Source organism: Salmo salar, chromosome ssa19, assembly GCF_905237065.1.
Source record: "Salmo salar chromosome ssa19, Ssal_v3.1, whole genome shotgun sequence".
NCBI classification, from domain to species: domain Eukaryota; kingdom Metazoa; phylum Chordata; class Actinopteri; order Salmoniformes; family Salmonidae; genus Salmo; species Salmo salar.
In genome coordinates, this window is record NC_059460.1 from 80,832,499 (window position 1) to 80,904,587 (window position 72,089).

Consider the following 72,089-nt stretch of genomic DNA (forward strand, 5'->3'; position numbering starts at 1 on the left):
TATAATTGACTTGAGTACAGATTTTGACAACGATTTTTACATGTCGCTTCCAAACTTATTATAACAACTAAATTAAATATTTCTTCACAAAAAATGTTGTTCTCACATATTAGCATTATTAAAACCCTTTATGCATATCTTTCATGACTTTTCTTACTCCACACAAATGCCCTGCCCACTTCACTCCTGCCCCAAAACGGTGACCAATCCAAGCAAGAGAAATTGGATAGAAAAGAGCAGACACTCTGAGCTATCCTTCAAAGACCAACCTACTACTACTACTACTGCTAATGAGCCAAAGAAACTGGAGGTAAATTCAGCACCTTCTATCTGAGTTTAGGTTATACTAGAGGTTTAGAAATAAGTGCACGCATTGCAGTGTCCAGCTGGTGTGTGTGTCACAGACAGCCAGGATGGAGGAGGAAGAGGGAGCCAGGATGGAGGACGAAGAGGGAGCCATTGCAGTTGTTGGCATTGGATGCAGCTTCCCTGGAGGTTTGACAGTTTATCTAATTTTGTGATGTAGCTAGTTCTCTTAAGAATTGTAATTCATTTCAGTATATCTTTTCACTCACTTTAAAGCAATTTGAGATGACCGGAAAGCAAAATAACTACTGTAGAGATGTATGAGTAAAGAAAGGTCTAGAATCACCAGGCAAATCACTGGTTATTGCTATATGCAGTCATGGAATGTTTTCACCTCGTATAGAACCATAAGAAGCTGCTCAATTCATGTTGATTAATTAAATCATTACAATGCCAGCAATGTAAAACCTCAGACTACAGAGGTTATTATACCGCGACAACTATTATGAAACATCTACTAACTTAGGTATGATGTAAATATCTGATCCAAATATGCTTTTAAAGCAAGGGCTTATTTACAGACAAGCTACATTTTGTTAAAAAATAAACAATTGGTAAGAAAAATAATACTTTGATGTAAAACTAATATGTTGATTACTTATTAATGTTGAAACAATTTAGATTCATTTTCCTATTCTGATTCAACCAATATTCAATTCCAGGTGAGGGGCTTGACAATTTCTGGAAGGTTCTTCTGGAAGGGAAGAACTGTGCAGTTCCAATCCCTGATGAGAGGTTCAACAGTACTTACTGGTATGATGCTGACAACAGAAAACCTGGGAAGTCTCACACTATCAAAGCTGCTCTCATAGATGGGTTAGTACGAAGATTCACTGACCATTTCTTTTTTTACCACTGCTACTGTTATTCAATTAAAGAATTTCAAGGGTTTGATTCCAAAACACAATATTTTTTTTACCTGAAATGAATGTCTGCTTTCTGTATTAATTATGGCTGTTCTCATACTTTTAAAACATTGACTTATTTTTTTTATTAAATTTTTTTGCTAAACTAGATATCTGATACACTTGTGTCATTACCAAAACGTGCTCTATCCAAAGCCATGTGTTTAAAGAGTTGGGGCATTGAAGTTTTAGCATTATTATGCATTGTCACTACAACATTCTATGGCAGCCATATTAGCACACAAATAAATATATGGGGAATATTTGATCGGGTTCAAGTCCGGGCTCTGGCTGGGCCACTCAAGTATATTCAGAGACTTGTCCCGGAGCAACTCCTGCATTGTCTTGGCTGTGTGCTTAGGGTCGTTGTCCTGTTAGAAGGTGAACCTTCGCCCCAGTCTGAGGTAGAGGTCGACCGATTAATCGGAATGGACGATTAATTAGGGCCGATTTCAAGTTTTCATAACAATCGGTAAACGCCATTTTTGGACACCGATTATGGCCGATTACATTGCACTCCATGAGGAGACTGGCAGGCTGACTACCTGTTATGTGAGTGCAGCAAGGAGCCAAGGTAAGGTGCTAGCTATTATTAAACTTATCTTATTAAAAACAATCAATCTTAACATAATCAATAGTTAACTACATATGGGTGATGATATTACTAGTTTATCTAGCTTGTCCTTTGTTGCATATAATTGCCTGTTAATTTATCATTGAAACACAGCCTACTTCGCCAAACGGGTGATTTAACAAGCACATTCGCGAAAAAAGCACTGTCGTTGCACCAATGTGTACCTAACCATAAACATCAATGCCTTTCTTAAAATCAATACACAAGTATATATTTTTAAACCTGCATATTTAGTTAATATTTCCTGCTAGAATGAATTTCTTTTAAACTCTATGGGCTATGTCCCACCCCTGGTACACCCTATCAACAACAGGTGAAATATCAAGAGCGCCAAATTTGAAAACAATTAAATGTCATAATTCAAATTTCTCAAACATACAACTATCTTACACCCTTTGAAAGATAAACATCTCCTTAATCTAACCACGTTGTCCGATTTCAAAAAGGCTTTACGGCAAAAGCATAAAGTTAGATTATGTTAGGAGAGTACATTGACAATAGCTGTGTGTAATGTTTTGTCGATTCAAAGACAGGCGTCACCAAAAGCAGAAAACCAGCTAAAATGATGCACTAACCTTTGACAATCTCCATCAGATGACACTCCTAGGACATTATGTTAGACAATGCATGCATTTTTTGTTCTATCAAGTTCATATTTATATCCAAAAACAGCGTTTTACTATGGCGTTGATGTTGAGGAAATCGTTTCCCTCCAATAACCGCCAGTCAAGCAGCACAACAAATTAAATAATTACTATTCGAAAACATTGGTAAAATATTATATTGTCATTCAAAGAATTATAGATTTACATCTCTTGAACGCAACCGGATTGCCAGATTTAAAAATAACCTTACTGGGAAATCACACTTTGCAATAATCTGAGCACTGCGCCCAGAAAAATACGCTTTGCGATACAGACTAACCGCCATGTTGGAGAGATCTAAAATCGAAAATACTATGTAAATAATCCATTACCTTTGATTCTCTTCATCAGATGTCACTTCCAGGAATCCCAGGTCCATAACAAATGTAGTTTTGTTCGAAAAAGCTCATAATTTATGTCCAAAAAGCCGGACTTGTCTTCATAAACGAGGGGGGAAAAAATATTTACGTTCGTTCAAACATGTCAAACGTTGTATAGCATAAATCATTAGTGTCTTTTTTAACCAGAACATGAATAATATTCAAGGCGGACGTTTGCATTCTCTTTTAAAACGTATTGGAACGAGAATACCCAACATGAACTCGCGCGCCAGAGTCTAATCGGCCACCACCGTTCCACGGCTCTTGTTCGGTCAGATCTCACAGTATAAGACTCAAACCACTTTCTAAAGACTGGTGACATCTAGTGGAAGCCATAGGAAGTGCTCAACAATTAATAAGCCCATGTGTGTTTCAATGGCATAGGCTTAAAGGTAATTCAACACGTCAGGTATCCACTTCCTGTCAGAATTTGTCTCAGGGTTTTGACTGCCATATGAGTTCTGTTATACTTACAGACACCATTCAAACAATTTTAGAAAATTCAGAGTGTTTTCTATCCAAACCTGAACAATAATATGCATATTCTAGCTTCTGAGTTGGTGTAGGAGGCAGTTAAAAATGGGCACATATTTTTTTCAAAATTCTCAATACTGCCCCCTAGCCCCAAGAGGTTTTAACTAGGGAAATTGTGTCACTTCTCTTGCATTCTGTGCAAGCAGAGTCAGGGTATATGCAGCAGTTTGGGACGCCTGGCTCGTTGCGAACTGTGAAGACCATTTCTTCCTAACAAAGACCGTAATTAATTTGCCAGAATTGTACATAATTATGACATAACATTGATGGTTGTGCAATGAAACAGCAATATTTAGACTTAGGGATGCCACCCGTTAGATAAAATATAGAACGGTTCCGTATTTCACTGAAAGAATAAACGTTTTGTTTTCAAAATGATAGTTTCCAGATTTGACCATATTAATGACCAAAGGCTCGTATTTCTGTGTGTTTGTTATATTATAATTAAGTCTATGATTTGATATTTGACAGAGCAGTCTGACTGAGCGGTGGTAGGCAGCAGCAGGCTCGTAAACATTAATTCAAACAGCACTTTCCTCCATTTACCAGCAGCACTTCGCTGTGCTTAAAGCATTGCGCTGTTTATGACTTCAAGCCTATCAACTCCCGAGATTAGGCTGGCAATACTAAAGTACCTATTAAAACATCCAATAGTCAAAGGTATATGAAATACAAATGACATAGAGAAAAATAGTCCTATAATAACTACATCCTAAAACTTCTTACCTGGGAATATTGAAGACTCGTGTTAAAAGGAACCACCAGCCTTCATATGTTCTCATGTTCTGAGCAAGGAACTAAAACGTTAGCTTTTTTTACATGGCACATATTGCACTTTTACTTTCTTCTCCAACACTGTTTTTACATTATTTTAACCAAATTGAACATCTTTCATTATTTATTTGAGACTAAATTGATTTATTGATGTATTGTATTAAGTTAAAATAAGTGTTCATTCAGTATTGTTGTAAATGTCATTATTACAAATATATATAAAAATCGTCCGATTAATCGGTATCGGTGTTGAAAAATCATAATCGGTCGACCTCTAGTCTGATGTCCTGAGCTCTCTGGAGCAGGTTTTCATCAAGGATCTCTTTATTTTGCTCTGTTCATCTTTCCCTCGATCCTGACTAGTCTCCCAGTCCCGGCCGCTGAAAAACATTCCCATTTCCTCCAGACGTGACACTTGGCATTCAGGCCAAAGAGTTCAGTCTTGGTTTCAGAGAATCTTGTTTCTCGTGGTCGAACCCTTTTGGCCCTGCAGTCTAAGGGAGGATGGAAACGAGACCCGTAACATATCTCATGCAAATCATAATAGTGAAAAGGAACAGTGAGAACTAATAACAACAGACAACCTAAATCCACAGTCAAACACTTAAGGTTTATTTCAAACACACGGTAATGGGGTGTGGGAAAAAGGGGCTGAGCTGGACCCAAGGAAAGAAATAATAAATATCCAAAAAGACCCCTAAGCTAGTCTCCGCCAACCCTGCCACTTGGAGCCAGCAACTCGTGTGGGTGGAATACACCCGCAACACCCTTCCCTGCTCGGCCACTGGTCTCTCGCCTTTTGAGTCTTCCTTGGGATATCAGCCCCCGCTCTTCCCTGAGCAAGAGGAAGAAGTCAGCATACCCTCAGCCCAGATGTTCGTCCTCAGCCCAGATGTTCAGCCGCTTTTGGTCACTTTTTTAATGGAAAACCGTGAAACACGCTGGTACGACCTGACAAGACAAGACGAACTGACAACAGACAAACAGAAGACTCAGGTAAAAATACACAGGCGAAAAATGGGAGACACCTGGTGAAGATGGAGACAAGCACAATAGAGGTGAAACAGATCAGGGTGTGACGTATTCAATGTCAGATTTTTTTTACCCATTTACAAATAGGTGCCCTTCTTTGCGAGCCATTGGAAAACCTCCCTGGTCTTTGTGTTTGAAATTCCCTGCTTGACTGAGGGACCTTACAATTATCTGTATGTGTGGGGTACAGAGATGAGGTAGTCAGTAAAAAATCATGTTAAACACTATTATTGCAGTCTATGCAACTTATTATGTGAATTAGGCACATTTTTACTCCTGAACCTATTTCGGCTTGCCGTGACAAAGTAGTTGAATACTTATTGACTCAAGACATTTCTAAACATAATTCCATTTTGATATTATGGGGTATTGTGTGTGTGTGTACCAGAGAAGGCTGATGGGAGGAGCTATAGGAGAACAGGCTCATTGTATTGGCTGGAATGGTATAAATGGAACAGAGTCAAACATGTGGTTTCCATATGTTTGATACAGTCCTCCTATAGCTCTTCCCTACAGCCTCCTCTGGTGTAGACCAGTGACACAAAATCTAAATTTAATTCATTTTAAATTCAGGATACATCACAACAAAATATGAAAAAACTCAAGAGTTGTGACTACTTGCTGAAGGCACTGTAAGACAAAACATGTTTTACAAGGGCTTGAGTGAAAGGTCTAACTAGTGTTTCCAAGTGGCCATGCACCTCTCCAACGTGTACACAGTTCCTAAGTCATTTCAATGCACTTTTATGACTCAAAGAGTCTTCAACTACCAGGTGATTTTTTTGTGCCGCTGAGGAACTAGAGTAAGTACACTTGAAGTTGTTTTGTTTGGAACACTGCCCTGCATCCCCGCCTTTACACGATTACTGTTCTTGTTTTACGCAATCCAAAAAAGGTCCATTATCAATCGCAATCTGGGTCAGGTGGTCATAATTTGAAAGCTTGTTCTATTGCCAACATGATTAGCTAAATTATAAAATATGATACTTGAAAATCTCTCAAACCCTCTCTCTGGTTCTGAGACAGAGGCACAAACTTTAGAGAGAAACTCTCCAGCCCAGCAGAGGCTACGATCCCCCGGTTTCACACCTCTTTTTCAACCATCTTACAGTGTTTTGCTTTCACAAGGTAATTCAGAGATGCAGATTGTAATTTTGATGCGAATAGAATGGAGTCATGAAGCTGTTCAGATGCCTGATCCGCTCAACTTTTCTTCACAATACAACAAACATAGGCTCATTCTGTTCAGGACAACCCAGGGTATAATGCCATGTCATCTTGTAACTTCATCAAACATAGTGATCATAAACGTTGACTCTGTATATTACAGTTTCATGATATGGAAATGCACATTTGGACTCACGGGTGTTTGACTTGCTTGCATGACAACGAGGAATTTATTATAGTCCTCAGTCTTTTTAAAAATACATTGGGTCCTCGTAGTTTACAGGATTTCCCTCGCTCAAGTTGCAAAAGTTGCCCAATTAGCGGAAGGGATGGGGGCACTTCTTGTCGAGTGTGATGCTAAACTTCAGAACGGCTGTCAGTCAAAACCCATAGAGACCTGTGAAGAGCAGAGCCAGAGCTCTGACGTCATGTCTAGCATGTTACTGTACAGTAAACTAACGTAGCAGACATAACGAAACGCCTGGAACTAGATCACCCACATTCTGCACTTAACGAGAATAAAACAAACTGTCGGGAGTTTCTCTTCTGCACTGTTCAACCAATCCAGTAAATGTGGAGGAGGAGTTAAGATGGAGTGTCACCATGTCAACTTCTGAAAGCGGAAGTCACATCACAGGCTCTCTCTTCCATTTCTCCTAAAACTGGAACGTCCTGTTATTAACGACCCAGCAGAGGCTACTGTACTGACACTGCGTTCCAATTTAGGCGATTACCAGCGTTCAAATCTGCCATTTTCAACCTGTATACGGGTATGAATGTAAACGGCTATAAAATCATTGAAAAATAATATTTGAAAATAGATGCAGTACAATAAATTGTTTATTTTATGTTCTTGTTTGTAAGCAATTCAGTAAAAAAACTGTGTGGTTTATAATAGGGTGAGGCATTTATACCTCATATTCTTCAAAAATCAAGAATTTAAATGAGCATCGAACAGATTATCAGATCCCAGATCGCAAATTGGTCTAAATGCATGCTGTCAATAACGGTCAGCCTACTACCTAGCTTCGCCCTTACAAAAAAAGAGGTTTTGAAACGGCAGTAAAAGTACAGTAACTGCAGTGGAATGTGGTATTTTGGATGCAGTAATTGCATAACTGCAGTTGTACTATAGTTATACTGAAGTAAAAATATATATATTTTGGACTCAGTATTTGCAGCATACTGACAGTTATACTGCTCTCTGATTCTACACATGATAACAAGATATATTTGATATTTCTCTCACAGAGGGCACTTTTCACTAGTCATCTTTCCGTACTCAACTAGTAATTTAGCTACAGTAGCAACAGCTGTAGACAGGAGTCAACCACAAATGCATGAATATTGATGACTGAAGGTGCATACCTCATCAATCCTTAGGCTGAGGAAAATCTAGAAATTCACAACTTGATTTTAATCTATCAACAACAAAAACAAATTGGTGCAAAATTGTCGTTGCTTTGCGATCACACAGATTTAAGAAAAGGTCATTTTCAGTCTGACTGTTAATCTTTGTTATGTTCTAAATCTCAGAGTATTACTACCTGATATAATGTAAACGTTATACATTACCCTCTCTCCCTCAGTGACATGAATAAGTATATTTCATATTCTCAGAACCCAACAGATATGTCCTCTGTTTACTGAAATACACAATACCTCAGGTTCACTCCTAGAGAAAAAGGTGCCATCTAGAACCTTAAACGGTTCTTCAGCTGTACCCATATGAGAACCCCTTGAACGATTATTTTGGGTTCCATGTAGAACCCTTTTCCACAAATGGTTTCATTTTATATGGAACCTAAAAGGGCCCTCCTATGGGGACAGTTGAAGATCCCTTTTGGAACCTTTTTTTCTAAGAGCGTGAGGTACAACATTGCTGACAGTTTTATTTCTTGGAGTTCCCCTTTGAATTATTTATCATTTTGCAGGTTTAATGAGTTTGATCACAAGTTCTTTGGCATCACTGAAACTGAAGTGGAACAAATGGACCCCCAGCAGAAACTCCTTCTTCAGTGTGCATACAGGGCTCTGGAGAATGCTGGGATGCCAATGGAGAAGGCCAGTGGGACCAAGACAGGAGTGTTTATAGGTAAAGTGGCTAATAATGTGTTATTTTAGGGTGTTTTCACAGCCAGTGTCCCATAAAAGGATCTTATGGTAGGGCTTGTTCAGAAGTGCGTTCACTGATTTTTCAATTTTGTCAAATTATCCTGGTTTCTCGCTAAAAAGACGGCAATGTGAATGCAAAGATGATTTGGACCACAGAAATGTTGGGCCCAAATAATTACGAAAACCATGCACAAATTACCCCCAACTACCCCAAACAGATACTCTAAGCAACCCCGAACGACCCCTGAATACCAGAAACTCTCTCTATTGCCACAAGATTTGTCTATCCTTCAACAAGTTATATCTAATTTTATAAAATAAAATGCCTTAATCAAATATATGCAATCGATTCTCCATCGTAGTGGCCCTTTGGTCTCCTTTTCTTTAAAATACAGCTTTTGGCAAAGAGGGCGGAAGTGCTGCCCCGCTACTCTGAACTAATAATACATCACGTTTTTGCCTAGTAGTAGTAACTGAAACATGGACACTTGCTGTAGGACTATAACTCACACATGTGGCCTAATATAATAGTATGTCTTGTAGTAGAATTATACATGAAATATGAATTTAGTCTCATATATGATTTCTTTCAGCATCTTGAGAGAATGGGAATGCACGGTTAGGGACTGTGCAAACATGCTGTCTTTGTCAGCAACATGAAAGCTGACAGTAGGCTATTTCAACCATATAAAATATGCATCAGAGACGAACTCAAAAATCCAATTCATGTTGGACCTTTTTTCACAGCTTTCCGTTTCCTTGAAACTGGTCAAACTGATGTTCTTTGGACATTTTGCAGGAAAAATCCACTGTTTTAGTGTTATTGCTATTTTCTCCCCGGTCCCTACAAGTCCTTGCTCTGAGAGCAGAAATGGAAGAGAGAACCTTTGCCCAATCAGAAATGGAAGAGAAAACTTTTGCCCAATCAGAAATGGAAGGGAAAACCTTTGCCGATGTCAAATAGATTAGACTTATTATTGATGCATTCATTCTATTTATTTATGACATTCTTCTGGTAATCCTACTAGGGCAACAAGTCGGCCTAATGACAGAAGAGAAGCTGCAAGTTGGCTAACAAACAGCCTATAAAATGTCTGAAGTTGTAGGCAGAACATTTTCTAAAATAGGGGTGGAAGTAGCCTGAGTAGACAGAGATGACCCCCGGGACTGTAACAGCAATGGAAGCATGAATCAATTCAGTCTACACTATGCCTAATGACAATCGTCAAATGTCATAACCCTTTTGGTGTTTTAAGATGAATGGCCGGTGCACAATGCACTGTTTAGAAACTGTATTAAACATGTGCAGGGAGCCTACTTTTTTAAGTGATTTGTTTAACAATCAGATAAAAACATCATGCCTGGTTGTTTTAATATCACATTAAAAGGTAATAGACAAAAATGTTTACAGATAAACTTAAATGACATGTCTTTAGTATTATTATAAGAAAATGGTGTGCAGTCATAGGAGGTCCTGCACCCCCTTTCGTTCCGCTGTAACCTGGCTCCTGAATGTCCATGACTACAGCCCTGCACGGCGCGTTCTATAGTAGGGAGCTAGGTTTTTTATTTGCTACAGCATAACTTTTAGCCAGCGTGAGCACAAGCCGGTTTATGAAGTGTTCTTGGGCATAAACTATTTGTTGAAATTTAGAAAATGGAATCGACAGAGCATAATTTATATGCTGAGCAGCTTAAATCTCTTAAAGATGCACTATGCTGATATCGCTCCGCCATTTCCTGGTTGCTAAAATTCGAATAGTTCGCCTAATTTAAGTTTATGTGACAAGTGTAGTGTAGAGAATCATTGTACAATCTAACCCGCTGTGACATATCTTTTCAATAACCAAAAATATTATATTTTCAGCTGTTTTGAAGCTGGTGTATAAAACCAAAAAGTAAAAGATGCAAAAACAAAACTTCATAACAGGAAGCATAGAAATAGCACACATTGAACAGATCTACCGTTTCTTAGACTTGCTTTCAATTAGAATGACAGATCTTTAACTCACATTACTATGTGAATTTGATGGTCCCAAAAAAGTGACATATTGCTGCTTTAAAGTGGTTTAGATGGTACAATGATTATCTACCCTATACTTGCTGGCTTTGTCAAAAACTGAAATGAGGCGAATTAGAATGTTAGCAACCAGGAAACCGGCAGAGCGATTTCCGCATAGTGCATCTTTAAGAGGAGCAGCACTGCTTTCACCAAGGTTTTATTGAAATTATTAGGAGCATCTGACACTCTGCAAATGTTAGGTGTCTAGTAAAGCAGGGGGTAAGGCTCTGGCAACGGAAATAGGTAAAGGGAACGTTTGACTGTTCCTAGGGAAAAGGGGGTGCAGCTCAATACTAGGAAGGTGTTCTTAATGTGTTGTACACTCTGCACTGGGGGACAGGGTGTTCCAACCTTCCTAATAGTGAGTCCCCTCCCAGTAATTATTGAACAGGTCCCTAAGACACTGCTTTGTTATTGTGACGACACATGGGTAATGATACTTGATTGGGATTGGATACAGACCACACAGGTAATAATTAGTGGGAGTTTATGACCAGAGCATCATGCCAACATACAATATGTTAGATGACGTACACCTCCAAGATGTTTATGATCACTACCACGCCACGTCAGAAACAACCTAAAAAAAGATACCTCAAAATATCACAAACAACCTAGATACTAAATATAAAAACTGGTTTTATATTGCATATACAACAGAAGAATAACACTAACATTACAGTGCCCTTATTACTGTGTAATTGTTCCTGTTAGTACAGTGCAGCAACTATTATCATTACTCATTGTTAATACTGTATTCACAGCATTTACCCTAGCCCTTACCCTAATCGTAAGTATACCGTATGTAGTGTACAGTGTAGCAATTAGTAATTACAATACTTGTTACACTGTACTTACAGGAATAATGACATAGTTATAAAGACATTGTAACGTAAGCGAATTGGCAATTTATTATTTAATAATTTCGGTATTATTGTCCATTTAATTTTGACTGCATTGGTCCTCCATTGAAAGAAAGCCCACACACAATAAAATGTCAAATGTGTATTATTTTCAATAATGTGTGCCTATTTTCATTCAAGGTCTTATGAACAGAGATTATGAACAATCTGCTGCATTTATGAACCCAAATGTAATCAACCACTGCACCGGCACCGGACTTTCTATGAGTATAGCAGCCAACAGAGTCTCATACGTCTTCAACTTCACTGGACCCTCACTCTCCATTGACTGTGCCTGCTCTTCATCCCTTGTTGCTCTTCATTTAGCTTGTCAAGCCATAAGACAAGGTGTGTAATGTATCACATTTACCTACGTTTTACAACGCATGCAACATTCTGTCAAAATGTAACCTTACACACTGACTGAATTCACTACAACAATTCACTACGATTTATTTTACAAAGCCCTTTTTACGCAGCTCTGTCAAAGTGCCTTGAAGAGCAAAGCAGAAGCAAAAGCAATGGTGGCTCTCATCACAAAATATAATCTGACAGATTTGTATACTGTATGCTTTCGGTTCTCAGGTGACTGCGAGATGGCTCTTTGTGGTGGCGTCAATTGTATCATACAGCCACAAGTTTTTGTCGCTCTCAGCAAAGCAAAGATGATTTCACCTGAAGGCACCAGCAAACCTTTCTCCAGCAGAGCAGATGGCTATGGCAGAGGAGAAGGCTGTGGGATTATTCTTCTGAAGCCACTAAAAAAAGTAAATTATTTTCTGTTTCATTGTCACAAAATTGCTCTTTTTTTTTTTTTTACCTTAGACCACACACTGATTTATATTTTACACAGGCTCTCAAGGAGAATGACCATGTATGGGGCATCATAAGCAACACTGATTTATATTTTATACAGGCTCTCAAGGAGAATGACCATGTGTGGGGCATCATAAGCAACACTGCTGTAAACCAAGACGGCCACACAGTCACTCCAATCACCAAGCCATCCATGGTCCAGCAAGAGGAGCTGCTGCGCGGAATCTATTCAGAGTCTGACCTGTTATCGGTCCAGTACATAGAGGCTCATGGGACTGGAACTCCAGTGGGGGATCCCATAGAAGCAGGCAGCATCTCCAAAGTCATTGCCAAAGCCAGACCTCCAGGTTCAGAGATACTCCGCATCGGCTCTGTGAAAGGCAACATTGGACACACTGAATCTGCAGCTGGAGTGGCAGGGCTAATCAAGGTACTCCTAATGATGAAACATGAAACCATTGTCCCTTCACTGTTCTACTCTGAGGACAGTGCCAGTATAGATGCTAAAGCTTTAAATGTAAAGATCCCTACTAAAGCAGAAAAGTGGAGAGATTCTATTGCAAGGGTTGCAGGAATAAACAATTTTGGTTTTGGAGGAACAAATGCACATGCTATTGTCAAACAACACAAGCAGTCAAATGTTCCTCAAAAAAGTGGTAGGAAATCACACAATTGTTTTGTCCTCTCTGCCAGTTCTGAAAAGTCGATGAGTATGATGATGGAGGACACAATTCAACAGATAGACACAGACAACAAAGGTGATCTAGAAGCTCTTGCATACACATCTGCTTGTAGAAGAAGCCACTTGAAACATCGATATCGGAAAGCATTCAGAACTCTCTCTCTGGCTGATCTAAAAGACCAACTCAAGTCTGCCATGAACAAGGTAACAACACCATCTTACTCAGATCCCAGGCTAGTATTTGTCTTCTGTGGGAACGGTGTAACCTATCAAGGCATGTGCCAGCAGCTCCTGAAACATGAGCCTGTGTTCAGAGAGAAGATCAGCCAAATTGAGATGCTTTTCCAAAAGTTCAATAACATGAGTATCATAGAGAGACTTGAGAGTGATTCAGAGAGTAAGGATCTTTCAAAACCAGATGTTGTCCAGCCCCTACTCTTTGCCATTCAGGTTGGCATAGCCAGTCTCTTCAAGCACTGGGGCATCAAACCTGATGCCATTCTTGGCCACTCTGTAGGAGAGGTTGCTGCTGCCCACTGCTCTGGGCTGTTGTCCCTTGAGGATGCAGTGAAGGTGATCTACTTCCGCAGTACTCTGCAGAATAAGGTCACAGGAGGGAAAATGCTTGTGGTCAGTAACATGGTCGTATCAGAGGTCTTGAACCTCCTTCCCTCCTACTCAGATAAGATTTCCTTGGCTGCCTTCAACAGCCCACAGTCCTGCACCCTCTCAGGTGATGCAGAGGCTATTGACAGTCTCCATCAAAAGCTGAGCAGCTCCGTCAAGAAGAAGAATCTGTTCCTCCGTGTTCTGGATGTCCCTGCTGCGTACCACAGCCAGATGATGGATCCCATCCTGTCTCAACTAGAGGACAGTATTGGCTCTTTACAAGTCAATGATGTTGAGACAGAATTGTTCTCCACAGTGACAGGAAAGGAGGTAGAGCAGCCAGACTTCAGCACAGGCGAATACTGGGCCAGGAACATTCGAGATCCAGTTTCATTTGAACAGGCAGTGAGATCTGCATCAAAAGTGAAAAAGAATGTGGTCTTTGTGGAGATTGGCCCAAGAAGGGCACTACAAAGAAACATCCAGGAGACGCTGGGAAATGACACCATAGTTCTGTCCTCAGTGCAGCCAGATAAAGATCATGAGACAATGCTGAATACTGTGTCCAAACTGTTTGAGTTGGGGGTTCAGGTAGACTGGGATCAGTTCTACAGAGGCCGTGAGGCTTCACCAACAACTTTCCCAAGGTATCAGTTTGATTCTACTCAGAGAGATGTTATCATTGCTGCATCAAAGGTACATCATAAATCAGGTAATCATCCTGTGCTAACTCCTACAGCTAGCGATAGCAATACCTTCAGTTGTGATCTGTCTTCTGATTCAGTATCCTACCTGCATGAGCATAAACACAACGGTGTTGCCATAATCCCTGGTGCCTTCTATACTGAGTTGGGTTTGGCTGCCTTCATGGCCAGTGCCAAACCAAAAGTTCCACTCAACACACTGCAAGTCAGTGTCAGTTTTCAGAGTCCCTATGTTTTCACACAGAATGCACCAGAGATTAAAGTGCAACTTGAACCAGCAGTGGATGAGACCCATTTTAAGATATATTCTCCCTCCACAAACCATGCTTCAGGCACAATAACGTGCAAGCGAGGACAGCTAGCTGAAGAGCAGAACATTTCGCTAAGCTCTATCTACAAAAGATGCAATTCAGTGTTGAGTTCTGAAAAGTTCTACACTAAAATTGCTCTGGGTGGGTTTCAGTATGGCACTGTTTTCCAGAACAAGGGGGATGTACACTATGGTGAAGAGTTTAAGGAGGCTTTTTCAGTTGTCACAGTTCCAGAAGAATTGCTGTCTCAGTTGCATGAATACTGCATTCACCCTGTAGTGTTAGACTTCCTGATGCAACTTGCTCCTGTTACAGTAGCATATAGATCCTCTTCAAGGCCCGGGTTTCCTGTCAAAATAGGCAGCTTGACAGTGTTTGAACCCCTGCAAGAGGAAATGATTGTGTATCTGAAAGCAATTGATGAAGGCTTTGATCACTTTGAACTATGTGGTTGCATTACAGACAAAGTGGGAAGAGTTTTGGTTGAGCTTAAGCATGTGATGATCACGTATCTTGGGAGCCGCTCTCATGTTGTGGAAGAATACTTCTTCCACAATGACTTCAATGTTGTCTGTGAGGATATCAATTCCTCTAATGCCAGTGAGGCACCAAAGGCCTTGGTCTTTTCTGACCAGGTAGGCCTTCCAAAAGCCATGCAACCACACTTAAGTTCACAGTCTAGATACATCTCCTTCACACAATCTAAGGAGGTCTTGAGCCATGGATTTCCTACACTCCTGGCAAACCTTAATATCACAGATCTCAACAAACACTTCCAGGAGGTCTTATTTGTGTGGAGTCAGGAAGATGTTACTTCACTGAAAACTGAGTATGTTCTGGAGAATATGGTAAGCTGCTGTGAGATGTTCAGGAAAATTGTCCTGGCACTGAGGGCCATGCAATTTGCAAATTCCATCAGAGTAATAACCTACCGGTCAGCAGAGAACACAGTGGACCAAATCAGCGCAGGCTTTGTCCTATCAGGCATGACTAGATCGTGTGCTGCAGAAATGGAAAACCTTTCCTTCCAGCTGATTGACATCAACTCTGTCTCTACAGAGGACATGAGAGCTCTGTCTCAGGTCTTAAAGTCATACCCTTGCAAAAGATACCCAGAGTTGGTTGTGAAAGGTGGGCTGATTTGGAAACCTGATATTGTACATACTCCCATTGGAAGCATTGAGAGCACTGAGGGAAGGATTTTCTCTTCAATGTCTGAGCCATGCATCTTTCAGACAAATGACCCCTGCAGAATAACTAGCTTGTCTGCTATTCCCTGTGATGTTGATGATACAAACATCCATGAGCAATCAGTCAAGATTCAGCTCAGTAAGATATGTGTTCATTCCTCAGACTACTATCCTGTCAGTGTCTCTGATCTGAACTATGGTCAGACAATATACTGGAAGAATCACACATCTCAGAAGCACCAGCTTCTGGCTCTTGACTTCAGTGGTACTGTCACAGCTGTAGGGAAAGATGTGAACACACTGAAAGTGGGAGACCATATAGTATCATGTTATCCCATTGCTGCATCTTCTAAGATTGTGATTCCTGAAGCAGCATGCTACAAGACAAAGAGGCTCACATTTCTGAAGGAGGCTCCTTGTGTGTCCTACTTTGTTCTGGCATGGGAAATACTGCACAGACTGTTACCTAGAGTCAAACATAGAAGGTTGAGCATCATCTCCTCTGTTCCTGACTCTAGTCTGCTGAAGGTCCTAATCCAAACAGCAAACAAATCAGGATGGAATGCCATTGTAGGGACACCGTGCAATGGGATGTTTGTTGATGCAATTCTCCTCCTTCCACCATTTGATAAATCTCTGTTGGCAGAAGCCAGCAATTGTCCTGATGTCAGACATGTTGTCATTGTCTGTGAATCCCAGTCCCAATGCTTGCTTGAACAGAGTGTTTTCCAGAATGTTAAGGATAGTGTTCACATACAGACTCTTCAGATGTCCAGCATCTTACAAAAGGGATCACTCATTGCCAAGAGGCCACACATTTATCGTTGGCTCAAATCCATGCATTTGGACAGGATATCATTTTCTCTAGAGACCTCTACATTTCAGAAAATGTCATCCGGTAGCATTGACTTCCTGTCTGTTGAGGAATCTGAGTCGTACTTCAGCTCAAAGACCCTGTCTGGTGTGGTACTGAGTAAAGATGATTCCAAAGGCACACTGTCCAACATTCAGTTGCTGCCTAAACCAACCTCTCTTTTCCAGAAGAAGTCTGTGTACATTGTCACAGGTGGTCTCTCTGGGCTGGGGTTTGAAACAGTGAAGTTCCTTTCCCAGAAAGGTGGAGAGTACATCGTCATACTCTCCAGAAGTAGCCCCACACCAGACATACAGGAGGAGATAGTTCTTCTGGAGAGACAATGGAGTGCCCAGATTGTATGGATGGGATGTGATGTCTCTGTTTCTGAGCATGTGCTCAGAGTGATTGGTCTCATTGGTCAGAAGTTTCCCTCTTGTCCAATCAAAGGGGTGTTTCACAGTGCAGTCGTCCTGCATGATGGGTTGATTGAAACCCTTGACAAATCCCACTTTGAGAAAGTCCTAAAGCCCAAGGTGAATGGAGCGCTGAATCTGCACCACGCCACAAAACACTGCAAGTTAGACTACTTTGTGTGCTACTCTTCCATCTCTTCTTTCCTTGGCAATGCCTCACAAACAAACTATGCAGCAGCAAATTCATTCCTGGACTACTTCTGTCACTATAGACGGAATATTGGACTATCTGGGCAATCCATCAACTGGGGAGCTTTGAACCTTGGTCTCCTGCTTAACAAGGATCATTTACACAGGTTTCTGGAGAGAAGGGGATTGATGGTGATGGATGTTACAGAGATTCATGAGAGTTTGGAACAATGCCTCTTGCTAAACAAACCCCAACAGGTTGTATGTAGGTTTCACGTCAAGAACATGATGAGCAATGTCCTCTCTCAAAATGTGTCATTGACCATGCGTATGACTGCATTAGTGGATGAGGCAGTGCAAAAACTCAAATTCCAAAAGTCACAGTCTGAACATACTTCTGTGCCATCCTCCCCAAGTGAATACATCAGGTCTGTACTCAGTCAAACAATTGGTGTTGACAAGAATGAGTTAGATTACGATTCTCCTCTCTCTGCCTTAGGCATTGACTCAATGCTAGCCATGACCCTGCAGAACCTCATCTTTCAGGATAGGGGTGTGAATGTGCCTCTGGTTACATTGCTGGACCCCAATGGGACACTGTCTACATTGGTATCAATGCTGATGGAGAGTACTGAGGGTGAATCTCAGAATGATGATCAGAAAGAGTAATGACAGATGACATGTTCACAAGACTATAGAGATTTTAATTTAACATTTATAGTTAGAGGTGGCCGGTAGAGACATATCCTGAACCTAGAGAGTATGCCTTCCAAGTCTGGGTGTATTCCCACCTGTAGCAGTGACTGCCCAGGTATGTTTATAGTCAGTAATCCCACAGGTAAAGAAAGATGTTTTGGACCAAAGACTCCATACTATTTCTCCCTGATGTTTAGAAGATCCAAGCAACTATATTTGTGTAAATATATTTCTGTAATAATGATGTTTTTACACTTTTTAATATGTTTATCTGTTAGGATATTACTTTATTCTTATATTAATCTTAAAAACATGTACTAATCTGTAATGAATTTCTTCTGTAAAATTTTAAATAAAATGATTTCAAATGAACCAGTTTAAAGTCACTTTTAACTTTTAATTAATTTATGAGTTAACATTATTGTTCTTGGTTTTATTATGGGTTCAAGCAGCTAAGATGGGTGAAACCCTATTGTATTTCTTGCCGTTGATTATTATTTTCTTTCTTCTGACGATTTGGTAAAAAAATAGCAAATTCCCGTGAGATGGTCAGGCATTGGAGGTTGCAACCTTGCATGATGGTAGAAGGCCAAGGGTCACACCCTCTCATGCAATGCCAAGCCAATTGGCCACATGGTGGCGCTGTAACAACCAATTGTAAATGCAAAATTTGAAAGGTCACGCCCCCTCACCCCGCCCGTTTGAGCTAGAGTCCTGAAGTTTGGTACATAGGTCCCTCTCCTCACAAGGAACACATTTACCTCAAGGACCCATGAAGGATTTTCCGCCATTTTGAATTTTAACACAAAACACTACTCCTCTGGCACCAAATAACCGATCTGCACGAAATTTAATACATGGCATCTATGGACCAAGGTCTCTTAACGCATGTTTTTCCAGGCTAGCATCTCACACAACATGGATTCACGTGAGCGTGACCTGGCACATAAATGCATATAAATCAGACACGGTTATTTGCATTGAAACAAAACATTATACACATGATCCAAACACAAAATATGCACAATCAGATCCACCACAAGTTGGCGCTATAATAGGCACATATTTATCTCTCTTGATCTGTTTGACGCAGTCGTGGAATTTAGCACATATGCTCAGGGATGTGAGTCTAGCTAACCTGTAGAGTTTGGTTGTTTGGCCTTATGGGGCGTTTGGACAGGAAAACCATTCATGCAAGCTCATTGGCTAATATCGGACATACTGTTCGAGCTAGAGTCCTGGAAAATATTGCTTGAAGACTACGGATGCTATTTAAAAAATGTGTCCCGATCGCTCAAGTGTTTCTGGAGTAAGAAAGCAGTCAACATAAAAAAACAAATGTCCAAAATCCATCAAAAGCATATTGGGGGGGGGGTTTAGAATAGGTCTTAATGGACTCCCACTGGATTTGCCTGAGAACAGACAAACTATATGAAAAACCCACACCAACTTAGGATAGGGAGTACCATCGTCTATGAAGAAAAACTGCACTGGGGGGGATAACAACAGGTGAGGGCATGAAGTGATCCTAACTGACCAAAGACAGGGAATTTTTACTAGGATTAAATGTCAGGAATTGTGAAAAACTGAGTTTAAATGTATTTGGCTAAGGTGTATGTAAACTTCCGACTTCAACTGCATATATATACACTGCTCCAAAAAATAAAGGGAACACTAAAATAACACATCCTAGATCTGAATGAATGAAACAATCTTATTAAATACTTTTTTCTTTACATAGTTGAATGTGCTGACAACAAAATAACACAAAAATAATCAATGGAAATCCAATTTATCAACCCATGGAGGTCTGGATTTGGAGTCACACTCAAAATTAAAGTGGAAAACCACACTACAGGCTGATCCAACTTTGATGTAATGTCCTTAAAACAAGTCAAAATGAGGCTCAGTAGTGTGTGTGGCCTCCACGTGCCTGTATGACCTCCCTACAATGCCTGGGCATGCTCCTGATGAGGTGGCAGATGGTCTCCTGAGGGATCTCCTCCCAGACCTGGACTAAAGCATCCGCCAACTCCTGGACAGTCTGTGGTGCAACGTGGCGTTGGTGGATGGAGCGAGACATTATGTCCCAGATGTGCTCAATTGGGTTCAGGTCTGGGGAACGGGCGGGCCAGTCCATAGCATCAATGCCCTCCTCTTGCAGGAACTGCTGACACACTCCAGCCACATGAGGTCTAGCATTGTCTTGCATTAGGAGGAACCCAGGGCCAACTGCACCAGCATATGGTCTCACAAGGGGTCTGAGGATCTCATCTCGGTACCTAATGGCAGTCAGGCTACCTCTGGCGAGCACATGGAGGGCTGTGCGGCCCCCCAAAGAAATGTCACCCCACACCATGACTGACCCACCACCAAACCGGTCATGCTGGAGGATGTTGCAGGCAGCAGAACGTTCTCCACGGCGTCTCCAGACTCTGTCACATCTATCACATGTGCTCAGTGTGAACCTGCTTTCATCTGTGAAGAGCACAGGGCGCCAGTGGCGAATTTGCCAATCTTGGTGTTCTCTGGCAAATGCCAAACGTCCTGCACAGTGTTGGGCTGTTAGCACAACCCCCACCTGTGGACGTCGGGCCCTCATACCACCCTCATGGAGTCTGTTTCTGACCGTTTGAGCAGACACATGCACAGTTGTGGCCTGCTGGAGGTCATTTTGCAGGGCTCTGGCAGTGCTCCTCCTGCTCCTCCTTGCACAAAGGCGGTAGCGGTAGCGGTCCTGCTGCTGGGTTGTTGCCCTCCTACGGCCTCTTCCACGTCTCCTGATGTACTGGCCTGTCTCCTGGTAGCGCCTCCATGCTCTGGACACTACGCTGACAGACACAGCAAACCTTCTTGCCACAGCTCGCATTGATGTGCCATCCTGGATGAGCTGCACTACCTGAGCCACTTGTGTGGGTTGTAGACTCCGTCTCATGCTACCACTAGAGTGAAAGCACCGCCAGCATTAAAAAGTGACCAAAACATCAGCCAGGAAGCATAGGAACTGAGAAGTGGTCTGTGGTCACCACCTGCAGAACCACTCCTTTATTGGGGGTGTCTTGCTAATTGCCTATCATTTCCACTTGTTGTCTATTCCATTTGCACAACAGCATGTGAAATGTATTGTCAATCAGTGTTGCTTCCTAAGTGGACAGTTTGATTTCATAGAAGTGTGATTGACTTGGAGTTACATTGTGTTGTTTAAGTGTTCCCTTTATTTTTTTGAGCAGTATATATATATATATATATATATAGCTAAATATCATGCCTATGCATATAATACATCTGTTCACCTGTAATATCTACCACTCTCTGTTTCCAGTTCAGGGGCCACAGCACAGTAGATAGTGGTCTGAGCTCCCTGGACGGATGTCTTGGTGAAGGGACTGATCATCTTCATGATAGATGCCTGAGGTGTGTTCAGGTGCAGATCAGTCTGAACTATGCCAGGGTGGAGGGAGTACGCTGTCACAGCCGTACCGGAGAGAGGGGAAGAAATGAGGACATAAATACAACAAATGTCAGAGATTCCACTAATGGCAAGATAACCATATACAGTATAAGCCTCAGAAGTAGTGGACAAACACAAACCTTGTAGACTCTTGGCCAGGGAGCTGGTGAAGAGGATGTTAGCCAGCTTGCTCTGGCTGTACGCATTCTTCTTGTCATAGCCCTTCTCACTGTTGATGTCATCCAGGTTAATGGTACCCCAGAAATGAGCCAAAGAGGATACATTGATGGACCTTTTGATCAGGTCAATCAATAAGTGGGTCAACAGGAAGTGACCTAAGAGACGAGATAGGGGGCTTTGTAAGCTTTTGATTGGTAGATTTGAGGTTGATTCGTTGGACTTGATTTATACATTTGAACTGTGATTGTGCAAAGATCATGTTCTGGTAATGGTCTTGTTCAATTCAGTGGGTTAGTTAGTATCACTTGAGGTTAGTCAGTATCACTTGAGGTTAGTCAGTATCACTTGAGGTTAGTTAGTATCACTTGAGGTTAGTTAGTATCACTTGAGCTTAGTATCACTTGAGGTTAGTCAGTATCACTTGAGGTTAGTTAGTATCACTTGAGGTTAGTCAGCATCACTTGAGGTTAGTTAGCATCACTTGAGATTAGTTAGCATCACTTGAGGTTAGTTAGCATCACTTGAGGTTAGTTAGCATCACTTGAGGTTAGTTAGCACCACTTATGGTTAGTTAGCATCACTTGAGGTTAGTTAGTATCACTTGAGGTTAGTCAGCATCACTTGAGGTTAGTTAGCATCACTTGAGGTTAGTTAGCATCACTTGAGGTTAGTCAGCATCACTTGAGGTTAGTCAGCATCACTTGAGGTTAGTTAGCATCACTTGAGGTTAGTTAGCATCACTTGAGGTTAGTTAGCATCACTTGAGGTTAGTCAGCATCACTTGAGGTTAGTTAGCATCACTTGAGGTTAGTCAGTATCACTTGAGGTTAGTCAGCATCACTTGAGATTAATGACCTTTCACATAACTCTCCTCTACATCTCCTCCACAAAGCTTTAAAAAGTGTTGACTGAAACTAGATGGCCCTACAGTACGTGGAAAGCACTGTTAGGATTAAAACTCTAGGAAGAATGTTTGACAATGGAGAACATTATGTACAAGTCAGGACTTGCTTAAATGAAATGTTGTGTGGTCTGGAACTTTCCTGTTATCCCTTGGATGTGCGCCACATGCAATCATCCATGTGGTTAGTCAGTAGTGGGTAAGGCCAGAGTCTTCAATTAATTTAGTGTATTTCTGTCATCACGTAACCAAATCTCTAAGGGAAGCAATGAGCTTCATGTCCAGCTGTCCACGAGGATGTAAGCAGCTAAATAACCACTTCCTTATAGGAATGGTTACTAGTAGAGCCAATTGGAAGTTAAACATTTGTCAACTTTCAATAATATGTGGTATGTCTGTGCCCTTTTAGATTTTAGCATCATGTGAGGCCTGGCCAAAGAGGAACTTTGTTTCTCTTTCTTGTGCTAAGTAGGTTCACTTACCCATGTGGTTGACACCAATCTGCATTTCAAATCCATCACCTGTTTTCTCGTACAGACACACCATGAAGCCAGCATTGTTGATGAGGATATTGAGTTTTGTCTCTTCTACAGAAATAATATAAAATGTCAAAATGTGGACAGGAGTGCCAATTAATCAATTACTGTGTCAATGAAGTTGCGATACAATCAAGTCTGTGTTTGAGGTTTGATACTGTTCTTTGGGTGCTGAAATCTGTCGTTTTTGATAAAAACTTAATTTTATGTAAAGTCGGAGCCCAAATCCACCCACACTTGTCGCTGCTCAACTCCATCGTTAATTGTGGAATTGAGTTAGTCAGCAATACCTGACTACCTCTACAGACCTGGGCCTGGTTTCTTAAGGCCAAGTGCATCGTTAGAACCATTGGTACGAAGGCTTAAGATGCTTTAGCGAAACTGGGCCCTGTATGATACAGATTTAGATACATACATTATCTTCAGAAAGCATTTACGCCCCTTGACTTATTCCACATTTTGTTCTGTTGGCCAGGTGGGACGGTAGCATCCCACACCCCCTAGAGAGGTTAACCCTCGCAAAGCCCTGACAGCATCCCTAGCCGCGTCCTCAGAGCATGCGCAGACCAGCTGGCTGGTGTGTTTACGGACATATTCAATCAATCCCTATCCCAGGCTGCTGTCCCCACATGCTTCAAGATGGCCACCATTGTTCCTGTTCCCAAGAAAGCTAAGGTAACTGAACTAAATTACTATCGCCCCGTAGCACTCACTTCTGTCATCATGAAGTGCTTTGAGAGACTAGTGAAGGATCATATCACCTCCACCCTACCTGATACCCTAGACCAACTCCAATTTGCTTACCTCCCCAATAGGTCCACAGATGATGCATATCCAACCCACTTTAATGAATGGATTTAATAATGGTATCACTAGTCACTTTAAATAATGCCACTTTAATAATGTTTCCATGTCCTACATTACTCGTCTCATATGTACAGTTGAAGTCGGAAGTTTACATACACTTAGGTTAGAGTCATTAAAACTCGTTTTTCAACCACTCCACACATTTCTTGTTAACAAACTATAGTTTTGACAAGTCGGTTAGGACATCTACTTTGTGCATGACACAAGACATTTTTCCAACAATTGTTTACAGACAGATTATTTCACTTATAATTGACTGTAGCACAATTCCAGTGGGTCAGAAGTTTACATACACTAAGTTGACTGTGCCTTTAAACAGCTTGGGAAATCCAGAAAATGATGTCATGGCTTAAGAAGCTTCTGATAGGTTAATTGACATAATTTGAGTCAATTGGCGGTGTACCTGTGGATGTATTTCAATGCCTACCTTCAAACTCAGTGCATCTTTGCTTGACATCATGGGAAAATCAAAGGAAATCAGCAAAGACCTCAGAAAAAAATTGTAGACCTCCACAAGTCTGGTTCATCCTTGGGAGCGATTTCCAAACGCCTGAAGGTACCACGTTCATCTCTACAAACAATAGTACGCAAGTATAAACACCATGGGACCACGCAGCCGTCATACCGCTCAGGAAGGAGACGCAATTCTGTCTCATAGAAATGAACGTAATTTGGTGTAAAAAGTGCAAATCAATCCCAGAACAACAGCAAATGACCTTGTGAAGATGCTAGAGGAAACAGGTACAAAAGTATCTATATCCACAGTCAAATTAATCCTATATCGACATAACCTGAAAGGCATCTCAGCAAGCCACTGTTCCAAAACTGACATAAAAAAGCCAGACTACGGTTTGCAACTGCACATGCGGACAAAGATTGTACTTTTTGGAGAAATGTCCTCTGGTCTGATGAAAAAAAAATCAAACTGTTTGGCCATAATGACCATCGTTATGTTTGGAGGAGAAAGGGGGAGGCTTGCAAGCCAAATAACCCCATCCCAACCGTAAAGCACAGGGGTGGCAGCATCATGTTGTGGGGGGGCTTTGCTGCAGGAGGGACTGGTGCACCTAACAAAATAGATGGCATCAAGAGGTAGGAAAATTATGTGGATATATTGAAGCAACATCTCAAGACATCAGTCAGGAAGTTAAGGCTTGGTTGCAACTGGGTCTTCCAAATGGACAATGACCCCAAGCTACTTCCAAAGCTGTGGCAAAATGGCTTAAGGACAACAAAGTCAAGGTATTGGAGAGGCCAACACTGAAAAATGGTGGCCACTGAAAAAGAGTGTGCGAGCAAGGAGGCCTACAAACCTGACTCAGTTACACGAGCTGTGTCAGGAGGAATGGGCCAAAATTCAACCAGTTTATTGTGGGAAGCTTGTGGAAGGCTACCCGAAATGTTTGACCCAAGTTTAACAATTTAAAGGCAATGCTACCAAGTACTAATTGAGTGTATGTAAACTTCTGACCCACTGGAATTGTGATGAATGAAATAAAAGCTGAAATAAATCATTCTCTGTAAAATTATTCTGACATTTCACATTCTTAAAATAAAGTGGTGATCCTAACTGACCTAAGACAGGGAATTTTTACTAGGATTAAATGTCAGGAATTGTGAAAAACTGAGTTTAAATGTATTTGACTAGGGTGTATGTAAACTTCCGACTTCAACTGTATTTTATACCATCTATTGCATCTTGCCTATGCCGAATGGTCATCACGCGTCCAAATATTTAAATGTACATATTATTATTCCATCCCTTTACATTGCGTGTTTAAGGCAGTCGTTGTGAATTTGTTAGATATTACTGCACTGTCGGAACTGAAGCACAAGCATTTCGCCACACTCGCATTAACATCTGCTAACAATATGTATTTGACCTATAACATTTGATTTGATTTGATCCTCTGAATAGAATTGGTCCTCATTTTCATTATAGCTACCCACATATGAGCTATGATTTCGAAGCTACCAAAGATGCTTAAGCCACGTATGAACTTGTATGCACATGGACAGAAGTATTTTACCAAACCTGGCAATATGCTTATACAGTTGTGAATCTAATAAAATATAACTGTATTTACCTTATTCAATTAAGTTTCTGACAAGTTGGAAAACAGTTGAGTAAAACACACATCATTTCCTGCCTTGTTGTTTTCTCTGAGAAAGTAGAAGAGTCGAACAGTCAGTGCGCTGACAAAAATATCTGAATTCCAAACAACACCTACACCTACTACCACCAGGCTCTATCCCCAAAATTACCGTGTTCGATGATGAATTATGATAAGGAAAGGTAAAGTTGACCTTTTTTGAATTGCACTAGCTGTGCCTATCAGTGGGGAAACAAGACAAAACAAATGGAACAATGAAAAATGGAGCGGCGATGGCTAGAAGACCGGTGACGTCGACCGCTGAATGCAGCCCGAACAAGGAGAGGTGCCGACTTCGGCAGAAGTCGTGACACCTTCAGAGATGAACAAGGGGACAAGTGGAAACCACCATGCATTTCTCCCCAACAAAACCTCCAAGATTATGAAACAAGATCGTGACACCGGTTTTTCAATGCAGTCTGTGTGACATGAAACCATGGTCACTGGTTAAGATGTAAGTTATTATCAAAATGAACACGTCAACAATACACATTAAGAGAGAGGAACACGTCAACAATACACATTAAGAGAGAGGAACACGTCAACAATACACATTGAGAGGAACACGTCAACAATACACATTAAGAGAGGAACACGTCAACAATACACATTAAGAGAGAGGAACACGTCAACAATACACATTGAGAGGAACACGTCAACAATACACATTGAGAGGAACACGTCAACAATACACATTAAGAGAGAGGAACACATCAACAATACACATTAAGAGAGAGGAACACGTCAACAATACACATTGAGAGGAACACGTCAACAATACACATTGAGAGGAACACGTCAACAATACACATTAAGAGAGAGGAACACATCAACAATACACATTAAGAGAGAGGAACACGTCAACAATACACATTAAGAGAGAGGAACACATCAACAATACACATTAAGAGAGAGGAACACGTCAACAATACACATTAAGAGAGAGGAACACGTCAACAATACACATTAAGAGAGAGGAACACATCAACAATACACATTAAGAGAGAGGAACACGTCAACAATACACATTGAGAGAGGAACACATCAACAATACACATTAAGAGAGAGGAACACGTCAACAATACACATTAAGAGAGAGGAACACGTCAACAATACACATTAAGAGAGAGGAACACATCAACAATACACATTAAGAGAGAGGAACACGTCAACAATACACATTGAGAGAGGAACACATCAACAATACACATTAAGAGAGAGGAACACGTCAACAATACACATTAAGAGAGAGGAACACGTCAACAATACACATTAAGAAAGAGGAACACATCAACAATACACATTAAGAGAGAGGAACACGTCAACAATACACATTAAGAGAGAGGAACACGTCAACATGGAAATAGGTTCCAACTGTATAAAACCTGATCATCTTTTGAATGTTTCCGTTTGGGTATCTATCTATACTTGTATATTACATGCTATCCTCTTCCAGGAAATAGACTATGTTCTATGGTTATGTAAATAGAATGCCATTTGAGTTATGTAAAAAAACAGCTTTATTGGTACATGTCCTCAGTTGGAAAGGCAGGCTCCATTTACCACTGTATTATATTGTACAGTACATACCAATTTGATCAAGGATTCTTACAAATAGATATTACACACTTTCAGATGCTCGTCATACTTAAGCATGAAACTTCTTTTCACTAGAATTTGTCTGACGTTATCTGCCTACTGATCTGTTACAATGCTTGTTTGTTTTACACTTGTAAAGTTTACAACTACAGTGGAATAAACTTTGACCTTCTGATGAGTTATATTACAGTGCTAAAACTGTAATTGGTTACGGAGTAAGTCAGGTACTGGGAAGTATCCTGCTAGCAAACATCATTAATAATGACATCAATTGAATGTTCTCCTATCACCTCAAGTTGAATTTTCCATGCTGTCAGCAAATCTCTCTCTCTCTCTTTAGTTCATACATTATTACAGAAATGTGCAAATTGTCACAAAATACTGAAGTATAATGGTTAGTGGAAAATGATATCATCAACTTATTTGCTATGACTAATTTGATAATTAGTGACGTTCTGGTTTCCTCTCATTTTTACAAACTGTTCTGTTTTTAAGGTTCTTGACTATGAACACCTCAAAAGGTGCAGACTAACAGATAAAACACTTGAGAAGAATATATATTGGTTTTTAAATGTAATTAACAAATTCTGTATCAGACAAAGGAAAAAGTAGATCTCAGACAAGCTCTTTTGCACCAATTTTGCTGCATAGTAAGTTTTAGAAAATGAAAGGTTACGAGTACAATGAGGATAACCATATAGAAATCCCCTTGATGACTGTAGATACTGTGACCAAGGAGATACTGTCTGACAAAATAAAAAACTGGCGGGGCCTTTATTGAGAGCATTGCTTTCTGTGGAAATTAATCAGCATTTCCTTAGAGGACTGCAATCAGTCCTTCGCGATAAAGGCAATGCAGGTGAACTAAGGAGACTAAGGAACTGGAGGCAAATCCAGCCATGCAAAGTTCTCCTGTCTAATAAAAACATAAGAAGCTGCTTTATGTTGAGAAATTAAATATAACAAAAAACCCAGCATTGTAAAACCTCAGACTACAGAGATGAATATAATGAAACATCAGCTAACTTGGATTTTGATTATTTAAATAACAGGAATATATATATATCTAATGATACTTTTAAAGGAATGTTACCTGACTAATTTCTTTTATAACATCTGTACCTGTAATTGTAAATGTTTTTATTTCTAGACAAGCTACATATTGTTTACAAAAACGATATACATTGTGATGATAAAATATTTCTGTTAAAAATATATATATTTAGGTTACCTAGCTAGTTAAAACAAGTCCTATTTTCTTCCTATTCTGATGTTAACCATAACCTATCTAGGTGAGGGGTTTGAACAATTTCTGGAAGTTTCTTCTGGAAGGGTAAAACTGGCACATCTCTAAGAGATTTAACAGTACTTAATGATGCTGACAACAGCAAACCTGGGAAGTCTCACACTATCAAAGCTGCTCTCATTGATGGGTTAGTACAAAGATTCCCTGACTCTCACCATTTGTTTATATAGAGTAAATAGTGTGTACTGTACAACAAATAAACGTAGCCTGTCATTTCTATAGAGTGTAAACTTAATTGATGATGGTTGTTGCTTGTTTTAATATCTAGCCTAGATTTAGGCCTAGATTCAATCAGATCAAGTGTTAACCGGCAATAGCAGACATCCGCATAGGGGATGTTTTGGCAGTGGTGGAGGTGGAACTGTGTTGGAGCCGTCAAATTGGTGACCTGTTAATGTGACTCCGTTCAGCCAATGGCAATGTCCGCTTTAGGTATAATGCTGGGAGCACCTCTGTTCCGTTACCAGGAATAAGCAAGACCTAGCAACAACAGACGGACGCAACTGCGTCAAAACCTCCAGTCAAATAGCAAAAGTGAAAAGCTCGACAACTTTCACAATAATGCAAATGTTTAGGAATAAGGCCGTGACCTCTGCGATTTCCCTTCAAAAAAGTCCCACAGTGAAGATGGCAAAAAGATGTGTAATAGTTTATGAGGAAATGTTAATAGCTAATTGTCTTCATAGCACAAATAATATTATAGGTGTCACTCGCTGACCATAGAGAGCCTTTTATTCTCTATGTTGGTTAGGTCGGGGTGTGACTAGGATGGGTAATCTAGGTTGTTTATTTCTATGTTGGCCTGGTATGGTTCCCAATCAGAGGCAGCTGTTTATCGTTGTCTCTGATTGGGGATCATATTTAGGCAGCCATTTCCCCACTGTGTTTTGTGGGATCTTGTTTTGTTTTTGTGTAGTTGCCTGTGAGCACTTCATTTACTTCACGTTTCGTTTGTTCGATTATTGTTTTGTATTTTGCTGAAGTTTCACTTTATAATAAAAATGTGGAACGCTACGTACAACGCTACGCCTTGGTCCAGTTCTTACCACGATCGTGACAATAGCGTTGACATTATTGTTAACATCATTAACAGTAATGATCACTAAATAGTTATTATGTTATGGGAACAACAGTAGTACGAATAACAAAACATAATTTATAATACTACTATAATTGTATTATAATTATCCACTTTAGAAAAACATTTAAATACCATTGTTATTTAATCAGTTTAAACCCAATCGTTTTTTTTCTTTCTTCATTTTGGACATGCATATTGGACTGTACACAATTCCCTGTACATTGTGTGGCAGTAAAACGGTGGTCCATTTAAGTCAGGAGCAGTCATACTTTCCAAATCCACAGATTGTACTCCCAGAGGAGTGTCGCTGCTCCTTCTGTGGCCTATAAAGAGTGGTTTTATCATGTTGGACATATATCAAAATCACATTTTATGTGCCAAATACAACAGGTGTAGACTTTACCATGAAATGCTTAATTACGAGCCCTTTTCCAAAAATAAAAAATAGTTATTAAGTAAGCAAAATTGCACAATAAAAAGGAAATAGTAATATGGAACCTTTATTTAACTAGATAAGTTAGTTAAGAACAAATTCTTATTTACAATCATGGCCGGTTGTGATACAGCCTGGGATCGAACAAGGGTCTGTAGTGACGCCACTCAGGATGTAATTGGTAACATGTAGGTAGGGGTAAAAGTGCTAGGTAGGGCCATCAGGATAGATAATAAACAGAGTAGCAGCAGTGTATGTGAAGAGTGTAAAAGGGTGTGAAAGTGTGTCTATGTGTGTGTGTGTGTGTGTGTGTGTGTGTGTGTGTGTGTGTGTGTGTGTGTGTGTGTGTGTGTGTGTGGCATCAATATGAATATGTATGTGTGTTTTGTGTGTGTGAGCATATGTAGTGTCTGTGTGTGTGTGTGTGTGTGTTGGAAGGTCAGCATAGCATGACACCGCTTGGGGACTAAGCACACACCTCTGAGGGGCCCCCGTGTTGAGGGTCAGCGTGGCGGCTTATGTTGTTGCCTACCCTCTCCACCTGGGGGCGGCACATCAGGAAGTCCAAGAGACAGTTGCAGAGGGAGGTGTTTAGTCCCAGGGTCCTTAGCTTAGTGATGAGCTTTGAGGACACTATGGTGTTGAATGCTGAGCTGTAGTCAATGAACAGCATTCTCATGTAGGTTTTCCTTTTGTCCAGGTGGGAAAGGCCAGTGTGGAGTGCAGTAGAGATTGCATCATCTGTGGATCTGTTGGGGCGGTATACAAATTGGAGTGGGTCTAGAGTGTCTGGAATAATGGTGTTAATGTGAGCCATGACCAGCCTTTCAAAGCATTTCATGGCTACAGATGTGAGGTCTATGGGGCAATAGTCATTTAGACAGGTTACCTTGGCATTCGTGGGCACAGGGACTATGGTGGTCTGCTTGAAACATGTTGGTGTTACAGACTCAGACAGGGAGAGGTTGAACATGTCAGTGAAGACACTTGCCAGCTTGTCACCGCATGCTCTGAGTACGTGTCCTCTGAATCCGTCTGGTTCTGCAGTCGTGTGAATGTAAACCTGTTTAAAGGTCTTACTCACAGCTAGCTTCTGTCCTCCTCTGGGTACATCAAATTCAACACAAAACCTAGGAGTTTTCTCACCCCCTTTCATAGACTTACACAGTAATTATGACAACTTCCAGAGGACGTGCTCCAACCTATCAGAGCTCTTGCAGCATGAACTGACATGTTGTCCACCAAATCAAAGGATCAGAGAATGAATCTAGTACTGAAAGCATAAGCTACAGCTAGCTAGCACTGCTGTGTATAACATGTGGTCAGTAGTTGACTCAAAGAGAGAGAAAGACAATAGTTGAAGCGTTTTTTGTAGCTAGTTTAGCCTACTCAAACACCCAGCTCGAACAGAGAGGGATGCTATGTTAGCTTGCTGACTATGGTTATCCAGAACTGGAACTCTTCCAAGTCAAGGTAAGCTTTTGGTTTTATTCATTTATTGCCACCGGGGCCCCGCCAGTGTAACTGATAAACTGCTTTCTGACTGTACACTGTATTGCACTATTGTAGCGAGTTTACTAACTCATTGTTTTCTAAAAATGCATCATGCAACAATTTTAACGATATGTTAGCTTAGTAGAGAGCCAGCCCTTAGACCTTAGGGGATTTAATGCAGGCTACCCCTGTCAACCTACCAATTGTGCCCAGAGTGCAATTTCTAAAAAGATAAAGCCAAATAGACAATCATATGTTTGACTATTAATGCCTTTTCAGCTGCATGAGCAGGTGCTGTTTGAGTGCCACCTGCAATTATATTAAAACGTGTTTGTTCAACCAGGTGACTGTGAGATGGCGCTCTCAATTATATTAAAACGTGTTTGTCTCACCAGGTGATTGTGAGATGGCTCTCTGTGTCTGCTGTTTAATAGAGTTGCAAACCACTGTCGATCTCAGCAAGGGAAAGCTGATTTCACCTGATTTCACCTTTATCCAGCAGAGCAGATGGTTATGGCAGAGAGGGTTGTGGGGTTCTTCTACTGAAGCCACTGAAACAAGTGAGCGTTTTCTTCAGTTTGCACAGTACAATATTCAAACTGGGCAAACATTTAGCCAGTCTGGCCATACAACGTCTCTGGGAGTATTTCATGCGTTGAATGAACTTTTAAACTTTAATTTCGTCAAAGAACTTCTAGAGAATATTACTATTATGTGGCACTGTATATTTACCATCCCTTATCACCAATTTATCTTAGAGTGCAATAGACAAGCTCTTTTTCCTATATGACTCACCAAGAGTAATTTAGGGTGGAGCCCAACAGTTCCTTGTCGTGTTCCATGTAGTACAACTTTGTCACAGATACTGGTCCCGTTGTGAACTGACCATCTGGCATTTCGGGCATATTTCAAATTGGCTGGTCAGTTTTGTGCCCAGTGGGCCTGTCTAACTAGTCATTTTTGGGGGGTTGGACAAAATGCTCATTATCTGGCAAATTCATTCTTTTTACATTTAATTTAACCTTTATTTAACTAGGCAAGTCAGTTAAGAACAATTTACTAGTCAGTTAAGATTCAAATGATCAAAGCTTGATGATTAGTAAAAACCATTTTTTTACCAGCTGGGGCAAAAAACCAAACCTGCACCGAGTTAATTTTAAAATGTAACCTTTAATTTACTAGGTAAGTCAGTTAAGAACAATTTCTTATTTACAATGACAGCCTACTGGGGAACAACTGCTTTGATCAGGGGAAGAACAACAGATTTTTACCTTGTCAGCTCGGGGATTCAATCCAACAACCTTTTGGTTACTGGCCCAATGCTCTTACCTTTAGGCTACCTGCCGCCCCAGGTAGACTGGGGGCCTCAAAGAATGGGGGCCTCAAATAAAAAAATGGCCCAAAATGGGTAAGTACTAAACGGCGTCCTTGGGATGTCGAACTCTGATGTCACTCCATTGAAGTCAACATTTTAAACGGTTAAGGTAAGGTTTAAGGTTAGGGTTAGGTAAGGGTAATTAAGGGTTAAGGTTAGGGTAAGCGTCGGTGTCATCTTTGAGGCAGCACAGCAAGGTACATTAGGCTGTCATCCTGTGTTAACTCAGAGAGGCAATGATGGAAAATGATCTGGCTTCAGCCTCAGGGTCTTAACTGCAGGACCATAGAAACAATGATGTTGCAATTGTCCCTGGTGCCCTCTATGTTGAGTTGGGTTTGGCTGCCTTCATGGCCAGTGCCAAACCAAGGGTGCCACTCAACACACTGCAACTCAGTGTCAGTTTTCAGAGTCCATTTGTCATTTCACCAAATTCTCCTGAGTTGAGTGTCAAACTGGATCACATTGAAAACGAGACAACGTTTAAGATACAATCTCCTACAGTAACGTATGCATCAAGCAGCCTATCATGCAAGCAAGGGAGGTTGGCCGAAGAACAGTGCATCTCTATAGACTCGGTTTACAAGCAATGCACATCAACTATGAGTACTGACGATTTCTACAATTACCTAAGTAAGAGAGGGTTTCAGTATGGTTCTGTTTTCATAAACAGAGGAGATGTGCATTATGGTGAAGACTTGATGGAAGCCATCTCTGTTGTGGCTGTCCCTGAAGAGCTCCTGCCACAGTTGCATGACTTCTGCATTCATCCTGTAGTGCTAGACTACATGCTCCAACTGACTCAAGTCTCAACAGCGAATGCATTCATGGCAAGGCCTGGCTTTCCTGCAGAAATTGGCAGTTTGACTGTTCACGAACCCTTGCAGCCTGAAATGGTTCTGTATTTGAGAGCTGCAAATGTTGCAGTGGACCATTTTGAAGTATCTGGCTGTTTCACAGACAAAGCAGGCCGGGTGTTGGTTGAACTGAAGCATGTTATATTCAAGTATCTTGGAAGTCAATCTTGTGTAGTTGAAGAGTACTTTTTCCACAATGACTTCAGTGTTGTCTCTGATGACTACAAGCCAACTAATAATATATAGTTCATCCTTCAGACTACTGATCCATACAGAATGACTAGCTTGTCTGGGCAGTTCATCCTTCAGACTACTGATCCGTACAGAATGACTAGCTTGTCTGGGCAGTTCATCCTTCAGACTGCTGATCCGTACAGAATGACTAGCTTGTCTGGGCAGTTCATCCTTCATACTGCTGATCCGTACAGAATGACTAGCTTGTCTGGGCAGTTCATCCTTCAGACTGCTGATCCGTACAGAATGACTAGCTTGTCTGGGCAGTTCATCCTTCAGACTGCTGATCAGTACAGAATGACTAGCTTGTCTGCCGTTCCCTGTGATGTTGATGATATAAACATCCCAGTGAAATCAGTTGAGATTCAGCTCAGTAAGATATGTGTTCATTCCTCAGACTACTATCCTGTCAGTGTCTCTGATCTGAACTATGGTCAGACAATATACTGGAACAATCATACATCTCAGAAGCACCAGCTTCTGGCTCTTGACTTCAGTGGTACTGTCACAGCTGTAGGGAAAGATGTGAACACACTGAAAGTGGGAGACCATATAGTATCATGTTATCCCATTGCTGCATCTTCTAAGATTGTAATTCCTGAAGCAGCATGTTACAAGACAAAGAGGCTCACATTTCTGAAGGAGGCTCCTTGTGTGTCCTACTTTGTTCTTGCATGGGAAGTCTTGCATCATGCATTACCCAAAGTCAAACAGCGGAGGTTGGGCATCATCTCATCTGTTCCTGACTCAGGTTTGACAAAGATCTTAGCCCAAACTGCAAACAAATCAGGATGGTATAACATCGTCTTGCCTCAGTTTAGTGATCAGCTTCACAATGTGAACAAGCTTGATGCATTTGTCTTTGTTATTTGACAAATCTCAGTTTGAAAGAGCTTGCAATGTTTCCGGTGTGAGACACATTGTTGCTGTATGCGAAAATGAGTGGCAATCCTCCTTTTCACAAAATGTCTTCAGTTGTGGCAATGATGATGTTCGCATTCAGACTGTTCAGATGTCTAGCATATTGGAAAAGGGATCTATCAGAGCAGAAAAGCCTCACATTTACCGTTGGCTCAAATCAATGCATTTGGACAAGAAGTCTTTAGATTTTGAAACCAACACCTTTCAGACAATGTCATCCGGTAGCATTGACTTCCTGTCTGTTGAGGAATCTGAGTCATACTTCAGCTCAAAGACCCTGTCTGTTGTGACACTGAGTAAAGATGATTCCAAAGACCCTGCCTGTTATGGCACTGGGTAAAGATGATTCCAAAGACCCTGTCTGTTATGGCACTGAGTAAAGATGATTCCAAAGACCCTGTCTGTTATGGCACTGAGTAAAGATGATTCCAAAGACCCTGTCTGTTATGGCACTGGGTAAAGATGATTCCAAAGACCCTGTCTGTTATGGCACTGGGTAAAGATGATTCCAAAGACCCTGTCTGTTATGGCACTGAGTAAAGATGATTCCAAAGACCCTGTCTGTTATGGCACTGGGTAAAGATGATTCCAAAGACCCTGTCTGTTATGGCACTGGGTAAAGATGATTCCAAAGACCCTGTCTGTTATGGCACTGGGTAAAGATGATTCCAAAGACCCTGTCTGTTATGGCACTGGGTAAAGATGATTCCAAAGACCCTGTCTGTTATGGCACTGGGTAAAGATGATTCCAAAGACCCTGTCTGTTATGGCACTGGGTAAAGATGATTCCAAAGACCCTGTCTGTTATGGCACTGAGTAAAGATGATTCCAAAGACCCTGTCTGTTATGGCACTGGGTAAAGATGATTCCAAAGACCCTGTCTGTTATGGCACTGGGTAAAGATGATTCCAAAGACCCTGTCTGTTATGGCACTGGGTAAAGATGATTCCAAAGACCCTGTCTGTTATGGCACTGGGTAAAGATGATTCCAAAGACCCTGTCTGTTATGGCACTGGGTAAAGATGATTCCAAAGACCCTGTCTGTTATGGCACTGGGTAAAGATGATTCCAAAGACCCTGTCTGTTATGGCACTGAGTAAAGATGATTCCAAAGACCCTGTCTGTTATGGCACTGGGTAAAGATGATTCCAAAGACCCTGTCTGTTATGGCACTGGGTAAAGATGATTCCAAAGACCCTGTCTGTTATGGCACTGAGTAAAGATGATTCCAAAGACCCTGTCTGTTATGACACTGAGTAAAGATGATTCCAAAGACCCTGTCTGTTATGGCACTGGGTAAAGATGATTCCAAAGACCCTGTCTGTTATGGCACTGGGTAAAGATGATTCCAAAGACCCTGTCTGTTATGGCACTGGGTAAAGATGATTCCAAAGACCCTGTCTGTTATGGCACTGGGTAAAGATGATTCCAAAGACCCTGTCTGTTATGGCACTGGGTAAAGATGATTCCAAAGACCCTGTCTGTTATGGCACTGGGTAAAGATGATTCCAAAGACCCTGTCTGTTATGGCACTGGGTAAAGATGATTCCAAAGGCACTGTCCGACATTCAGTTGCTGCCTAAACCAAATAACTGTGTACATTGTTACAGGTGGTCTAACTGGACTAGGGTTTGAAACAGTAAAGTGTATTGCACAGCGAGGAGGGGGTATGTCGTCATCTTTTCCAGAAGAAGTCCCTTGCCAGACGTACAGCAGGAGACAAGCAACATTAAGAGTCAGTATGGTGCCATAGATGTAAGCTTGCAGTGTTGAGAATAATGAGCTGAATGACGATTCTTCTCTCATTGCATTAGGCATTGACTAGCTATGACTTTCCGAAATCTTCTCTTTCAAGACATGGGTGTGAATGCTCCCCTGATTAAATTACTGTACCCCGACAGCACATTTTGGTAGCAATGCTGAAAGAGGGTGCAAACCAGGAATCTGAGCATGGTGATGAACATGTTTTGGATCTGATGAATAATAATGAGGAAGTAAATGACATGTTGGCTGTATTGTAGAGACTTATTCAATCAACATGTAATTGTTAAAGCTTATTCATTGCAGTCAGCTTCATTTTTATTTATTTATTAGGATCCACATTAGTCGACGACAACGGCAACAACTAGTCTTATTGGTGTTAGACGTATAACAAAAAATACATTACTGCCAAAATACTTTACAATTCATATACATTTTAAAACATGAACATGTAATGTAAGTGTGCATCTATCAGTTCCACATACATGTCAGTACATACACACACCAAGTAGGTCAGATGGGGAAGAGGCGTTGTGTCGTGCACTCATGGCTTTGTATAATACCGTACATTTCCTTGAATTTGTTCTGGACCTCTGGGAACTGTGAAAAGACCCCTGGTGGCATGTCTGTTGAGTTAAGTGTGTATGTTAGTGCTGTGTGTAAGTTGACTATGCAAACAATTTGGAATTTCCAACACATTGTTTCTTATAAAAACAAGAAGTGACACAGTCAGTCTTCCTCAACTCTTAGCCAAGAGATACTGGCATGCATAGTATTAATATTATCCCTGTGATTACAACGAAGAAGAAGACGTGCCGCTCTGTTTTGGACCAGCTGCAGCTTTCTTTGCAACACTTGACCAGAAGACTGGACAATAATCAAGATAAGATAAAACTGGAGCCTGCAGGACTTGCTTAGTGGTGTGTGGTGTCAAAAAAGCAGAGCATCTCTTTATTACGGACAGACCTCTCTTTACAACCATCATCTAGAATGTCATTGTATGCTGTAGTGTTAAGATTTCCCTTCACCGGAACTAAGAGGCCTAGCCCGAACCATGAAAAACAGCCCCAGACAATTATTCCTCCTCCACCAAACTTAACAGTTGGCACTATGCGTTGAGGCAGGTAGCGTTCTCCTGGCATCCGCCAAACCCTGATTAGTCCGTCTGACTGCCAGATGGTGAAGCGTGACTCATCACTCCAGAGAACGTGTTTCCACAGATCCAGAGTCCAATGGTGATGAGCTTTACACCACTCCAGCCCACGCTTGGCATTGCGCATGGTGATCTTAGTCTTGTGAGCGGCTGCTCGGCCATGGAAACCCATTTCATGAAGCTCCCGACGAACAGTACTTCTTGCTGACGTTACTTCCAGAGGAAGTTTGGAACTCTATATTGAGTGTTGCAACCGAGGACAGACAATTCCCGTTCTGTGAGATTGTGTGGCTTACCACTTCGTGGATGAGCCATTGTTGTTCCTAGACATTTCCATTTCACAATAACAGCACTTACAGTTGACCGTTGCAGCTCTAGCAGGGCAGACATTTGACAAACTGGCTTGTTGGAAAGGTGGCATCCTATAACGGTGCCACATTGAAAGTCACTGAGCTCTTCAGTATGGGCCATTCTACTGTCAATGTTTGTCTATGGAGATTGCATGGCTGTGCTCGATTTTATATACCTGTCAGTAACGGATGTGGCTGAAATAGCTGAATCCACTCATTTGAAGGAATCAATCAGTAAGTGACTTCAACTGGAAATGGTTGGTTGAGATCGATGTGGAAGAACTTGACTGGCCTGCATAGTGCCCTGACCTCAACCCCATCGAGCACCTTTGGGATGAATTCATGCCCGACCTCACTAATGCTCTTGTTGATGAATGGAAGTCCCTGCCTCAATGTTCCAACATCTAGTGGAAAGCCTTCCCAGAAGAGTGAAGGCTTTTATAGCAGCAATGTTCCAACATCTAGTGGAAAGCCTTCCCAGAAGAGTGGAGGCTGTTATAACAGCAATGTTCCAACATCTAGTGGAAAGCCTTCCCAGAAGAGTGAAGGCTTTTATAGCAGCAATGTTCCAACATCTAGTGGAAAGCCTTCCCAGAAGAGTGGAGGCTGTTATAGCAGCAATGTTCCAACATCTAGTGGAAAGCCTTCCCAGAAGAGTGAAGGCTTTTATAGCAGCAATGTTCCAACATCTAGTGGAAAGCCTTCCCATAAGAGTGAAGGCTTTTATAGCAGCAATGTTCCAACATCTAGTGGAAAGCCTTCCCAGAAGAGTGGAGGCTGTTATAGCAGCAATGTTCCAACATCTAGTGGAAAGCCTTCCCAGAAGAGTGAAGGCTTTTATAGCAGCAAATGCCCATGATTTTGGAATGAAATGTTCGACAAGCAGGTATTTATATACTTTTGGCCATATAGTGTACCTTAACTTGCAGTAGCTTCGCTTCCTGGATAGATATTTGCATAAAGATTACAACTCCAGTAAATTATTAACAATTAAGAACGCTACGTACAAGTCAGGACTTGCTTGAATTAAATGTTTTGTGTGATCTGGAACGTTCCTCCTCTGCCTTGGATGTGCGCCACATGCAATCATCCATGTGGTTAGTCAGTAGTGGGTAAGGCCAGAGTCTTCAATTAATTTAGTGTATTTCTGTCATAACATAACCAAATCTCTAAGGGAAGCATTGAGCTTCATGTCCAGCTGTCCATGAGGATGTAAGCAGCTAAATAACCACTTCCTTATAGGAATGGTTACTAGTAGAGCCAATTGGAAGTTAAACATTTGTCAACTTTCAGTAATATGTGGTATGTCTGTGCCCTTTTAGATTTTAGCATCATGTGAGGCCTGGCCAAAGAGGAACTTTGTTTCTCTTCCTTGTGCTATGTAGGTTCACTTACCCATGTGGTTGACACCAATCTGCATTTCAAATCCATCACCTGTTTTCCGTACGGACACAGCATGAAGCCAGCATTGTTGATGAGGATGTTGAGTTTCTTCTTCTCTTCTACAAAACAAAAAAAATTGTATTCAAAAATGTACAATGTCTTAATGTTGACAGGACTTCAAATGAATCAATCCATTGTCCCAATGAAGTCGTGACTCGTGATACAGTCAAGTCTAATTTAATTACGTTTTTTTTGGACAGGGACAAGGTACAACATAAGTCTCAGAACACTGAAAATTGGTAACAATTTCCATCTGAGGTTTGCCTAAAGACCATCTGAGGTATGCCTTAATAAGCAAACTCTCTGAAGGATTTTGCCTGCCAGAGCCTTCTATGACTTATTTCAGGGCTCCCTCAGCTTTCTCCATGTATCTGCAGGCCATGAGGATTCTAGCCCCTAGATATAAAGACATTTTGGGGAAAAAATTGTGGAAGCAAATCATTCCAGCCCAATCCAAATCCAACTCAGGATGTCAATCATACAGGCTTTCCAGGAGGATATTGGACAGAGCCTTCATAGCTACATACAGTATTTAATTTAATGTTTTTAATTATGATATTGAATGATTTCACGTTATGTGGGTAAAACATTTACCAGCAGTTTCACGTTATGTGGGTAAAACATTTACCAGCAGCTACCCCTGCTGGATAGTCACAAACATCAACCAGTGCATGTCTTGCATCACCTGCTAAGTAGGATAAAGGGGGATACCTAGTTAGTATGTTTCATATACATTACTCATTAACTAGCCAACGTTAGCCAGTTAGCTTGGGTGCTTGACAACCGTTGAATGCTGGATCTACTCCTCGGCCAGAGCATCCAGTGTGTGCTCTGAACCCTCCGATAGCGAAACGCTCTGAATTTACCAACGGACAATTTGACAACGCTCTGTATTTACGAACTACCAGACCCCTCTGGCACTGAATTTACGAACACACCCGAAATCGTAAAATCTTTAGCTAGTCATTTGTTATGCTAACAAGCTAGCAAGAGGTTGCATAGCAACAGCACCAACTTCGGGTAGACAGAGGAGGCTCTAGTACACTAAACTGAAACGATACCGTTTGTTTACAGTATACTAAAATTAGCTAATAGTATGTACTCATTATGTATGTAGTATGTTAGTATGGGTATTTGAACACAGCTGTACAACTGAATGCACTCAACTGAAATGTGTCTTCCGCATTGAACCAAACCCCTCTGAATCAGAGTGGTGTGGTGGGCTACCTTAAAATTGACATCCGTGCCATCAGCACGAAGGGAATAGTGGGTTAACTGCCTTGCTCAGGGGAAGAACAACAGATGTTTACCTTGTCAGCTCGGGGATTCGATCCAGCAACCTTTTGGTTACTGGCCCAACGCGCTAACCACTAGGCTACCTGTTGATATACTACCACTGTTTGTGTGTTGTATTATCATTAGGCTACATAGTAGCTTTAGCAAATTGATGAGAACATTAAAGCCCAGCTGTAACACAACTCATTCTACAAATTGAAAAGTATGATCAGTTGATTAGGAGATGGGGCACACGTGACCGAACTCCCGAAGCATCTTGCAATTCGGCTACACTTCAGGCTGGGGACTAAGTTTAACACATCCCCATGTGGTACAGCAGCACCATTTCATATTGTCAAATTCCTGTACATCCAAATGTATTTGGCAAATAAAGGTGATTCTTGTTACATCTGCTCATGCCACGCCCTCTAGTGCTCATCCTGTGTCTCCTTGACCTGCCACCACTCCCCCAGTGCTCTCTCCCTCTCCTTCTCTCTCTGTGTGTGTGTGTGATTGTGTGGGTGGAGACAGGTGTGCTGGAGTCAGAGCAGATCCCCACCAGCTGCAACCTGTTCCATAATCAAGGCCTCTACATATACTCAGTCCTGCCTCTTCCATGCTATCAGATTGTAATCTCTGCTCAGTCAGTCTACGTTTCCAGCCGTTTGTTACTGTTTAGATTATGTTATCCTGTTGTGCCTGTTTTCCTTGCCTGATGCTGTTCTCCTCTCCGCTACAGTTCTGCCCACTCTGACTCTGGTCCCTGTCTCCAGTCCCACGTCTCATCATCCTGCTACTCTGTCCTGGATTCCCCACTCTACTACTCCCTTGGATTCCCCTCCAGACCTGCTTACCCTGTCCCAACCCCTCTCGCTCCAGCCTCAACCTCAACCTCCGCACCTGGTTTCCTGCAACCCGCCCGAGCTTCCCCTGACCTGCACTCCATCTTCCCCCTGTGTTTCAATAAATACCTTGGTTACTTCATCCCAGTCTCCTCGTCTAAGTCTGCTCTTGGGTTCCCCTGTTCCACTCCTCGTAACAATTCTGAGATCAGGTGTTTTACTGTTTGGCTTCCCTAAGTGCAAAAAATCTAAGCCAATCTAATTGTATTTGTCACATGCGCCGAATAGTACAGGTGTAAATCTTACAGTAAAAGTCTTACTTACAAGCCCTTAATGAACAATGCAGTTTTAAGAAAATACCTAAACAAATAAAAAATACAAGTAGATATAAGAATAACAAATAATTAAAGAGCAGCAGTAAATAATAATAGCGGGGCTTTTTATACAGGGGGCACCTGTGTCGAGGTAATATGTACATGTAGGTAGAGTTATTAAGGTGACAATGCATAGATAATAACAGAGAGTAGCAGCAGCGTTCAAGAGGGGATGGGGGGAGAATGCAAATAGTCTGGGTAGCCATTTGATTAGCTGTTCAGGTGTCTTATGGCTTGGGGGTAGAAGCTACTTAGGAGCTTCTTGGACCCAGACTTGGCACTCCAGTACCGCTTGCCGTGCAGTAGCAGAGACAACAGTCTATGACCAGGGTGGCTGGAGTCTTTGACAATTTGTAGGGCCTTCCTCTGACACCACCTGATATAGAGGTCCTGGATGGCAGGAAGCTTAGCCCCGGTGATGTACTTGGCCGTACGCACTTCTGTCTTTAGTGCCTTGCGGTCGGAGGCTGAGCAGTTGCCATACCAGGTAGTGATGCAACCAGTCATGGTGCAGCTGTAAAACTTTTGAGGATCTGAGGACCCATGCCAAATCTTTTCAGTCTCCCGAGGGGGAATAGGTTTTGTTGTTCCCTCTTCACGACTGTCTTGGTGTGCATGGACCATGTTAGTTTGGTGATGTGGACACCAAGGAACTTGAAGCTCTCAACCTGCTCCACTACAGCCCCGTCGATGAGAATGGGGGCGTGCTCGGTCCTCCTTTTCCTGTAGTCCACAATCATCTCCTTTGTCTTGATCATGTTGAGGGAGAGGTTGTTGTCCTTGCACCACACGGTCAGGTCTCTGACCTCCTCGTTGTCAGTGATCTCATTGTCGGTGATCAGGCCTACCACTGTTGTGTCATCGGCAAACTTAGTGATGGTGTTGGAGTCATGTCTGGCCGTGCAGTCATGAGTGAACAGGGAGTACAGGAGAGTACTGAGCACGCACCCCTGAGGGCCCCCGTGTTGAGGATCAGCGTGGCGGATGTGTTGTTACCTACCCTTACCACCTGGGGGCAGCCCGTCAAGAAGTCCAGGATTCAGTTGCAGAGGGAGGTGTTTAGTTCCAGTTTCCTTAGCTTAGTGATGAGCTTTGAGGGCACTATGGTGCTTTGAGGGCACTATGTTCTTGTGCACAGGGACTATGGTGGTCTCCTTGAAACATGTTAGTATTACAGACTCAGACAGGGAGAGGTTTAAAATGTCAGTGAAGTGTCTTCAGTTGGTCAGCACATGCTCGGAGTACACGTCCTGGTAATCTGCCTGGCCCTGCGGTCTTGTGAATGTTAACTTGTTAAAGGTCTTACTCACATCGGCTGCGGAAAGCGTCCAGAACAACTGATGCTCTCATGCATGTTTCAGTGTAACTTGCCTCGAAGCAAGCATAGAAGTTATTTAGCTCGTCTGGTAGGCTTGTGTCACTGGGCAGCTCTCAGCTGTGCTTCCCTTTGTAGTCTGTAATAGTTTGCAAGCCCTGCCACATCCGACGAGTGTCGGAGCCGGTGAAGTACGATTCGATCTTCGTCCTGTATTGACGCTTTGCCTGTTTGATGGTTCATCCGAGGGCATAGTGGGATTTCTTATAAGCTTCTGTGTTAGAGTCCCACTCCTTGAAAGCGGCAGCTCTACCCTTTAGCTCAGTGCGAATGTTGCCTGTAATCCATGGCTTCTGGTTGGGGTATGTACGTACAGTCACTGTAGGGACGACGTTCTCGATGCACTTATTAATACAGTGAGGGAAAAAGCTATTTGATTCCCTGCTGATTTTGTATGTTTTCCCACTGACAAAGAAATGATCAGTCTATCATTTTAATGGTAAGTGTATTTGAACAGTGAGAGACAGAATAACAACAACAAAATCCAGAAAAACACATGTCAAAAATGTTATAAATTGATTTGCATTTTAATGATGAAAATAAGTATTTGACCCCCTCTCAATCAGAAAGATTTCTGGCTCCCAGGTATCTTTTATACAGGTAACGAGCTGAGATTAGTTCTCAGTTTGTTAACTGTATAAAAGACACCTGTCCACAGAAGCAATCAATCAATCAGATTCCAAACTATCCACCATGGTCAAGACCAAAGAGTTCTCCAAGGATGTCAGGGACAAGATTGTAGACCTACACAAGGCTGGAATGGGCTACAAGACCATCGCCAAGCAGCTTGGTGAGAAGGTGACAACAGTTGGTGCGATTATTCGTAAATGGAGAAACAAACACAACTGTCAATCTCCCTCGGCCTGGGGCTCCATGCAAGATCTCACCTCGTGGAGTTGCAATGATCATGAGAACGGTGAGGAATCAGCCCAGAACTGCACGGGAGGATCTTGTCAATGATCTCAAGGCAGCTGGGACCATAGTCACCAAGAAAACAATTGGTAACACACTATGCCGTGAAGGACTGAAATCCTGCAGCGCCCGCAAGGTCCCCCTGCTCAAGAAAGCACATATACATGCCCGTCTGAAGTTTGCCAATGAACATCTGAATGATTCAGAGGACAACTGGGTGAAAGTGTTGTGGTCAGATGAGACCAAAATGGAGCTCTTTGGCATCAACTCAACTCGCCATGTTTGGAGGAGGAGGAATGCTGCCTATGACCCCAAGAACACCATCCCCACTGTCAAACATGGAGGTGGAAACATTATACTTGGGGGTGTTTTTCTGCTAAGGGGACAGAACAACTTCACCGAATCAAAGGGACGATGGACGGGGCCATGTACCATCAAATCTTAGGTGAGAACCTCCTTCCCTCAGCCAGGGCATTGAAAATGGGTCGTGGATGGGTATTCCAGCATGACAATGACCCAAAACACACGGCCAAGGCAACAAAGGAGTGGCTCAAGAAGAAGCACATTAAGGTCCTGGAGTGGCCTAGCCAGTCTCCAGACCTTAATCCCATAGAACATCTGTGGAGGGAGCTGAAGGCTCGAGTTGCCAAACGTCAGCCTCGAAACCTTAATGACTTGGAGAAGATCTGCAAAGAGGAGTGGGACAAAATCCCTCCTGAGATGTGTGCAAACCTGGTGGCCAACTACAAGAAACGTCTGACCTCTGTGATTGCCAACAAGGGTTTTGCCACCAAGTACTAAGTCATTTTTTGCAGAGGGGTCAAATACTTATTTCCCTCATTAAAATGCAAATCATTTTGTAACATTTTTGACATCTGTTTTCTGGATTTTTTTGTTGTTATTCTGTCTCTCACTGTTCAAATAAACCTACCATTAAAATTATAGACTGATCAATTCTTCGTCAGTGGGCAAACATACAAAATCAGCAGGGGATCAAATACTTTTTTCCCTCACTGTAAAGCCAGTGACTGATGTGGTGTACTCCTCAATGCCATCGGAAGAATCCCAGAACATATTCCAGTCTGTGCTAGCAAAATAGTCCTGTAGTTTAGCATCTGCGTCATCTTTCCACTTTTTTATAAACCGAGTCACTGGTGCTTCCTGCTTTAGTTTTTGCTTGTAAGCAGGAATCAGGAGGATAGAATTATGGTCAGATTTACCAAATGGAGAGTTCTGTTCCAATCTCTGTGTGTGAAGTAATGGTGGTCTAGAATTTGTTTCCCTCTGATTGCACATTTAAGTTTCCCTGCAGTAAAGTCCCCGCCCACTAGGAGCAGTGCCTCTGGATGAGCGTTTTCCTGTTTGCTAATGGCGGTATACAGCTCATTGAGTGCGGTTTTAGTGCCAACATTGGTCTGTGGTGGTATGTAGACAGCTACGAAAAATACAGATGAAAACTCTCTAGGTAGATAGTGTGGTCTACAGCTTATCATGAGATACTCTACCTCAGGCGAGCAAAACCTCGAGACTTCCTTAGATATCGTGCACCAGCTGTTGTTTACATATATGCATAGGCCCCCACCCCGTGTCTTACCAGAGGCTGCTGTTCTATCCTGCCAATAGTGTATAACCCTCCAGCTGTATGTTCTTAATTTCGTTGTTCAGACATGACTCAGTGAAACATATGATATTACAATTTTTAATGTCCCCTTGCTTTCAGTTTGTCCCATTTATTTTCCAGCGATTTAACATTAGCAAGCAGGACAGAAGGCAAAAGCAGATTAGCCACTCGTCGCCTGATCCTCACAAGGCACCCCAATCTTTTTCTGCGAAATCTCTGCTTCCTTCTCCAGCGAATGACAGGGATCTGGGCCTGGTCAGGTATCTGTAGTATATCCCTCCCGCTCATTGAAGAAAAACTCTTTGTCTAATCTGAGATGAGTAATGGCAGTTCTGATGTCCAGAAGCTCTTTTTCAGTCATAAGAGACGGTAGCAGCAACATTATGTACAAAACAAGTTACGAACAACATCCTCATTCAACACCTCGGGCACACCGTAGAGTCTCAGGTTTCATCTTCTTGTGTATTGCTCCAGATCAGTGAGACGTCTATGCTAGACATTGTTATTCTGTTCTACCTTTTCCACACTCTTTTCAACTTTAGCCACTCTCATTTCCACATCCTTGATTTGACCACATGCAAACTCCACAGTCTATTTTAAGCCTTTGATAACCATGGTGTTTGCGCTTACCATTTTCTCAATGGCGTCAGACCTGGAGTTGATGAGTAAGGAGAAGGTAGCCTCGATGTCAAAGTCCATATTGGGTTTTTTGGACGGTGGAGGTTTGCATGGAGTAACCGGTAAAGAGGGCAACTCGTCATCTTCAACAGCTGTCGAAAGCGTGAGATTATCCACAGGGCAAGCGTAGTTATTTCAGTTGTCTATAAGCACATTCCTCTCTTGTTGATTAGCAATAGAACTGCTAGCTTCTTCCTTTCTTTTTTTTGTTACCATTTCGTATGGACATGCCAAAATAAATGATCCACTTATCGTTTCAGTCACAGGAAAGTTCTTATATCTTGAGCAAATAAAAACAATAATAGGAATGACTGGAAACTTGTTTTTTTCCCACAATTTATCTGAAGTTTGGTGCGCTGCTCTGTAAAAAGCATCTGTTCAAGCCGCCATCTTGGCCTCCTCTCCCTAATGATTAGAAGTTCGGAGATCATTACAGCCCAAATTCCGTTATTTTCATCATCGCTATGCAAACAAGGCTGATTTTTGCAACAATTTTGCTGTTTAAACAAGTTTTGTTTAGCTAATAACATTAATTCAAACTACTTTTGGGTACCTTGTTAACATTACAACATGAAATCCATGTCTTAAACGTTGCTACGTTTTTGGAAATGGCAAAAAAAAAAGTGTAATCAACTTGACAGATTAAAGTTACTTACCTTACAGATCACGAAGTCAGCTACTTTCCACTCCGTTCATATGCAAATCCATCTGATTCATACACTGGGTTGTCCGGCTGTCATGTGTTTATTTTAACCTGCCCTTCCCTTATTTACACTGAAATAATATTATTTCAATAGTCCTCTAATATGATACATTTTTTACTGTCTTGCATTGCTCATTAGTACACCCTTGTGGTTGTTTATATATGTATCTATTGTAGGTCCTAAGATACAACAATGAATAATGTGGAACAAATAAATACCATCAAAGGATACCTTACAACCAGGGTTGAGGAGTAACAGATTACAAAAAACGGTTACTGTAATCCGTTATGTTACCAGCTAAAATATTGTAGTCAGATTATCGATACTTTTGAAAAACTAGATGATTACTTCAAGGATTACTTTTAAATTCTTATTTACAATGACGGTCTATGCCGGCCAAACCCTAACCCGGACGACGCTGGGCCAATTGTGCGCCGCCCTATGTGACTCCCAATCACGGCCAGTTGTGATACAGCCTGGAATCGAACCAGGGTCTGTAGTGATGCCTCTAGAACTGCCTTAGACCGCTGTGCCACTCGGAAGCCCAACTATAGTATACTACTACTGTAGTATACTATACTACACACTGTATACTACTCCCTCGATCATGTGTAGTGCTTACTATAGAATAGTAAGGTCAGTGCTTACTATAGAATGTTGTAGTATACTGTAGAATGCTATAGTAAACACTAAAGAATTATCAGAAATTACACTGTAGTAAATACTGCAGTAATGTCCACAGAAACACTACAGTTAGCAAAAACACTACATTTATTAACTATAGTAAAAATCTACATGCCAAGTATAGAGCATATATTGGGTATGCAGTATGTTGTGTTCCCTACAGGTTATAGAAAAGAGCAGAAGCTCTGACCTATCCGTTCAGACCACAGTCCTATCTACCTACAGGTTATGGAAAATGTGCTCTTTTTGTATTTCTCCAGTAGGTTTCCTGAAGGAGAAAGACACTATTTCAAAGATTATAAAACAAAAAACTCAATAGTAAATAATACAGTAATGTCTGCAAAAACACTACAGCAAATAATACAGTAATGTCTGCAAAAACACTATAGTAAATTCTACAGTATATTACAATCTGCAATAACACTACAGTAAATTCTACAGTATATTACAATCCGCAAAAACACTATATTAATCACCATAGAATATACTACTGTTTTCTTTTACTACAGTATTTATAATAATACATAATAATAATTGATTTCATTTATAAAGCGCTTTTCATTATACAGAATAATCTCAAAGTGCATTTTTTTTGTTGTTAACACAACTAGTCAGAGCAACTGACACAAAGAACACAGCTGACACTACAAAAGACAAGGACACCAAGGAGCACAGCTACAGTGCATTCGGGAAAGTATTCAGACCCCTTGACCTTATTCTGAAATGGATTAAATAGGTTTTTTCCCTCGTCAATCTACACACAATTCCCGATACATACAAACCAAAAACAGTTTATTTTTTATTTTTGCAAATGTATAAAAAAATATTAAAAACATTGAAATATTACATTTACAAAAGAATTCAGACCCTTTACTCAGTACTGTGTTGAAGCACCTTGAGTCTTCTTGGGTATGACGCTACAAGCACACCTGTATTTGGCGAGTTTCTCCCATTCTTCACTGCAGATCTTCTCAAGCTCTGTAAGGTTGGATGGGGAACGTCCCATCAGCTTTCTCTAGAATTGCCCTACTATATTAATTTCTCAACTTTCCTAATATTAAGCACATTGCATATATTTACAACAGGAGTATAGCCTACATGGCTGGCATGAAAATAAACCATGGGAAAAAGTAACCTCCATTCGCTATTTAAGTACATAGATTACATGTATGTTTTCCTGCGTCTCTGTTTCGATACAGGTGTATGATAATGGTCCATTCTAAATTAAAACAAATGTCATACATATATTATCTAGTATATGTAAAGACAAGACTAAATCAAGGATCGTCTGATGGGTGACAATATTAGCCTATCACTTGTGAATGATATATTATTGCTTGTGAATGATGCCCAGCATAAGAAACAAAGCTTTTTTCCCACTAGACTTTATCGAATCGCAGTCGCACGCCTCATGTAGCCTAGCCCATAGGTCTATATGTTTTAATAAGGTTTGTATCACAACTAAAGTGGCCAAATAACTTCTTAGAATGAAGCACATTAATCTGCTTTACAAGGGGTGCAGATCCTAACTACATACATAAGCAGTGTTTGAGTTTCAAGTTTGGGGAAGATTATTTTCACCATAGAAAATGCATCTTTATAATAAAAGCATTACATGCATAGTTGCATTTGCGGTCACTTTTGATAATAGTGTTTTCCGCTAATGGAACGTTTGTGTTTATAGCCGACTACCATGTGCACACTGCTGCGCTTATAATGTGAAGAAATAGCCTAATAGTTGATCAACATTTTAAGCTAAAAGTCTTGTGTCAGCAACATTGCATCAAATTGTTTTTTTGATGCTAGTGGTTGTATTAATTTGGGATCTATCACATCCCACAACTTTCCCAGACTATGTTTGGAATATTTATTACTCACACAGAATAGGTCAACTTTTGTACTATGGGGGATAGTAGATTGACATAGGCTAGTGTTTTTGTTGTTCGTTAGGCCTACTCATCTTGTTGGCTGACGAAAAGTAAATGTGGACAGTTCTTATATCTTCAATATGCACCTCGGAATAAGGACAAGAGCAGTTGCGTCCACGATGTGTCTGTCTTCACTTGTAGCCTGTGAGAAAGACCCGATCACGTGATGGAGCGTGCAGCACTCAGGCAGAAGAGCACAATGGCAACTGGCCGCGAAGGGCATGGATTTTTTTTTTAGGATGCATTACGGCCACACAAAGGGGATGCCGCCACTGCCGTGAAATTCTAGGCATTATCAGGTGCTTGTCAAATTGTGAATGAGTGACTGATGTACAGACAGTGTGTACAGCCTGCACAAAAAAAACAAAGCAGAGCTCATGCCTTTCAAGCGACTTTTTTCAAATCATCATTAGAGTCACATCATGCAGCCTTACAATGTATTACAAATCAAAACATATAGCCCAACATTTGTAGAACAACTAAAGTTACATTACCATCTATAAATTAAGAAAATAGGAGGACCCATTTCTTTGTTAATCACTCGCCACAGAATAGCCGAGTGTGCGCACTCCCTCAAATCGTTTGGAGAAAATATCCTTTCTATATTATTCAGCTTTGTTCAATTGTATTCTTCATACTATAAAATAATGACTCGGAATTCTAAGCAAAATCTTGTCTGCTAAAGGAGTGTAGCCCACAGCCATTTGGCATAGCCAGATCAGGACCTAACATAAAGACAAATCAGAGTATGCAGTTATTTGATTGACAATCACAGCTGACGAAATTTCGTGATCGACACAGCAATAATGAGGAGCAGTTTTATTTAATCCATTTTAGCATAAGACTGTAACGTAACAAAATGTGGACTTCTTTTAAGTCTTATACCGTTTCTTGTTAACAACATCTTGACCTACAGTCCAGCCTACAAGGCCTTACAATCGGATAGCTAGTGACCTTACAATAGGCTAACTAGTGACCCTACAATAGGCTAGCTAGTGACCCTACAATAGGCTAGCTAGTGACCCTACAATAGGCTAACTAGTGACCCTACAATAGGCTAACTAGTGACCCTACAATAGGCTAACTAGTGACCCTACAATAGGCTAACTAGCAACTCTACAATAGCCTAACTAGCAAATCTACAATAGGCTAGCTAGTGACCCTACAATAGGCTAACTAGCAACTCTACAATAGGCTAGCTAGTGACCCTACAATAGGCTAACTAGCAACTCTACAATAGGCTAGCTAGTGACCCTACAATAGACTAGCTAGCAACTCTACAATAGGCTAGCTAGTGACCCTACAATAGACTAGCTAGTGACCTTACAATAGGTCAGCTAGTGACCCTACAATAGCTATAGGCTAGTTAGCAACCCTATGTCAAAGAGAAAGCTGTATTTTTGCAAGAGATGAAAACTTGGAAATGATACATGTGTTACCTGATGCTGATGCACTGTCACAGGATACCAAGTGCATTTAAGTGAAGGGGCACATGTTTAACATTGTATCCAGAATGACTGCTATGTTACTAGTCATGCCTGGCACAGACCATTCGGTAACACAGTTGTTGACTAAAACCGTCCTTGGGTGAAAAGTCTAAGAAAATTATTTGCTAACAGGTCCACAATAATTTGTCGAATATTTTGTGATCGACACAGCAATAATGAGGAACATGTTTTATTTAATCCATGTTAGAATAAGGCTGTAAGGTAACAACATTTGGAAAGATAGAAGGGCCTTGAATCCTTTCCGTGAATACTATAGTATTCATACAGTAATATACTATACTATTTTTACATTTGCTGCATCTGCAAATTCTACAAAACATTAAAGAGAGAGGGAAGTGAAAGACCAAAATAGGAAGTATGACGTAATGACGTGAGAAGTGGAGGAGCTGTGTCAGGAAAATAAGTAGGAATCCCCCTGACACTCTACTTGTGGTACCATGTGACTTCTTTGAAGTCCTATACCGTTTCTTGTTAACAACATCTTGACCTACAGTCCAGCCTACAAGGCCTTACAATCGGATAGCTAGTGACCTTACAATAGGCTAACTAGTGACCCTACAATAGGCTAGCTAGTGACCCTACAATAGGCTAACTAGTGACCCTACAATAGGCTAGCTAGTGACCCTACAATAGGCTAGCTAGTGACCCTACAATAGGCTAGCTAGTGACCCTACAATAGGCTAACTAGTGACCCTACAATAGGCTAACTAGTGACCCTACAATAGGCTAACTAGTGACTCTACAAGAGTCTAACTAGTGACCATACAATAGGTTAGCTAGCAACCCAACAATAGGCTAACTAGTGACCCTACAATATAATAGCTAGCCACTTTACAATACACTAGCAACTTTACAATAGGATAGCTAGTGACCCTACAATAGGCTAACTAGCAACTCTACAATAGACTAGCTAGTGACCCTACAATAGACTAGCTAGTGACTCTACAATAGACTAGCTAGTGACCCTACAATAGGCTAACTAGCGACCCTACAATAGGATAGGTAGCCACTTTACATTACACTAGCAACTCTACAATAGGCTGGCTAGTGACCCTACAATAGCTATAGGCTAGTTAGCAACCCTATGTCAAAGAGAAAGCTGTATTTTTGCAAGAGATGAAAACTTGGAAATGATAAATGTGTTACCTGATGCAGATGCACTGTCACAGGATACCAAGTGCATTTAAGTGAAGGGGCACATGTTTAACATTGTATCCAGAATGACTGCTATGTTACTAGTCATGCCTGGCACAGACCATTCGGTAACACAGTTGTTGACTAAAACTGTCCTTGGGTGAAAAGTCTAATAAAAATATTTTTACATGATGCTTCCAAACTTATTATAACGACAAAATTAAATATTTCTTCACCAAAAAAATTGTTCTCACATATTAGCATTATTAAAACCCTTTATGCATCTCTTTTATTATCTTTCATATTCCCAATTACTTTTCTTACTCCACACAAATGCCCTGCCCACTTCACTCCTGCCCCAAAACGGTGACCAATCCAAGCAAGAGAAATTGGATAGAAAAGAGCAGACGCTCTGAGCTATCCTTCAAAGACCAACCTACTACTACTACTACTGCTAATGAGCCAAAGAAACTGGAGGTAAATTCAGCACCTTCTATCTGAGTTTAGGTTATACTAGAGGTTTAGAAATAAGTGCACGCATTGCAGTGTCCAGCTGGTGTGTGTGTGACAGACAGCCAGGATGGAGGAGGAAGAGGGAGCCAGGATGGAGGACGAAGAGGGAGCCATTGCAGTTGTTGGCATTGGATGCAGCTTCCCTGGAGGTTTGACAGTTTATCTAATTTTGTGATGTAGCTAGTTCTCTTAAGAATTGTAATTCATTTCAGTATATCTTTTCACTCACTTTAAAGCAATTTGAGATGACTGGAAAGCAAAATAACTACTGTAGAGATGTATGAATAAAGAAAGGTCTAGAATCACCAGGCAAATCACTGGTTATTGCTATATGCAGTCATGGAATGTTTTCACCTCGTATAGAACCATAAGAAGCTGCTCAATTCATGTTGATTAATTAAATCACTACAATGCCAGCAATGTAAAACCTCAGACTACAGAGGTTATTATACTGCGACAACTATTATGAAACATCTACTAACTTAGGTATGATGTAAATATCTGATCCAAATATGCTTTTAAAGCAAGGGCTTATTTACAGACAAGCTACATTTTGTTAAAAAATAAACAATTGGTAAGAAAAATAATACTTTGATGTAAAACTAATATGTTGATTACTTATTAATGTTGAAACAATTTAGATTAATTCCCTATTCTGATTCAACCAATATTCAATTCCAGGTGAGGGGCTTGACAATTTCTGGAAGGTTCTTCTGGAAGGGAAGAACTGTGCAGTTCCAATCCCTGATGAGAGGTTCAACAGTACTTACTGGTATGATGCTGACAACAGAAAACCTGGGAAGTCTCACACTATCAAAGCTGCTCTCATAGATGGGTTAGTACGAAGATTCACTGACCATTTCTTTTTTTACCACTGCTACTGTTATTCAATTAAAGAATTTCAAGGGTTTGATTCCAAAACACAATATTTTTTTTATCTGAAATGAATGTCTGCTTTCTGTATTAATTATGGCTGTTCTCATACTTTTTGCTAAACTAGATATCTGATACACTTGTGTCATTACCAAAACGTGCTCTATCCAAAGCCATGTGTTTAAAGAGTTGGGGCATTGAAGTTTTAGCATTATTATGCATTGTCACTACAACATTCTATGGCAGCCATGTTAGCACACCAATAAATATATGGGGAATATAAAAACAAATGCTATGTAACTGAATATCTAGATTTTAAACAATATTCAAGTTTTTTAAAAATTGGCCCAATTGTCTATACTGTACAGTGTATTCTGAAAGCATTCAGACCCCTTGACTTTTTCCACATTTTGTTACATTACAGCCTTATTCTAAACTGCATTAAATTGTTTTTTTCCCCCACATCAATCTACAGTCATGGCCAAAAGTTTTGAGAATGACACAAATATTAATTTCCACAAAGTTTGCTGCTTCAGTGTCTTTAGATATTTTTGTCAGATGTTACTATGGAATACTGAAGTATAATTACAAGCATTTCATAAGTGTCAAAGGCTTTTACTGACAATTACATGAAGTTGATGCAAAGAGTCAATATTTTCAGTGTTGACCCTTCTTATTCATGACCTCTGCAATCCGCCCTGGCATGCTGTCAATTAACTTCTGGGCCACATCCTGACTGATGGCAGCCCATTCTTGCATAATCAATGCTTGGAGTTTGTCAGAATTTGTGGAGTTTTGTTTGTCCACCCGCTTCCTGAGGATTGACCACAAATACTCAATGGGATTAAGGTCTGGGGAGTTTCCTGGCCATGGACCCAAAATATCGATGTTTTGTTCCCCGAGCCACTTAGTTATCACTTTTGCCTTATGGCAAGGTGCTCCATCATGCTGGAAAAGGCATTGTTCGTCATCAAACTGTTCCTGGATGGTTGGGAGAAGTTGCTCTCGGAGGATGTGTTGGTACCATTCTTTATTCATGGCTGTGTTCTTAGGCAAAATTGTGAGTGAGCCCACTCCCTTGGCTGAGAAGCAACCCCACACATGAATGGTCTCAGGATGCTTTACTGTTGGCATGACACAGGACTGATGGTAGCGCTCACCTTGTCTTCTCCGGACAAGCTTTTTTCCGGATGCCCCAATCAATCAGAAATGGGATTCATCAGAGAAAATGACTTTACCCCAGTCCTCAGCAGTCCAATCCCTGTACCTTTTGCAGAATATCAGTCTGTCACTGATGTTTTTCCTGGAGAGAAGTGGCTTCTTTGCTGCCCTTCTTGACACCAGGCCATCCTCCAAAAGTCTTCACCTCACTGTGCGTGCAGATGCACTCACACCTGCCTGCTGCCATTCCTGAGCAAGCTCTGTACTGGTGGTGCCCCGATCCCGCAGTTGAATCAACTTTAGGAGACGGTCCTGGCGCTTTCTGGACTTTCTTGGGCGCCCTGAATCCTTCTTCACAACAATTGAACCGCTCTCTTTGAAGTTCTTGATGATCCAATAAAAGGTTGATTTAGGTGCAATCTTACTGGCAGCAATATCCTTGCCTGTGAAGCCCTTTTTGTGCAAAGCAATGATGACGGCACGTGTTTCCTTGCAGATAACCATGATTGACTGAGGAAGAACAATGATTCCAAGCACCACCCTCCCTTTGAAGCTTCCAGTCAGTTATTCAAACTCAATCAGCATGTCAGAGTGATCTCCAGCCTTGTGCTCGTCAACACTGACACCTGTGTTAACGAGAGAATCACTGACATGATGTCAGCTGGTCCTTTTGTGGCAGGGTTGAAATGCAGTGGAAATGTTTTGGGGGGATTCAGTTCATTTGCATGGCAAAGAGGGACTTTGCAATTAATTGCAATTCATCTGATCACTCTTCATAACATTCTGGAGTATATGCAAATTGCCATCATACAAACTGAGGCAGCAGACTTTGTGAAAATTAATATTTGTGTCATTCTCAAAACTTTTGGCCACAACTGTACACACAATACCCCATAGTGACAAAGCAAAAACAGGTTTTAGCAGGTTTACATCAAGGTTCCCTCTGCACTTTGCTCCGTTCATCTTTCCCTCGATCCTGACCAGTCTCCCAGTTCCTGCCGCTGAAAAACATTCCCACAGCATGGTGCTGCCACCACCATGCTTCCCCGTAGGGATGGTGCCAGGTTTCCTCCAGACGTGATGCTTGGCATTCAGGCCAAAGACTTCAATCTCGGTTTCATCAGACCAGAGAATTTTGGTTGTCATGGTCTGAGAGTCCTTTAGGTGCCTTTTTGGAAAACTCCAAGCGGGCTGTTATGTGCATTTTACTGAAGAGTGGCTTCTGGCTGGCCATAAAGGCCTGATTGGTGGAGTGCTGCAGAGGTGGTTGTCCTTCTGTAAGGTTCTCCCATCTCCACAGAAGAACTCTGGAGCTCTCTCAGAGTGACCATCGGGTTCTTGGTCATCTCCCTGACCATGGCCCTTCCCCACCGATTGCTCAGTTTGGCCGGTCGGCCAGCTCTAGAAAGAGTCTTGGTGGTTCCAAACTTCTTCCATTTAAGAATGATGGAGGCCACTGTGTTCTTGGAGACCTTCAATGCTGCAGAAATGTTTTGTTACCCTTCCCCAGATCTGTGCCTTGACACAATCCTGTCTTGGAGCTCTACGAACAATTCCTTCGACCTCATGGCTTGGTTTTAGCTCTGACAACTGCGGGACCTTATATAGACTGTTGTGTGCCTTTTCAAACCATGTCCAATCATTTGAATTTACCACAGGTGGACTCCAATCAAGTTGAAGCAAGGATTATCAATGGAAACAGTTCAATTTCTAGTCTCATAGCAAAAGGTCTCAATACTTACTGTATGTAAATAAGTTAATTAAGTTTTTATTTTTAATACATTTGCAAACATTTCTAAAAACCTGTTTTCACTTTGTCATTATGGGTTATTGTGTGTAGATTGATGAGGGAAACAAAATATTTAATCAATTTTAGAATGCTGCTGTAATGTAACAAAATGTGGAAAAAGTCAAGGGGTCTGAATACTTTCCAAATACACTGTCTATGGCTCTGGCTATACTCCGAGTCCATATCCGAGTCCAAGAATCAATCCATCCTTGACCGACAAATAATGAATTGTGACAGACTTTCAATGTTGTTATTATTCCTTAAATCCTTCCCTAAAGTGTTGTAACGGCCGTCGAAGGGAGTAGACCAAGGCGCAGCGGGTTGAGTGCTCATTTTAACGTTTATTGAACACTTACAAAACAAAACAAGAAAAGAAAACGAATGAACAGGCTACTCACAGCTATGCAAAATCAACTTCCCACAAAAGACAGGTGAAAAAAGGGCTACCTAATTATGACTCCCAATCAGCAACAACGATGTACAGCTGTTCCTGATTGAGAGCCATACCAGGCCAACACAAAGAAATACACAACATAGAAAAACATAGAAATACAAAAACATAGAACCATACCCAAAAACCCCGATAACACAAAACAAACACACCCCTGCCACGCCCTGACCAAACTACAATAACATATAACCCCTTATACTGGTCAGGACGTGACAAGTGTATATAGTCAAACAAGAAAAGCTGCCCTTGATTTAGCCTAGTGGGGAAAAAATTAACACAGTGCATACACTGGATACAATAAATCAGTTATGTGATTTTTTACGTGACAGGTGTGGCATGTCAAGAAGCTGATTAAACAGCATGATCATAACACAGGTGCACCTTGTGCTGTGGACAATAAAAGGCCACTCTAAATTGAGCAGTTTTGTCACACAACACAATGCCACAGATGTCTCAAGTTCTGAGGAAGCGTACATTTTTGCATGCTGACTGCGTGAATGTCCACCAGAGCAATTGCCAGATCATTTAATGTTAATTTCTCTACCGTAAGCCGCTTCCAACGTCATTTTAGAGAATTTGGCAGTACGTCCAACCAGCCTCAAAATCGCAGACCACTTGTAACCACGCCAGCCCAAGACCTCCACATCAGGCTTCTTCAGCTGCAGGATCGTCTGAGACCAGTCACCTGGACAGCTGATGAAACTGAGGAGTAAACCCTCCCAGGCCCACGCCCCTACCCAGTCATGTGAAATCCATAGATTAAGGCCTAATTTATTTATTTAAATTGACTGATTTCCTTATACTGTAACTCAGTAAAATCTTTAAAATTGTTGCGTGTTGCGTTTATATTTTTTGTTCAGTATGTACAGTACACCACATTTTGGAATGAAACTCTTAATTTATATAACCAAAGGTACTATACTGTATTTTAGAATGATATTGTTGGTAATGTACAGTTGACCAACAAATGCTCTTGCCCCTGAATTCCCAGCTTCAGATTGCTTTTGTTGTATCCAATATTTTCCACTCTTGTTTAGCGGTTAATGTTTTTATTCTTAGCTTCAATGAACTAGACCTAAGGTTGTTTGGTGTCACCGATGCTGAGGCTGACCACATGGACCCTCAGCACAAAGTCTTGCTGCACTGCACCTACAGGGCTCTAGAGAATGCTGGATTGCAAATAGAGAAAGCCAGCGGAACAAGGACTGGAGTATACATAGGTAAAAACGTTTTATATACCTACAGTACCAGTCAAAAGTTTGGACATAGCTACTCATTCATTTCTTTATTTTTACTATTTTCAACATTGTAGAATGCCAAGACCGTGCAAAGCTGTTATCAAGACACAGGGTGGCTACTTTGAAGAATGTCATATAAAATATATTTAGATTTATTTAACCCTTTTTTGGTTACTACATGATTCCATATGTGTTATTTCACAGTTCACAGTCTTCACTAATATTCTACAATGTAGAAAATAGTCCAAATAAAGAAAATCCCATGAATGACTACAGTAGGTGGGTCCAAACTTTTGACTGGTACTGCATAATGCTAATGACACACCAAATACCTCTGCACTGGTTACATTTGTGTTGCTTCTTAATGTATGTGTGTATATATATATATATATATATTGCAGATAAATTGTGGGTTCTATCAATGTCGTTTTTTGCATCATTTCCAATCCCCCATATCTTTTAAAAATATATTTTCCCGTAACACTACCTCCCTTTCCCAAATTGGAGTAAACTAATGTACAACAACACTTAGTCATCTACTTCCAGTTTATACCGGACACGGTACATTTTACATTAGTTATCTCTCTATATATTTATATATATATTTTATTATTATTTTTATCGCACCATTCAGCTCATCTATCTAAAAAAAAAAAAAAAAAAACAGTCTTGACCTCCAATTGACAAATATTTTTCAACTGTGCTGTAATGTTTCACAAAAGTTCTGGACCTTTCTATTGTCATATCGTTTCCACAGATTCTAAATATAAAGATGAACTCCTTTACCAAATGTACTAATATATTAATGATTGACTGACCATGGATTTTCAAGTCACCCAGCTGTGTTATTTTCAAAGATAGCTTTAAGTACATTTTGTGATTTTTCAGCCATTCCTAAAACCTGCAATCAAAAACAAGCTACATATAGGCAGTAACAAAACAAATGATGTAAAGATTCTGTCTCTTCACAGCAAAATCGGCAGAGCTGGGAAGGTTGTATCCCCCATATACAGTGCATTCGGAAAGTATTCAGAACCCCTTACCTTTTTCCAAATTTTGTTATGTTACAACCTTATTCTAAGTATTCAGACCCTTTGCTATTAGACTCGAAATTGAGCTCAAGTACATCCTGTTTCCATTGATCATCCTTGAGATGTTTCTACAACTTGATTGGAGTCCACCTGTGGTAAATTCAATTGAATTAATTGGACATGACTTGGAAAGGCACACTGCTGTCTATATAAGGTCCCACAGTTGACAGTGCATGTCAGAGCAAAAACCAAGCCATGAGGTGGAAGGAATTGTCTGTAGAGCTCCGATACAGGAATGTGTCATGGCACAGATCTTGGGAAGGGTACCAAAAAATGTCTGCAGCATTTAAGTTCCCCAAGAACACAGTGGCCTCCAGCATTCTTAAATGGAAGAACTTTGAAACCACCAAGAATCTTCCTAGAGCTGGCCACCCTGCCAAACTGAGTCATCGGGGAAGAATGGCCTTGGTCAGCGAGGTGACCAAGAACCCGATGGTCACTCTGACAGAGCTCACAAGTTCCTCTGTGGAGATGGGAGAACCTTCCAGAAGGACAACCATCTCTGCGGCACTCTACTAATCAGGCTTTTATGGTAGAATGGCCAGCCGGAAGCCATTCTTCAGTAAAAGGCACATGACACAACTGTGATGAAACCAAGACTGAACTCTTTGGCCTGAATGCCAAGTGTCACGTCTGGAGGAAACCTGGTACCATCCCTATGGTGAAGCATGGTGGTGGCAGCATCATGCTGTGGGGATGTTTTTCAGCGGCAGGGACTGGGAGACAAGTCAGGACGGGGGACGAGGAACGGAGCAAAGTACAGAGAGATCCTTAATGAAAACCTGCTCAAGAGTGCTCAGGACCTCAGACTGGGGTGAAGGTTCACCTTCCAACAGGACAATGACCCTAAGCACACAGCCAAGACAAGACAGGAGTGGCTTCGGGATAAGTCCTTCAGTGGCCCAGCCAGAGCCCGGACTCTAACCCAATCGAACATCTCTGGAGACACCTGAAAATAGCTGTGCAGCTGTGCAGCTATTTACAACCTGACAGAGCTTGAGAGAATCTGCAGAGAAGAATGGGAGAAACTCCCCAAATACAGCTGTGCCAAGCCTGTAGCATCATACCTAATAAGACTCGAGGCTGTAATCGCTGCCAAAGATGCATCAACACAGTACTGAGTAAAAATCAGAATACTTACTGTATGTACAGTTGAAGTCGGAAGTTTACACTTAGGTGAAGCACAAAATAGATGGCATCATGAGCCAGGAACATTATGTGGATATATTGAAGTAACATCTCAAGACATCAGTCAGGAAGTTAAAGCTTGGTCGCAAATGGGTCTTCCAAACTGACAATGACCCCAAGCATACTTCCAAAGTTGTGGCAAAATGGCTTAAGGACAACAAAGTCAAGGTATTGGAGTGGCCGTCACAAAGCCCTGACCTCAATCCAATTGAATATTTGTGGGAAGAACTGAAAAAGCGTGCGAGCAAGGAGGCCTACAAACCTGACTCAGTTACATCAGCTCTGTCAGGAGGAATGGGCCAAAATTCACCCAACTTATTATGGGAAGCTTGTGGAATGCTCCCCGAAACGTTTGACCCAAGTTAATCAATTTAAAGGCAATGCTACCAAATACTAATTGAGTGTATCTGTCCCACTGGGAATGTGATGAAAGAAATAAAAGCTGAACTAAATCATTCTCTCTACTATTATTCTGACATTACACATTCTTAAAATAAAGTGGTGATCCTAACTGACCTAAGACAGGGCATTTTTACTAGGATTAAATGTCAGGAAATGTGAAAAACTGAGTTTAAATGTATTTGGCTAAGGTGTATGTAAAACTTCCGACTTCAACAGTAGATGGGAAATTTCTGTTTTATTTTGTAATAGATTTGCGAAAAAGTCAAATCTGTTTTTGCTTTGTCATTATGGGGTATTGTGTGTATATTGATGAGGGAAAAAAACGATTTAATCAATTTTAGAATAAGGCTGTATTGTAACAAACTCTGAATACTTCCAAATGCACTTTTTATAATAATTTAAATTGAAAAACTCTACGTTTTGAATCCACTCCTGTTTGTATCAGTTCATAAACCCTGTGCCATGGAATCGGCACATCAATAATCTCTTCCCAACTATCTTGCAACCAGTATGGCACAGCTGTCATTTTTGTGGTCCTTAAATGGACCTAGGAATACCTGTGGTAATTTGACTTTTTATTATTATTTAGTGGTGACACCATATGATTGTTACTTATATCCATTTTAATTATAGGACTGATGAACAGCGACTACAATCTCACAACAGCCAAATACAATCCCTGCTTGATCAACCATTGGACTGGCACTGGTAAATCCATGAGTATTGCAGCCAACCGGATATCCTACACCTTCAACCTCACTGGTCCATCAGTTGCCCTAGACAGTGCCTGTTCCTCATCTCTTGTGGCACTGCACTTTGCTTGTCAAGCCATAAAACAAGGTACACATCTTTATCTAATTGTGAGTAAGAAAATTGCTTGGCTAGTAGAAGACACAGTATGTACTGTATAGAAACATTTGACAGTAATTTCTATATAAAAACAAATGGAGGATGGTTGTTGCTTGTTTTAATATGTAATGTAGATTGAATGTTGTCTACTCGTCTCATTACATTACATTACATTTAAGTCATTTAGCAGACGCTCTTATCCAGAGCGACTTACAAAATGGTGCATTCACCTTATGATATCCAGTGGAACAACCACTTTACAATAGTGCATTTAAATCTTTTAAGGGGGGGGTTAGAAGGATTACTTTATCCTATCCTAGGTATTCCTTAAAGAGGTGGGGTTTCAGGTGTCTCTGGAAGGTGGTGATTGACTCCGCTGTCCTGGCGTCGTGAGGGAGCTTGTTCCACCATTGGGGTGCCAGAGCAGCGAACAGTTTTGACTGGGCTGAGCGGGATCTGTGCTTCCTCAGAGGTAGGGGGCCAGCAGGCCAGTGGTGGATGAACGCAGTGCCCTTGTTTGGGTGTAGGGCCTGATCAGAGCCTGAAGGTATGGAGGTGCCGTTCCCTTCACAGCTCCGTAGGCAATCACCATGGTCTTGTAGCGGATGCGAGCTTCAACTGGAAGCCAGTGGAGAGAGCGGAGGAGCGGGGTGACGTGAGAGAACTTGGGAAGGTTGAACACCAGACGGGCTGCGGCGTTCTGGATGAGTTGTAGGGGTTTAATGGCACAGGCAGGGAGCCCAGCCAACAGCGAGTTGCAGTAATCCAGACGGGAGATGACAAGTGCCTGGATTAGGACCTGCGCCGCTTCCTGTGTGAGGCAGGGTCGTACTCTGCGAATGTTGTAGAGCATGAACCTACAGGATCGGGTCACCGCCTTGATGTTAGTGGAGAACGACAGGGTGTTGTCCAGGATCACGCCAAGGTTCTTAGCACTCTGGGAGGAGGACACAAGGGAGTTGTCAACCGTGATGGCGAGATCATGGAACGGGCAGTCCTTCCCCGGGAGGAAGAGCAGCTCCGTCTTGCCGAGGTTCAGCTTGAGCTGGTGATCCGTCATCCACACTGATATGTCTGACAGACATGCAGAGATGCGATTCGCCGCCTGGTTATCAGAAGGGGGAAAGGAGAAGATTCATTGTGTGTCGTCTGCATAGCAATGATAGGAGAGACCATGTGAGGATATGACAGAGCCAAGTGACTTGGTGTATAGCGAGAATAGGAGAGGGCCTAGAACAGAGCCCTGGGGGACACCAGTGGTGAGAGCGCATGGTGCGGAGACAGATTCTCGCCACGCCACCTGGTAGGAGCGACCTGTCAGGTAGGACGCAATCCAAGCGTGGGCCGCGCCGGAGATGCCCAACTCGGAGAGGGTGGAGAGGAGGATCTGATGGTTCACAGTATCAAAGGCAGCAGATAGGTCTAGAAGGATGAGAGCAGAGGAGAGAGAGTTAGCTTTAGCAGTGCGGAGAGCCTCCGTGACACAGAGAAGAGCAGTCTCAGTTGAATGCCCAGTCTTGAAACCTGACTGATTAGGATCAAGAAGGTCATTCTGAGAGAGATAGCAGGAGAGCTGGCCAAGGACGGCACGTTCAAGAGTTTTGGAGAGAAAAGAAAGAAGGGATACTGGTCTGTAGTTGTTGACATCGGAGGGATCGAGTGTAGGTTTTTTCAGAAGGGGTATAACTCTCGCTCTCTTGAAGACGGAAGGGACGTAGCCAGCGGTCAAGGATGAGTTGATGAGCGAGGTGAGGAAGGGGAGAAGGTCTCCGGAAATGGTCTGGAGAAGAGAGGAGGGGATAGGGTCAAGTGGGCAGGTTGTTGGGCGGCCGGCCGTCACAAGACGCGAGATTTCATCTGGAGAGAGAGGGGAGAAAGAGGTCAAAGCACAGGGTAGGGCAGTGTGAGCAGGACCAGCGGTGTCGTTTGACTTAGCAAACGAGGATCGGATATCGTCAACCTTCTTTTCAAAATGGTTGACGAAGTCATCCGCAGAGAGGGAGGGGGGGAGGAGGATTCAGGAGGGAGGAGAAGGTAGCAAAGAGCTTCCTAGGGTTAGAGGCAGATGCTTGGAATTTAGAGTGGTAGAAAGTGGCTTTAGCAGCAGAGACAGAAGAGGAGAATGTAGAGAGGAGTGAGTGAAAGGATGCCAGGTCCGCAGGGGAGGCGAGTTTTCCTCCATTTCCGCTCGGCTGCCCGGAGCCTTGTTCTGTGAGCTCGTAGTGAGTCGTCGAGCCACGGAGCAGGAGGGGAGGACCGAGCCGGCCTGGAGGATAGGGGACAGAGAAAATCAAAGGATGCAGAAAGGGAGGAGAGGAGGGTTGAGGAGGCAGAATCAGGAGATAGGTTGGAGAAGGTTTGAGCAGAGGGAAGAAATGATAGGATGGAAGAGGAGAGAGTAGCGGGAGAGAGAGAGCGAAGGTTGGGACGGCGCAATACCATCCGAGTAGGGGCAGAGTGAGAAGTGTTGGATGAGAGCAAGAGGGAAAAGGATACAAGGTAGTGGTCGGAGATTTGGAGGGGAGTTGCAATGAGATTAGTGGAAGAACAGCATCTAGTAAAGATGAGGTCAAGCGTATTGCCTGCCTTGTGAGTAGGGGGGAAGGTGAGAGGGTGAGGTCAAAAGAGGAGAGGAGTGGAAAGAAGGAGGCAGAGAGGAATGAGTCAAAGGTAGACGTGGGGAGGTTAAAGTCACCCAGAACTGTGAGAGGTGAGCCATCCTCAGGAAAGGAACTTATCAAGGCGTCAAGCTCATTGATGAACTCTCCAAGGGAACCTGGAGGGCGATAAATGATAAGGATGTTAACCTTGAAAGGGCTGGTAACTGTGACAGCATGGAATTCAAATGAGGAGATAGACAGATGGGTCAGGGGAGAAAGAGAGAATGTCCACTTGGGAGAGATGAGGATTCCAGTGCCACCACCCCGCTGGCTCGATGCTCTAGGGGTATGCGAGAACACGTGGGCAGACGAAGAGAGAGCAGTAGGAGTAGCAGTGTTATCTGTGGTAATCCATGTTTCCGTCAGCGCCAGGAAGTCTAGGGACTGGAGGGTAGCATAGGCTGAGATGAACTCAGCCTTGTTGGCTGCAGACCGGCAGTTCCAGAGGCTGCCGGAGACCTGGAACTCCACGTGGGTCGTGCGCGCTGGGACCACCAGGTTAGAGTGGCAGCGGCCACGCGGTGTGAAGCGTTTGTATGGCCTGTGCAGAGAGGAGAGAACAGGGATAGACAGACACATAGTTGACAAGCTACAGAAGTGTTGTTTCTTGTATTATTGTCTCCTGTGTCTTTAGAGAACTGTTTCACTTTGATATCCTTTTTCTTCTGAAAAAAATTTTCAGTTCTCTTCTGTCTCAGCCTGTCAATTGTGCCCAGAGGGCAATTTCTAAAAAGATCAAGCAAAAAATAAAATCATACTGTATGTTTGACTATTAACCTTTTTTTCAGCTGCATGAGCAGGTGCTGTTTGAGTGCCACCTGCAATTATATTAAAACCCGTTTGTCCAACCAGGTGACTGTGAGATGGCTCTCTGTGGCGGTGTAAGCTGTATCATAGAGCCACAAGTCTTTGTCGCTCTCAGCAAGGCAAAGATGATTTCACCTGAAGGCACCAGCAAACCTTTCTCCCGCAGAGCAGATGGCTATGGCAGAGGAGAGGGTTGTGGGATTCTTCTACTGAAGCCACTGAAACAAGTGAGCGCTTATGATTTCTTCCATTTGCACTCGTTGCAGTACAGTTCAAACATATTCAAACTGGGCAAACATTTAGCCAGTCAGGCCATAAAACTGTGTCTGGGAGTATTTGATAAATGAAATGAACTCTCAAGCTTTCATTTTGTCAAAGAACTTGTAGAGTATATGACTAATATGTGACATATACAGTGAGCTCCAAAAGTATTGGGACAGTGACACAATTGTTGTTGTTTTGGCTCTGTACTCCAGCACGTTGGATTTGAAATGATATAATGACTATTAGGATAAAGTGCAGATTGTCAGCTTTCATTTGAGGATATTTTCATCCATATCAGGTGAACCGTTTAGAAATCCGTTTTTGTACATTACCCCCCCCCCCCCCCCATTTTATGGGACCAAACATATTGGGACAAATGTGACCCATTTCAGTAAAAAAGGCGTACGTATGTCGCGGGTCACTACTTCACAGGAGAGCCGTTTGAACATAAACTTTTTTTATTTATCAAAATGCGTTTTATAGGCAGAAATACCTTCTTGAACATGTGAACTTTCATGTGCCTTAATAACAAACTTGTATGCCATCTGTAAATACGAATACAATTGTTAAATGATGAGCCTAGTTGGTTTAGCCACAGAAAAAGTCAGCAACCTTCCCATTAGCGTGGGGTGTTCTCTCATTATGTGTTTGCAAGTAGCTAGCAAGTCAGCCAGTTAGCTTGAGTGTTTGACTGCCGTTGTGGGGTCAGAATATTTGGATCAACCATACTCATCAGCCAGAGCGTCCAGTGTGCGCTCTGAACGCTCCGAGAGCGAAACGCTCTGAATTTACAGACAATCTGACAGCACAGTTACAGTCACCAACGCTCTGGATAACATAACAGCCTAACCAGCTCTGCTAGGGCGAGTAATGTTCAATGAGCTGTTCTCTCATTTGTGTCTGGAAGTAGCTAGCAAGTTAGCTTGGGTGCTTGACTGATTTTTTAAATTTATTTTTATTATTATTATGAACAAAACAAATACAAAAACAGAAATATAAAAACAAAAGTACATAAACCTAACATAAACCTTACATATCGAGATACATTTTCAATTTGGCAAAAAAGTTTCATGGTACGTATAGATTTTTTGTTTTTTACACTTACTGAAAATGTCAAAATAATATTTAAATTCTATCTTAAACAATGGTTTTGTTCTCCGTCGACTTGAAAAATAAAGAAATGAACAGTGAAAGTTATATCAGGGTCCATATAATTTAGATAAAAATTCAACATAATATCAGTCTTTCAAATTAACGTTAATATTAGTTTATTTTAAAATAAAATCTAGCTCACTCCAAAACCTTCTGACATAAGAACAGTCCCAAAATAAATGGTCAAAAGTCTCTGGGTCACAACCACAAAGTACACATTTGTTATCAATAGCTATTTTGAATCTGTGTATAATAAAGCTTACGAGGGTGTGAACGATCGTGAATGGGTGTAGACAAAGAAGGGCTCTCCAGCAGTAGTGTCAAAACATTCAAAGGCCATTTTCTCAAAAGTCTATCAACTTTTAAAGCAAAATTACTTTCACATTGTTCCTCAACTGTAGTGTATGATAGACCATTTTGTAGCTCTCTACTTTTATCCAATGTAAAAAAAAACACAATTTCAAATTTTTCTACATAAGACCGATTTCAGCCGCTCGGTCACACATTCACTTGTGTAATAAAATAGTCAAAAGTTTAGTACTCTACAAACTTGTTGGATGCTTTTGCTGTTTGTTTTGCTTTTGCTCTTTCAGATTTTTTTTGTGGCCAATAGAAATTAATGGTAAATAATGTATTGTGTCATTTTTGGAGTCCCTTTTATTGTAAATAAGAATAGAATATGTTTCGAAACAGTTCTACATTAATGTGGATGCTACCATGATTATGGATAGTCCTGAGTCATGATGATTGAGAAATGTACAGACTCACAAATATCTATCCCCCCAAAGACGTGCTAGCCTCTCACCCTTATAATAACAGGGGAGGTTAGGATTTTGGTGGGTATGATAATTGTGTGTCTGTAACTTTCTCATTCATCATAATTGACAATTAATTCAGGGCTATCCGTAATCATGGTAGCATCCACATTAATTTACAAAAACTGCTGTAATTTCTAAACCGTTCACCCGATATGGAGGAAAATTACCCTAAAAATCATAGCTGACAATCTGCACTTTAGCCTCATAGTCATTGTATAATTACAAGAACAGAGCCAAAACAACAACAAAAATTGTCACTGTCACAATACTGTTGGAGCTCACTATACTTACCGTCCCTTATTACCTATTTAATTTAGACTGCAATAGAAAAGCTATTATGTATCATCTTTATTACTATGTTTGGTCCATCAAACACTGGTCCATCAAACACTGGTCCATCAAACATGATATCAATTCTGTTGAATTTCAAATCTTTTACAGGCCTTGAAAGACTGTGACCATGTATGGGGCATCATAAGCAGCACTGATTTATATTTTACACAGGCTCTCAAGGAGAATGACCATGTGTGGGGCATCATAAGCAACACTGATTTATATTTTACACAGGCTCTCAAGGAGAATGACCATGTGTGGGGCATCATAAGCAGCACTGATTTATATTTTACAGGCTCTCAAGGAGAATGACCATGTATGGGGCATCATAAGCAACACTGCTGTAAACCAAGACGGTCACACAGTCACTCCAATCACCAAGCCATCCATGGTCCAGCAAGAGGAGCTGCTGCGAGGAATCTATTCAGAGTCTGACCTGTTATCGGTCCAGTACATAGAGGCTCATGGGACTGGAACTCCAGTGGGGGATCCCATAGAAGCAGGCAGCATCTCCAAAGTCATTGCCAAAGCCAGACCTCCAGGTTCAGAGACACTCCTCATCGGCTCTGTGAAAGGCAACATTGGACACACTGAATCTGCAGCTGGAGTGGCAGGGCTAATCAAGGTACTCCTAATGATGAAACATGAAACCATTGTCCCTTCACTGTTCTACTCTGAGGACAGTGCCAGTATCGATGTGAAAGCCTTGAATGTAAAAGTTCCCACTAAAGCAGAAAAGTGGGGCAATGCAGGCTCTGTTGAACGGGTTGCAGGGATCAATAATTTTGGTTTTGGGGGCACAAATGCCCACACCATTGTCAAACAGTACAACAAGTCTCACACCAAAACAGCTAGGGTTGAGCGGTCATATGAGTATTTTGTCCTCTCAGCAGCCTCAGAAAAATCCCTTAACATGATGATACAGGACACAGATGAACAGATAAGTGCAGACAAAACAGTGGAACTCCAGAGATTGTCATATACGTCAGCCTGTAGAAGAAGCCACTTGAAACATAAATACAGGAGGGCATTCACAACGTCATCACTGGTTGATCTGAGAAACCAGCTAAAATCTGCTTTCAACAAAAAGATTGACCCCTCCATGCTCAATCCAAGGTTAGTGTTTGTTTTCTGTGGGAATGGTGTGACCTACCAAGGCATGTGCAAGCAGTTGCTAAAACAGGAGCCAGTGTTCAGAGAGAAGATAAGGGAGATTGAGGCACTTTTTCAAAGGTACCAAAGAATGTCCATCACAGACAAACTGGAAAGTGCATCGAATGATGATAGCTTTTCAAAACCAGATGTTGTCCAGCCCCTCCTCTTTGCCATTCAGGTTGGCATAGCCAGTCTCTTCAAGCACTGGGGCATCAAACCTGATGCCATTCTTGGCCACTCTGTAGGAGAGGTTGCTGCTGCCCACTGCTCTGGGCTGTTGTCCCTTGAGGATGCAGTGAAGGTGATCTACTTCCGCAGTACTCTGCAGAATAAGGTCACAGGAGGGAAAATGCTTGTGGTCAGTAACATGGTCGTATCAGAGGTCTTGAACCTCCTCCCCTCCTACTCAAATAAGATTTCCTTGGCTGCCTTCAACAGCCCACAGTCCTGCACACTCTCAGGTGATGCAGAGGCTATTGACAGTCTCCATCAAAAGCTGAGCAGCTCAGTCAAGAGGAAGAATCTGTTCCTCCGTGTTCTGGATGTCCCTGCTGCATACCACAGCCAGATGATGGATCCCATCCTGTCTCAACTAGAGGACAGTATTGGCTCTTTACAAGTCAATGATGTTGAGACAGAATTGTTCTCCACAGTGACAGGAAAGGAGGTAGAGCAGCCAGACTTCAGCACAGGCAAATACTGGGCCAGGAACATTCGAGAGCCAGTTTCATTTGAACAGGCAGTGAGATCAGCAGCCAAAGAGAATAAGAATGTGGTCTTTGTGGAGATTGGCCCTAGAAGGGCTCTACAAAGAAACATCCAGGAGACGCTGGGAAATGAGACACAAGTGCTAACCTCAGTGCAGCCAGATAAAGATCATGAGACAATGCTGAATACTGTGTCCAAACTGTTTGAGTTGGGGGTTCAGGTAGACTGGGATCAGTTCTACAGAGGTTGTGAGACATCCCCAACACCTTTACCAAGGTATCAGTTTGATTGTGTGAAGAACAATGTCATCTTTGAGGCAGGCACATTAGGCTGTCATCCTGTATTAACTCAGAGAGGCAATGATGGAAAAACCTTCAGCTGTGATCTGGCTTCAGCCTCAGTGTCTTACCTGCAGGACCATAGAAACAATGATGTTGCAATTGTCCCTGGTGCCCTCTATGTTGAGTTGGGTTTGGCTGCCTTCATGGCCAGTGCCAAACCAAAGGTGCCACTCAACACACTGCAACTCAGTGTCAGTTTTCAGAGTCCATTTGTCATTTCACCAAATTCTCCTGAGTTGAGTGTCAAACTGGATCACATTGAAAACGAGACAACGTTTAAGATACAATCTCCTACAGTAACGTATGCATCAGGCAGCATATCATGCAAGCAAGGGAGGTTGGCCGAAGAACAGTACATCTCTATAGACTCGGTTTACAAGCGATGCACATCAACTATGAGTACTGACGATTTCTACAATTACCTAAGTAAGGGAGGGTTTCAGTATGGTTCTGTTTTCATAAACAGAGGAGATGTGCATTATGGTGAAGACTTGATGGAAGCCATCTCTGTTGTGTCTGTCCCTGAAGAGCTCCTTCCACAGTTGCATGACTTCTGCATTCATCCTGTAGTGCTAGACTACTTGCTCCAACTGACTCAAGTCACAACAGCGAATGCATTCATGGCAAGGCCTGGCTTTCCTGCAGAAATTGGCAGTTTGACTGTTCACGAACCCTTGCAGCCTGAAATGGTTCTGTATTTGAGAGCTGCAAATGTTGCAGTGGACCATTTTGAAGTATCTGGCTGTTTCACAGACAAAGCAGGCCGGGTGTTGGTTGAACTGAAGCATGTTATATTCAAGTATCTTGGAAGTCAATCTTGTGTAGTTGAAGAGTACTTCTTCCACAATGACTTCAGTGTTGTCTCTGATGACTACAAGCCAACTAATACTCCCAAAGCACTGGTCTTCGCTGACCAGACGGGTGTATCCGAAGCCATCCGAAAACACTTGAGCTCACAGTCTCAATACATCTCTTGCACACATGCCAATGATCTCTTGAGCCGTGGATTTAAAGCGCTGTTTGATCAAATGTCAAATCTGAACAGCTTTGAAGAAATCTTGTTTGTGTGGAGCAACGACAATGTTACCTCACACAAAACAGAGGCTATCCTGGAGAACATGGTAAGCTGCTGTGAGATGTTCCGACAAATAGTCCTGGAACTGAAGGTAATGAAATTTCCAAATT

At 41.7% G+C, this 72,089-nt stretch overlaps 3 protein-coding genes across 3 annotated transcripts in view; 2 read left to right on the forward strand and 1 right to left on the reverse strand.

Annotated features, from left to right (window-relative positions):
- Positions 1-251: 251 nt before the first annotated feature.
- Positions 252-18,349, forward strand: LOC106597323 (highly reducing polyketide synthase cm3B-like). Its single transcript, XM_045702791.1, has 6 exons — positions 252-495; positions 1,029-1,182; positions 8,371-8,531; positions 11,657-11,863; positions 12,101-12,282; positions 12,432-18,349. Exons 1-6 carry the CDS (start codon positions 414-416, stop codon positions 17,952-17,954), a joined length of 6,309 nt encoding a protein of 2,102 aa, XP_045558747.1. The 5' UTR covers positions 252-413; the 3' UTR covers positions 17,955-18,349.
- Positions 18,350-21,270: 2,921 nt separating this feature from the next.
- Positions 21,271-23,306, reverse strand: LOC106579697 (retinol dehydrogenase 12-like). Its single transcript, XM_045701945.1, has 4 exons — positions 23,285-23,306; positions 22,996-23,109; positions 21,570-21,767; positions 21,271-21,458 (listed from the first exon to the last, which is right to left on the reverse strand). The coding sequence occupies exons 1-4, from the start codon at positions 23,304-23,306 to the stop codon at positions 21,271-21,273; spliced, it is 522 nt and encodes a 173-aa protein (XP_045557901.1).
- A 30,246-nt stretch (positions 23,307-53,552) lies between these two features.
- LOC106579698 (mellein synthase-like) overlaps positions 53,553-72,089 on the forward strand; it is a 21,653-nt gene continuing 3,116 nt past the window's right edge. Inside the window, exons 1-6 of the mRNA XM_045702792.1 lie at positions 53,553-53,773; positions 54,306-54,459; positions 58,958-59,118; positions 62,451-62,657; positions 66,179-66,360; positions 68,996-72,089. The exon at positions 68,996-72,089 is cut by the window's right edge and continues 3,116 nt beyond it. Of these exons, the coding sequence (XP_045558748.1) occupies positions 53,692-53,773; positions 54,306-54,459; positions 58,958-59,118; positions 62,451-62,657; positions 66,179-66,360; positions 68,996-72,089 (3,880 nt within the window). The 5' untranslated portion in view covers positions 53,553-53,691. The remainder of the gene's footprint in view (positions 53,774-54,305; positions 54,460-58,957; positions 59,119-62,450; positions 62,658-66,178; positions 66,361-68,995) is intronic.

Coding starts and splice junctions, on each gene's coding strand:
- LOC106597323 (XM_045702791.1), top strand. CDS start 414: ATGGAGGAGGAAGAGGGAGCCAGGATGGAGGACGAAGAGGGAGCCATT. Junction 1,183..8,370: donor AAAGCTGCTCTCATAGATGG/GTTAGTACGAAG, acceptor ATCATTTTGCAG/GTTTAATGAGTTTGATCACA. Junction 8,532..11,656: donor CAAGACAGGAGTGTTTATAG/GTAAAGTGGCTA, acceptor TTTTCATTCAAG/GTCTTATGAACAGAGATTAT.
- LOC106579697 (XM_045701945.1), bottom strand. CDS start 23,306: ATGGAGTTGAGCAGCGACAAGT. Junction 23,110..23,284: donor GGAGTTGAGCAGCGACAAGT/GTGGGTGGATTT, acceptor CATTTTATATTA/TTTCTGTAGAAGAGACAAAA. Junction 21,768..22,995: donor GATTGGTGTCAACCACATGG/GTAAGTGAACCT, acceptor CTCGTCTCTTAG/GTCACTTCCTGTTGACCCAC.